Source organism: Brassica napus, chromosome C8 (assembly GCF_020379485.1).
Source record: "Brassica napus cultivar Da-Ae chromosome C8, Da-Ae, whole genome shotgun sequence".
In the NCBI taxonomy this organism is placed as follows: Eukaryota; Viridiplantae; Streptophyta; class Magnoliopsida; order Brassicales; family Brassicaceae; genus Brassica; species Brassica napus.
This window is the reverse complement of record NC_063451.1, coordinates 241267-313355: the sequence shown is the minus strand read 5'-3', so window position 1 is coordinate 313355 and position 72089 is coordinate 241267. Positions and strand designations below refer to the sequence as shown.

Genomic DNA, 72089 nt, shown 5'->3' with positions numbered 1-72089 from the left:
AGAATAGTAACTCCCGTTGCATGCACATCTCCGGTGGCAGGTTGTATGGAGTAAGAAAGACTGGCCACAATGAATATTGTCTCCCTGACATTCCGAACGGACTAAATCCATCTGTGCATAATCCGAGATACACATTCCGGATATTGCTAGCGAAATCTGGATGTACTTTGTTGAAATGTTTCCAGGCTCTTGCATCTGATGGATGAGTCATCTCACCATCCGTCTGAGTATGCTCGGCATGCCATCTCATCTTTCCAGCAGTCTGCTCTGATTGATACAATCTTTTCAATCTGTCTGTAATTGGTAGGTACCACATCCTTTGGTACGGTACCCTATTACGTCCCCGTCCTTGCGGCTTGAATCATGGCTTCTTGCAGAATCGACATTCTTCTAGCTTCTCATCATCTCCCCAATAGATCATGCAGTTGTCGATGCAAACATCTATCATCTCCGAAGGCAACCCAAGACTATAAACCAGTTTCTGAATCTCATAATAAGAATCAGCAGACACATTGTCTTCCGGCAAATACTCTTTAAACAAGTCCGCCCATTCGTTCATGCAACTTTCAGGTAGATTGTGATCAGTTTTAATATTCATCATTCTAGCAGCTAACGACAATTTAGAGAGACCTTCTCTACAACCACTGTAAAGTGGTTGATTCGCCGCGTTTAACATTTCGTAAAACTTTTTTGCATCTATATTAGGTTCTTCATCTTCATCATGAGCTACGAATGCATCAGCTACCATATCATGAACCCTATCATAATCTACCATCTCCTCCTGATGGTAACTATGTTCATTATGCAAATGATGATCAACCGGTTCTTTTTCCTGAAAATTGCTATTACTACTACTAGCTTCATTCTGATCATAATTAAAACCTTCTCCATGTTGAAACCAGATATAGTAATTTGCCGTGAAACCTCTATTTATTAAATGCTTCCAAACATTTTCACGGTTTGCCAGTTTCGAATTGTTGCATTTCCGACAAGGACAGAACATCTTACCACTTTCTTGGGCGAGCGGTGTTGAATCTGCTTGATGCATAAATGTCTCCAGACCCGCAAGGTATTCTTTCGTCACTCTCCCGTTAGCATCTCTATGCATATACATCCACTTCCGCAACTCGTAAATAGTCCCGGAGCCAGCCATTTTTTTTTCTTTCACGTTTTTTGTTGTTGGTGTGTTTAAAATGATGTTCAAACATCCATATTTATAGGAAAATTCGAATCTGGTAGTTGTAATTTTGCTATGAATTTACGACGAAAATTAATTAGGTGGGCAAAAAAAAACGTGTAACACCTATAAAGTTGGTGGATTCAAAAATTTCCTCGCTAAATACACGTAAACTATTCCCTCGTAAATACCACGCAAAGTTTACGTCGTATTTACGAGAAAATAGTTTTTCTTCGTAAAATACTCGTAAAATTACATCCACTTTACGACGAAACAGTTTTGTCGTTACGTTACGAGGAAATAACGATGACTTTAGTTTTTCACGTAAATTCGTTGTAAACTCGACGCAAATTTACGAGGATTGTTTTTCCTCGTTAATTTTCGTCGTTAAGCATGTGTTTTCTTGTAGTGACATGGTAATTGAAAGAGCAGTTATGTATGTCTGCATAGCGGTGTGTCCCACAGAAGAGGTCACCACAGCGAACCAACCCGTTTGTTGCAAGTAGTACATCGGCTTGGTCCTTCCTTTGGTTTTGCTGCTGGTGCTACTACCTCTTCAACGACAGGGGATGGCTGTACAGAGACAGCCATTGGCTCGGCGGTTTTGGTTTCAGCATCAACCAACGTAGCAGTGAAGGTTTCCTTTAGGATGTTGCTGGATGATCCAGACAGTGCAGATGCAAAAGCTTAGCACCCTGTTCCTGTTGAAACACATGTTCATTGTGGCGTCGCTTCTGAAGAAACCGCAGTTGTTGATGCATAGCTTTGGACCTTCGGGTGGGCTTTGGCATCCTTTATTGTCGTAGTCCATTTCTGAAAGAAGAGAAAGTTCTTGACAATTAAAAACTGAATTCACTAAGATTCAAAACGTCAGAAACAAACAAAGAAACTAAACATATTGTTCTCAACAAAGATTCTAGTCTAGCAACATACTTTGTACATGATCTTATAACCACCTATGACCAAATTTTTTATGGAGCCTTTCCAATGATTCAAGATATCAAACTCGGAGAAGGAACAAAGTAGAAGCAAGTCCAGAACTGATTTTTATAATCACACCAAAACCTAAAGCCCACAAACAGTTCCTACTAACACTTGATTTAAAAAAAAACCACAAGCTATTCAGCCAGACAGCAATACCCAAGCTAACTTGCAGCTATTTCCAGATCTGATATAAAGCTAATAGAAATGTAACTGAATTATTACTATACAGCAGAGAAGCTAAAGTCAGTTGTATCCAGCACAACCTTTCTTTACACAAATGAAATGTTAAAAATGAGTTCATATCAGCATAAAGCTAAGAAGTTTCTAAAACATAGTTAATATCAGTTCCATCCAACACTACCATCTTTATTAGAAATGAGCCTTTCATATCAACATAAAGCAAAAAACTTTCATTAAAAATCACTTCAAAGTTTCTAAAACATAGTTAACATCCAAAACATTACCATCCTTTCCTTTTTTTTCTTTTTTTTTTGTGCGAACCATACTTGAATTATAAATCAAACGAAAACGAAACAGAGTAATTTACTCATCCAACAGAGGAGAGCTAGATAAAGAGACTAAGGCTGTTTTAGCAAGAGTATCAGCCAAAACATTTCCCACACACGGGATGAAAATAAAAAACAAGTTCCTAAAGGTTTTGGATAGAGAATGGATATCAGAGAGTAGTCCCTGAATCCAAAAATTGTTCTTCTTGGTGGAAAGAAGTGTGATGAGACTTTTAGAGTCTGAGAAGACCCTAAGGGAGTCAATACCACGGTCAGCTGCTGATGAAACTGCAGCTCTTAACGCCAATGCCTCTGCTACAAGGGCTGAGGAAACAGAGCGGCGAGTTGAAGAGAAGGTTCCTGCTGGTGCAGATGTGGGATCACTGAAGTGCCATCCCATACCGCAGTTGCCAGAACTAGCGTTCCATGTGGCATCTGAGTAGGCACTCCAAACGTTGGTACCTGCAAGAGATGGAGGCATATCCAGTTGTACATTAGAGTTCAGTTGCTTATGATCCACATACTGTGGCATTTTTTGGGGTGTGATTGAGTCATGCGCTATTTTCCAGGCCCTAGCATCCTGTATTATTTTTAGCACAGATTCTTCTACGGTAAACTCTTTGTTTTTAAAGAGTAGCTTGTTTCTGTTTGTCCATAGAGTCCAGAACACCCAGGGGAAGAGAGGAACAACGCCTAATCCTGGGGGGGGGGAAGTGAAGGACCCTAAGACCGGCTCACTCGAATGGATCAGATTTGGATATGAACTCCAGATGGAGAACTGGATGGATTGAAGGGTCACACGAAGGTTGCGGAGTGGCCTTCGATATTCCCGACTTCAGATGGTGCTTGATATGACTCACAAGTCCACCAAATGAAGAATCTCTTGTCATTGCTTGATATGACTCACAAGACCAACGATTTGAGGAAATGTTTACTTGGATATGACTCACCAAGAAACAAGACAAGTTCTTAAACAAAGAACAAAGAGTTTAACTCAAACTTTAGACAAAATCGATTTCTCATTTATTAAAATGAAAGAGTTTCATACTTATAGAGTTTTGTAGATCTAGAAATTAAATAGAAAACTAGATCTAGATCTAGATCTAGTCTTTAATACGAAAATAAAGAGATAAGACTAGACAAGGTGACTGTTCGGCTTCTGTACAGATTCGTTGTATCCTGAAGCATGAACCGCGGTAAGGAGAATGATGGATGTGAGACTGTCCGTATGAACCAGCATGTCCGGATCATGAACCAGACTGGACCAAGTGCGTCCTATGTCTTCAGAAAGGTGAAAGATCCTTGCCTTAGTGAGATTTGGCTGATCAAAGTGCATGAACTGATCAAAAGGGTCGATCAGCCCATCAGTACGGTCGCCGGTACGTGCAGTATGAGCCAATCGAGCCAAAAGAGAGAAGTCTCGATCATTTTGTGAAACCTCATGATCCAAGTCAAGTCTGGCATGATCTTTCTCAAGTCTGGCATGATCCTTCTCAAGTCTGGCATGATGCAAGTCAAGTCTGGCTTGGCTATCAGTCTTGGCTTGTCGAGTTAGCCGGGAGAGACGGGCTTCAGTTCGGTCAGTTCGAGCATCTGGTCGAGGATCTGGACGAAGCTCCAATCCGGACGTTCGCGGGTCGAGCCGATAGACGGCCCGGTCGATCTGTCTGATCTGATCGGTAGGATGAACCTCAGCTGGGACGTCTGGAACGTTCTGATCGGTCTGGTCCAAGGACTGGGGCACATCATTCCCTCCTTCTTTAAAAGGATTTGTCCACAAATCTGGATCATCTACAAGAAAGGAGAAAGATCAGATACATTAAAACTCGAATAAATATCATACTTACCTTGTAAGTCAAGCTGATAAGCATTGTCATTGATCTTCCTAAGAATCTGGAATGGACCATCAACCCGAGGCATAAGTTTCGACTTTCTTTCTTCTGGAAACCGTTCTTTCCTCAAGTGAACCCAAACAAGATCACCCTCTTTAAAGATCACCTCCTTTCTCTTCTTGTTGGCATATCTTTTGTATCCTTCGGTTTTGGCTTCAATGTTTGCATGAACCTGCTCATGTAACTTCTTGATAGTGTCTGCTTTCCTTTTGCCATCTATGCTAACTCTTTCACTCAAAGGCAAAGACAAAAGATCAAGTGGAGATAAAGGATTAAAGCCATAAACGACTTCAAAAGGAGAGAACTTAGTAGCAGAATGCATAGCATGGTTATAAGCAAACTCAACATGAGGCAAACATTCTTCCCAAAGCTTAAGGTTTTTCTTAACCAATGATCTAAGCAAGGCATACAAAGTTCTATTCACTACTTCAGTTTGGCCATCAATTTGGCCATCAGTTTGTGGGTGACAAGTCGTAGAGAACATCAATCTGGTTCCTAATTTAGACCACAAAGTTTTCCAAAAATAGCTAAGGAACTTAGCATCACGATCAGAGACAATGGTCTTAGGCATTCCATGCAATCTAACAATTTCCCTAAAGAACAATTCAGCAACTTGCACATCATCATCATCAGTTTTATGACATGGAATGAAATGAGCCATTTTCGAAAACCTATCCACAACCACAAAGATGGAGTCTTGGCCAGTTTTAGTCCTAGGCAAACCAAGAACAAAATCCATAGAAATATCTACCCAAAGATGAGAAGGAATGGGTAGAGCCGAATACAAACCATGATTAGATGTCTTGGTTTTGGATTTCTTGCAGATCACACATCAGCTACAAATCCTCTCAACGTCCTTCATCAAGCTTGGCCAGTAGAAGTGATCAAAAACTGTCTTGTATGTCTTCTTGACTCCAAAATGTCCCATAAGACCTCCTCCATGAGATTCCCTGAGAAACAATTCCCTCAAAGAACATTGGGGCACACACAAGCGGTTATCAAAGAACAAAAATCCAGAATTTTGATAGTATTTTCCATAAGCCACTTTGGAACATTTCTGAAATATTTCTTTGAAATCCGGATCAGTCACATACAAGTCTTTGATAAATTCAAAACCAAATAGTTTAGTTTCAAGGGCTGAGAGAAGAGTATACCTTCGGGACAAAGCATCAGCCACAACATTTTCCTTACCTTGCTTGTACTTGATAACATAAGGAAATGTCTCAATGAACTCAACCCAACGTGCGTGTCTCTTGTTCAGCTTCTGTTGACCCTTAAGATGTCTCAAGGACTGGTGGTCCGTGTGGATAACAAACTCCTTAGGCCAAAGATAGTGTTGCCACGTTTGGAGAGCTCTCACCAAAGCATATAGCTCCTGGTCATAGGTGGGGTAGTTGAGTGTGGCGCCTCCAAGCTTCTCACTGAAGTAAGCAATGGGTTTCCTATCCTTCATCAAGACAGCACCAATCCCAACTCCGGAAGCATCACATTCAATCTCAAAAGTTTTAGAAAAATCAGGAAATACAAGTAAAGGAGCATGAGTCAACTTCACTTTTAACATCTGAAAAGCTTTTTCTTGGGCTTGTTCCCATTTGAAACCGACGTTCTTCTTGATCACTTCAGCCAGCGGAGCAGCAATGGAACTGAAGTCCGGAACAAACCGTCTATAGAAACCGGCCAGATCATGAAAGCTTCTTACCTCACCCACGGTCGAAGGACTCGGCCAGTCTCGGATGGCTTTGATTTTCTCCTCGTCCACTCTAAGTCCATCAGCACCTACAACAAAACCTAAGAACACCACGTGATCTGTTCCAAAAGAGCATTTACCAAAATTGGCAGCGAGTTTTTCTTTTCTAAGAACTTCAAGAACAGATTTTAGATGCATCTTATGATCTTCAAGGTTTTTGCTATAGACAAGAATGTCATCAAAGTAGACAACAAAAAAATGACCTATGAATGACCTCAAGACATGATTCATCAAACGCATGAAAGTGCTAGGTGCATTAGTAAGACCAAATTGCATAACAAGCCATTCATACAATCCTAACTTGGTTTTAAATGCGTTTTTCCACTCATCACCTTCCTTCATCCTAATCTGGTGATAGCCACTTTTCAAATCAATTTTAGAAAAGACAAATGATTCATGCAACTCATCAAGCATGTCGTCTAGCCTAGGGATGGGATGCCTATACTTTACCGTGATGTTGTTGATGGCACGACAGTCCACACACATGCGCCAAGAACCATCCTTTTTGGCCACGAGAAGGACAGGAACGGCACAAGGACTGAGGCTTTCCCGGATGTAGCCTTTCTCAAGAAGGTCACCAATCTGTTTCTGATGTTCCTTGGTCTCCACCGGATTGGTATGGTAAGCTGGCCGGTTTGGTAGAGACGCGCCAGGAAGAAGGTCGATCTGATGCTCAATGCCTCGTACTGGTGGCAATCCCTTAGGATTCTCATCTGGAAAAACATCAGAATACTTCTGCAAAACATCTAAAAGTTCACTCGGAATCTCCGGTGCAAGGTCAGAAGAAGAAGCCATAAGAGATTCTTTGTACACAAGTAAAAGAAATGGCTTTTGAGAGTAAAGAGATCTCTTGACCTGACTTTGTTTGATATAGAAATTGGAGTTCCGTTGGGATGATTCAGGTTCATCTGGCTTGGGTTCCTTGTCACGGTTCCTCTTGAGCTGGATCTGATCTTGATGAACCTCCAAAGGTGTCAAAGGAACAAGCGTGATCTTCTTCCCTTTATGATCAAAGGAGTGTCGGTTTGTGAAACCATCATGCATGGCTCTCTTATCAAATTGCCATGGCCGGCCCAAGAGAATGTGGCATGCGTCCATAGGAAGAACGTTGCAAACGACCTCGTCCTCATATCGGCCATTTGTAATAGGGACAATGACTTGCTCTTTCACAAACTGTTCTCCAGCCTCGTTTAGCCATTCCAACCTGAAAGGACGAGAGAGAGGCCGAGTAGCAAGTCCTAGTTTCCTGACAAGAGTGTCACTAGCAACATTAGTACAACTCCCACCATCAATAATCAAAGAGCAAACCTTTTCAGAAACTAAACATCGAGAATGAAAGAGATTCTCCCTTTGTTCCTTTTCATTGGTTTTGGGTTGGACACTAAGAGTTCTTCTTCTGACAAGTAGAAGGCCATGAGCTGGATAGTAGAAGCAAGGCTCCTCATTATAGGTCGGGTCGGACTCATCATCAAAGGTTGGATCGGAACCATCGACCAAGCGGCCGTCCGTCTCATCGAAGATAGACTCGACCATGCCTTTCCTAGCAACGAGTAGTGGCCTGTGATGCGGATATCCAAAGGACTCGTCCTCTTCATCAAAGATGGACCAAGATCTTCTTTGTTCTCCAGTTCATCCTCAGATTCAACTTCTCCATTCTCCATAAGAATCATCACTCGTTGGTTGGGACAGTTTTTGGCAAAGTGTCCTAGACCTTGACATTTGAAACACCTAATGTCTCTTGCTCGGCCAGAAGTATCAACTGCCTTTCCTTTGTCATCACGAGCAGATACATCAGTTTAAAAGCATTATGTGTTGTGGAAGAAGACTTACCTTTGTCTTGGTCGCTTGGCTTAGGAGCAAAACCCGGTTTAGGAGAGTAGGCCGGTTTAGAGGTAATGGCCGACTTTGAGAGACTCTTCCTCTTAACTTGTTGCTCGATCAAGATGCCCTTGTGTAGCATCTGTTCCACACTACCATACTCTTGAAGCTCCATGCGGTCTTGGATGTCTCGGTTAAGGCCAGAGAGGAACCTAGCCATAGTGGCGTCCATGGGCTCGTCTACATCAGCCTTGATCATCAAAGTTTCCATCTCCTGGTGGTATTCTTCCACGGACTTAGTGCCTTGAAGCAAGCGTCTGAGTTTCTGGTGGAGGTCTCGGTGATAATGAGCAGGAACAAATCGTCTCCTCATCAGCATGGAAAACTCATCCCATGTCTCAATCGGTCTCTCACCTGTTCTCCTCCTGTGGGTCACAACTTGATCTTACCAATTAATAGCATAGCCAAAGAATTCAGTAACAGCTAGTCTAACTTTCTTAAGTTCAGAAAAGTTTTGACAATCAAAGACATGTTCAATTTTTCTTTCCCATTCAAGAAAAACATCAGGATCATTTTTACCCTCAAAAGGTGGGATTTTTAGTTTCAAACCACTTAAGCTATCATTAGTACGTTCATTTCTAGAAAAAGGATTGACATCACCTGGATCTCGGGTTCTAGGACCTCTTCTTGGACGGTATGCTGATCTGGCCTCGTCCTCTTGATCATCCTCCTCTCGGATCTCATCGTCGGACCGAGTGTTCCTACGCGGACGGTCTCTTCTTGCTCCGGCTCTAAAAGGAGCTTGGCTGGCCTGAATCTCATCAAGCCTCTGGTGGATCTGATCTAAACCTGCGTTCAACATGTTAGACATAGAATCATTCAAGGCACGCATTTGAAGGTTAGACAATCCAGCAACTGAGTTTCCGGGACGGTTCCGTTCATCATCACTACTCATGGTTCCTGAAATTTCTTAAACACAAAACGTTAGATAAAAATCCTCACTCTCTCAAGTGTTTAATCCTCACCCACACACGTGTTTTTTTCAGAATTTTGATGGTCACACAACAAGCTTTCACTCAAAGTTCTAAGAAGAACAAATCAAAGAAACTCAATGGACAAAATCCAAGCAAAGACAAGGGAATTTTAAAAGAGAGAAAGATAAGAGATTTTTGGTTTTGGGAATCCGTTTTAACCACCTCAAAGGCTGGATTTCTCCTCAGCCAGCTGTGGGAACCGAAATTCGCACTGTCGATTTCCATTTAAATAAGGAAACTAGGAAAACCCTAATTTCCCAGAGGTCCCGGATATCTGCTAATACCACACGCCAAGGAAATCAGAACACAATAATGACAACGAAGGAGTATAAAAATCGTAAGAAGAGAGCAAAGAGAAGTCTTATTCTGAATTTGCGTATGAGCGTTTACAACAAGGTATAAGCCTGGGCTCGAGAGCTGTCGGCGATATTCCTAGTTCTAGCAACCATAAGACGGCTAAATCTAATTGAGTCGCAGCTCGAAATAACAAAAATGGAAAGTTGCCTAATTGCTCTAAGTGCTAAGTTTTCTCTGAAAAAATTCCTCCTCATGCCTCTCGCCTAGGACCCCTTATATACTGGCTCCAAGGTCGGTTTACGCTTTTCCTCTTCTGCCCTTAAGCCGCCATAGCATAAAAATGGAGATATTCCATTTGTTCCGATCTTCGTAATTATCTTCAAAATTTCGTATTTATCCGCGGAAACTTGACATTTATCTTCCCTTGCGAACCAAGCGTAAACCGACAAGCGGTTTACAGGCTGTTGGTTAAGAAATCGTAAGTTGGGCCTCGAGTCATGTCTTAGGTCCCTTTGGGCCGTCTTTCGACTCGAAGCGTTTATTACGGCTTCTTTCGATAAAGAATGAACTTTTCGCGGTTTTTACGGTAAAGTTTGATTGATAATCTTAGAAATGGCGGGGTACGTGAGATGGGTTCGCTACGGTATTCGGGAGATAGCATCGAAGGGTAGACGAGAATGCATGGACTGATGTCGTATCGACGTTTCGGAAGAGCTCGGTCGCTACGTAGCGACTGAGCTTTGGCTCGAACTCGATGGCTACGTAGCGACCGAGTGGAGCACGTGTTTGGTCGCTGCGTAACGATCCTTCTCGAGCTCTTGTCCGATGATTCGCGTTTCTTCCGCAAAGCTTTTCGTAAAGAAGAATCTATTTCAAAAAAGTATTTGTCGAAGAATTTTTCTTCTTCGGGGATTTGGACGTTAACTTCGTCGTAACCGTTTTCGACCCCAACAGTTAGCCCCCCAGCTCATTGGGAGCGTGGATTTTTAGCGAGGTCCCAATGCGCGGAATGGCGAGTTTGGACAAGATTGGTGTATTTGGGCGAAGTTCGTGTCCAAAAGTCCGCCAGGAAATAGTAATTTCTCATGCCTATAAGAATCGAGGTAATTTCTTCACAATCTTCACACTTACTCATTCTCATAGAGAGGTTTTTCTTGAAAAGTTCTTTCTCTTTTTTCTTTATCATTTCCTTCCTGATTTTATAAGAAAAACACGAGATGTCGAGTAAGAAGAGGAGTTCGAAGAAAGGATCCTTGCCTGCGAATGTTTCTGAAGAGATTCGAGTGCCGAAGATGGAATTCGTTCCTCATTCGGTAGACCCAGCCGAGAACGAGGCATGGTGGGTGGCGTGTTACGGTTCGATCACGCCTCCCAAAGAAAAATCGTTCCCGGTCATGAACCATCGCCCGGTGGAGGCAGGTGCGCCGAGTAGGAGTACTAGTGAATTCCTCGAGGTCATGCCGTCTTTCTACCATATTTCGGACGCGGTGGAATTCAGGGTTCCTCGTCAAGGAGAGTGCGCTAGTAGTACACCAGAGGGCTTCTTTACTTGTTACGAGGCATTCGTAGTGCGTTACCGTTTGTGGTTCCCGATCCCCGAGATCATCGTCCGTGTGTTAGGTCGTTTCGGGGTGGCGATAAGACAATTGAATCCTCTTAGCATCCAGCACCTCATAGGGATCCTGGTCCTGAGCTACGAGCATGGTCTCTCTCTCACCGTTGATCATTTCGAAGCGCTTCTTCGATTACAGATCATCCGGGACACGGACACGTACAGGCTAGTTCCTCGAAACTTCATGTCAGTAGTGAAGGGGTTCGCTTCTAACTTCAACTCGTGGAGGAAGTTTTTCTTCTTCGTCCGTGTAGACGCGGCGTCCGTTGAGGAGAGTTGTATCTCATTGTTTCGGAGGTTGCCGAACGATCGTCCTTTTATCAACCCTCTTGCTCCGTTTCCCGAGGACATTATTGCGATGAGGGATCTGCTCAGGAATGGTCCTTTTTTCTGGACTTCCTTTACGCCGAAGAGAGTTCGAAAGGCGCTGAGTTTTGCGCATCCTGGTCCTACTTTGGGCGGAGAAGCAAGGAGTGATTCCGAACCTGAAGACCAAGGTCCCAACGCTGCTCCCACGATTGTGACGGGGCCGAACTCTTTGAAGGGGAAAGATATTGATCTCGGTGACCTGGAGTTTTCGGTGGACGACTGCATGCTACCAGGATGGGATCCGAACCTTGCTTTCGGCGATGGAAGCGGTACGAGCGAGGTCCCTATTCTGGACTTCGATGATTTCTTCGCTGGTCTTCCATCGGGCTTTGACGCTCCTCAGGCCACGGGCGAGTCAGGGAGACCGAAAGTTGTGGCGGAAGGATCTCGTATCATTAACGTGGTATAAACTTTAAGAATTCTGACGATCGTTATTATTATTATTTTCTTATAACGTGTCAATCGGTTTTATAGGGTTTGAACTTGCTTGGATCGGCCATCGAGGCGAGCCATAGAGAGGCCATGATCTATCGCTTTAAGGCGGAGAGGGCGGAAAAGGATCTTGCTCGCATGCGAGACGAGATGCTGGCGCGAGATGCTCAACTTGCTCGTGATCATGCCAGGGCTGTTCGTAGGGCGGAACGGAAGGGCAAGAGGGAAATCGTTGAGGTGATGAAGACTCGCGCTTCTCAATTCCAGGTTGAGTACGGGAATCTCAAGGGCGCTTTCAACTCGCTGGGCGACTTCCGTGAGTGTCGCGGCTCCATCGGGAGTCTTTGGAAGACGCAAGAAGATGACTACGTTTTCGAGAGGGAGATGGAGTTAATGAAGGGTGGCATGAAGGATCATGCTCACGCTGAGGCGACCATTCTTCCGATCGATGGGAAGATTCCGAGATTCTGGGATCCCATTCCGGTTTCCCCTGATACCGTAAAAACTACGACTGATTTTGCCGGTGACGATGAGGAAGTGAACTTTCCCGCGGATGCATTCGGAGCCTCCTTGTCCGGGGGGTTTTAACTTTGATCTTTGAGGGTTTTAATGATTTTTCCCCTTTATCTAGTATTTAGCGGTCGAGTATGGCCTTTGTTCATGTATGTCTGGCCGAGTACGGCTTTCGAACTTTGTACGGGCCTATTTTGACCATTTTTGTTGGGATTGGCCGTTGGTGGCTTTGAGCCCCTACCGCTATTCGGTTTATATAATGGATGTTTGTTTGAGTTACTTTGTTTAGAGTGGGTTTGAAGTGAACATGAGTTGTCGTCTCATATTTATCTTCGTTGAGGCGTTCAATTTGTTAGTTCATTCGAGACGTGAGTTTTCGTAAAAATTATTTACGATTTTTTGGGAACGTTGAGATATGAACGAAGAGACATGTTTTAGGAATCTCGTATCGTTTAGATATCATGTCTTTGAGATGTTTGAGACCAATGCGATGGGTTTAGGGCAAAACCTAGGTTTACTCTCAGTTTTAAGGTTTGTGCGGTGACTAGCCGGCTATCGGTTTTCCTGTTGCGATTTCTACCTGATTCGTACCGATTTGAAGTCCGCGATAGGTTCTCGGCTTATATGACTTGTATGGTACGAATCGAGCATCTTTCCAGAGACAATTTTTAAGACAACTGGAAGTGCTAGACCAAAATTTCAGATTTTTTTTGTAGCGCGCTTTCGTCCTTGTGTTGGACGTTTGAAAATCAAAAGAGTGATCAGGTTGCGTTTGTTTAAGACAGCTGATGTGTTCGTCGGGGCCAATCGACGAACGGAGTGTAAGATTTGTAGTGGTCGCGTTCGGAAAATTTGTTTGTACCATCTCGATTTTTAACTTGGCGACGTCTCGCAGTTATTTCGAAGACTATACATATATTTTTGGTGCTGAAGTGAGATTGTTTTGCGATTTTGTCTTTAAAAAGAGCCACGCATATTTCGTAAAAATTTCGAAATCTCTATAGTATTCGATTACAATAACACATCTTTTCCTATGTGGGAGTATACGAGTATACGCACCCACTCCCCCCCCACTCCCCCCCCCCGTTTTTGGAGAGGGGGATAGCTGAACTCGTCCTTCAACGAGCTGCCATCTCGTAGTTCTGTTTTACGCCGCGAGCGTTTTCACTCGGTGGTTGTCGCCGTGCTGACCGCCTTGATCGAGATGATCGTGGCAGGGTCAGTGTTCTCTTCCGGATGTTCCGGTTGAGTTGTAGTGTCGGCTTCAGACTCATGTTGAGTTTCGACACCCAAAGCGTCTGCGTCGGCAGACGATTTGAAATCGCCTTTTCTCGAAACGTTGTTGGTCGAAGATTTATCAATCTTCGTGCGTTTGCGATTTGCCGTTGCAGAGGTTGTCATCTGTCTTAACTTGTGTTCTGCGAGGAAGCACAGTCGCGACTGTTTCTGACATCCCCAGATAGCTGTGACTCCATTTGGGGTCGGGAATTTGACGCCCAGGTGGTACGTCGATGGAACGGTTTGCATAGCGTTGAGCCACGGGGTTCCCATGATCACCCTGTAGATGGCAGGATGATCGACTACCGCGAACTCTATGATTTTTCTGATCTCCTTGGCCATGACAGGTAGCTGAATCGATCCGAGGATCATCGATACTTCGCCAGAATAGCCTTTGAGCGGTTTCGGAGTTGGAGTTACTTCTCAGAGTTCGATTCTCATCCGATTGAGAGTGTCGCGGAAGATTACATTGACCGTGCTTCCCGGGTCAATGAGTACTCCTCTGACTTCCAGATCTCGTATGACGAGGTCTATGACGAGCGGATCGCAGTGAGGCTGATCGATCTCGCCGGCTTCCTCCTTTGTGAAGGTGATTGAGCAATTCTGATCGTCTCGGGTAGGAGACCATGTAGGCCAGTTCGCGCTTGACTCCGCCTTCCGCTGGTAAGCCTTGATGGCCGAAACCGTATCGTTGCAGAATTGCGATCCTCCGATGATCATGTTGACTCTACGACGATTGTTATCGTTCCCTTTGTCGTCTGGCCTCCTGCCGCGTTTATCCCCAGATTGGTTTCTTTGGGGAGATCTCTCCACGGGAAGATTTCTGTCCGGCTTCGGGGGGCGATCGGTCTCGAGGGTGAGATCTTTCACGCTTGTCACTTCCTAGAGTTCTCCGGCTAGTAGCTTCGCAGCCAGCCTCGCTCCCAAGACCTTGCAGTTAGTCGTGGAGTGTCCTCGAGATTGGTGGAACTCGCAGAAGGTGTTATCATCATATCCTTGGTTGCGAGTCCACGTATTACCCGTGGTTCGGCCCTGGTCTGAGCCGATCGCGTAATTATGCGCTCCTTGGAGTTCTTCCCCCTCGTGATGGACATACTTGTCGTTACGAGGGTTCTTCTTCCTTGTTTTTGGGTCTACATATTTCGAGGACGATCTCGCCGACTTATGCTTCTGCGATAATATTTTTGTTTCTTCCTCGATCATGATGTAGTCCGTCGCCTTGTGGAGGGCGTCTTCGATCGTCCGCGGTTTTTCGAGGGATATCCATTTTCTGAATTTTGACTTGTACCAGAGCGTCTTTCTAAGCGCATCGATGGCCACCTTGTCGCTTATCCCGCTGACCCTGGACATTACCAACTTGAACCGGCTGATGAACTCGCGGAGGGGTTCCTCTTCTCTCTGGGACAGACTCCAGAGATCGACATCGGAAGTTTCTCTATCTATGAACATAGAGCATTGGTTGAGAAATTCTGATGCGAGTTGTCGGAAACTCCCGATAGAGTTTCGCTTAAGGCACGCGAACAATTCGAGGGCTGCTCCTTCTAGATTCTCGACGAACAGGCGGCAGTAGCCGGCGTCTCTCTCACCGTCCTTCAGCCTCGCTCTTCCCATCGTGATGTGGAAAGCCTGAAGGTGCGCTCTCGGATCGGTCGTACCATCATACTTCGGTTCTTTGATTTTTCCTGGATCGGATACCCTTGTATCTGAGATGCGAGCGGTGAAGGGGGTCTTCCGAGCCCCTTCCAGCAGTCTGTCGATCTCGGGGGCCGCGCTCGTAGCGTGATGGATTTGAGATTTTACGTCTCTTACTTCTGCCGCAGTCTTGGTGATATAGTCGCGAAGATCGCGTATATCCAACGTCTCGTCAGCAGATTTCCGCGCTTGTCGGCGTTTACTGCGAGTGAGCTCGGTTTGTTTTTCAGACAGCTCTTTCTGTTCGTTCCAATAGAGGATTTCCTCCTCTACTGTCATTGGTTTGTCGAACGGAGAGCTTTCCCGAGTGAATCGGCTTTTGGTCTGTCGGCGTCCTCATCAGTATTGTTGGAGACATCGCTAGGATCCAGGTCGACTTGCTCGACTCCGTTGTCCTTCGAAACCTTCACGGGAGGCGGAGGGCTTTCGGAGTTTCCCCTTTCGACGGGAGACTTCTCGCTAGGGTTTTGAACCGAAGGTCGTTCCTGGGCGGCTCCAGGCCTGTTGAGTGGGGTCGCAAAGTCGAGTCTTTTCCCGCGGACTTTAGTGGTTCCACGGGGGCGGATTGCTCGAGTCCTTGCCGTTAAAGTTTCAACTTGTTTGGTCGAGGTGCTCACGAGCTTATCCTGTTCTTCCGACCTTTTTTCATAGGTGGCGAACATCTTTTTAAACTCCTCGAGCGCCGCGGCGTTGGCTGGTGCGTTGGCCGCGGATACGTCCGCTGCGGGAGTATGGAGATCAGTGCCGCTGCCTCCGTTAAGAGGAGTCTGCACGTTATCCGTGTCGTCAGTTGACATGTCTTGTTGAGCGTGATGTGGTTGAGAGTTAGATTGATCCGTATCCCCCCTCCTTCTAGCGCCAAACTGTGGGAACCGAAATTCGCACTGTCGATTTCCGTTTAAACAAGGAAACTAAGAAAACCCTAATTTCCCAGAGGTCCCGGATATCTGCTAATACCACACGCCAAGTAAATCAGAACACAATAATGACAACGAAGGAGTATAAAAATCGTAAGAAGAAAGTAAAGAGAAGTCTTACTCCGAATTTGCGTATGAGCGTTTACAACAAGGTATAAGCTTGGGCTCGAGAGCCGTCGGCGAGATTCCTAGTTCTAGCAACCCTAAGACGGCTAAACCTAATTGAGTCGCAGCTCGAAATAACAAAAACGGAAAGTTGCCTAATTCCTCTAAGTGCTAAGTTTTCTCTGAAAAAATTCCTCCTCATGCCTCTCGCCTAGGACCCCTTATATACTGGCTCCAAGGTCGGTTTACGCTTTTCCTCTTCTGCCCTTAAGCCGCCATAGCATAAAAATGGAGATATTCCATTTTTTCCGATCTTCGTAATTATCTTCAAAATTTTGTATTTATCCGTGGAAACTTGACATTTATCTTCCCTTGCAAACCAAGCGTAAACCGACAAGCGGTTTACGGGCTGTTGGCTAAGAAATCGTAAGTTGGGCCTCGAGTCATGTCTTAGGTCCCTTTGGGCCGTCTTTCGACTAGAAGCGTTTATTACAGTTTTTTTCGATATAGAATGAACTTTCCGCGGTTTTTACGGTAAAGTTTGATTGATAATCTTAGAAATGGCGGGGTATGTGAGATGGGTTCGCTACGGTATTCGGGAGATAGCATTGAAGGGTAGACGAGAATGCATGAACTGACGTCGTATCGACGTTTCGGAAGAGCTCGGTCGCTATGTAGCAACCGAACTTTGGTTTGAGCTCGGTCGCTACGTAGCGACCGAGCGAAATGGACGTTTGGTCGCTACGTAGCGACTGAGCTTTGGCTCGAACTCGATCGCTACGTAGCGACCGAGCGGAGCACGTGTTTGGTCCCTGCGTAACGATCCTTCTCGAGCTCTTGTCCGATGATTCGCGTTTCTTCCGCAAAGCTTTTCGTAAAGAAGAATCTATTTCGAAAAAGTATTTGTCGAAGAATTTTTCTTCTTCGGAGATTTGGACGTTAACTTCGTCGTAACCATTTTCGACCCCAACACCAGCAGGCTTTCTGTTCCACCACCAATCCCCAAATGAAAAACCTTTCGAATATATATATTTTTTTTCTTTTTTTTTTGATAGATCTTTCTTTTTTCTTTTTTTTTGATAGATTGAGGATTGTAATGAGGGGCCCGGATTCAAGATAGATAGAAGAAGAAGTGTTTATGATTTAGAAATGGAAGATGAGAAAGATGAATGATTTAGAAGATACCAAACGAGCGGCTCTGATACTACTTGAAGGACCCTAAGAGTGAGAATGGATCAGATTTGGATATGAACTCCAGATGGAGAACTGGATGGATTGAAGGGTCGCACGAAGGTTGCGGAATGGCCTTCGATATTCCTGACTTCAGATGGTGCTTGATATGACTCACAAGACCAACGATTTGAGGAAGTATTTACTTGGATATGACTCACCAAGAAACAAGACAAGTTCTTAAACGAAGAACAAAGAGTTTAACTCAAACTTTAGACAAAATCGATTTCTCATTTATTAAAATGAAAGAGTTTCATACTTATAGATCTAGGAATTAAATAGAGAACTAGATCTAGATCTAGATCTAGTCTTTAATACGAAAATAAAGAGATAAGACTAGACAAGGTGACTGTTCGGCTTCTGCCCAGATTCATTGTATCCTGAAGCATGAACCGCGGTAAGGAGAACGACGGATGTGGGACTGTCCGTATGAACCACCATGTGCGGATCATGAACCAGACTGGACCAAGTGCGTCCTATGTCTTCTGAAAGGTGAAAGATCCTTGCCTTAGTGAGATTTTGCTGATCAAAGTGCATGAACTGATCAAAAGGGTCGATCAGTCCATCAGTACGGTCGCCGGTACGTGCAATATGAACCAATCGAGCCAAAAGAGAGAAGTCTCGATCATTTTGTGAAACCTCATGATCCAAGTCAAGTCTGGCATGATCTTTCTTAAGTCTGGCATGATCTTTCTCAAGTCTGGCATGATCCTTCTCAAGTCTGGCATGATCCTTCTCAAGTCTGGCTTGGCTATCAGTCTTGGCTTGTCGAGTTGGCCGGGAGAGACGGGCTTCAGTTCGGTCAGTTTGAGCATCTGGTCGAGGATCTGGACGTAGCTCCAATCCGGACGTTTGCGGGTCGAGCCGATAGACGGCCCGGTCGATCTCTCTGATCTGATCGGTAGGATGAACCTCAGCTGGGACGTCTGGAACGTTTTGATCGGTCTGGTCCAAGGACTGGGGCACATCAGGAGGGTTATCATTCAAGAACAACAATCAAGGAGATCCAAGATGGAGGTTGGGGCCTGCAGGTGTTGCAGTGGCGTGTTGAGACAGGGGAGTTGATTCCATACTTGAATTGCATAAGGGCACTGAAGAAGGACATGAATCTATGTTTCCAAGGCTCCGCAGCGTCTACATCGAGCATCAACTTCTATTCCTCTATGTTGTAAGGCCGCTCCAACTGGGAGAGCGCCTGCATTTGCTCTCCAGAGTAAATGTCTCAGCTTCGGCGAGGTGTTGACCATCCATATCCTCTTTTTCCAGTCGAAGTGATCCTCTGGATCGGCGTCTGAGTTGATCTTGGCAAGTGCATACCCTGACTTTGTAGTATAGGTTCCAGATTTATCATTCAGCCAAATCAACTCATCATTGATGTTACATTCACTAGGAATGATTGCCTTAATAGAGTCCTCATACTGAGGCAGGTTTTCTCTAATAGCTTGGAGATTCCAGTTTGAAGTGTGTGGTATAAGAAGGTCAGCCACACAAAGCTTCAAGTTCTCTCTAGTTGGTGGTCCCATGGGAGTTGTTTGCCTTTCAAGACTCATCCATGGCTCTGACCAGACATTGATGTCTCTTCCATTACCAACTATCCATCCTAGCCCCAGGCGTAGGACCTCCCTACCTACAAGAACACTTCTCCATCCATGAGAAGCAGAGGTAGGGGCCGAGACTTCAAGAAAATTGGCCTTCGAACAATATTTTCCGAGTAAAGTTTGCGCTAGGAGGGATTGGGGTTCTTTGAGAATTCTCCACGCCAGCTTTGCGAGAAGAACATTATTAAATTGCTCTATTTCTCTAAAGCCCAACCCTCCAACCGTCTTTGGTCTAGTGAGCTTCTTCCAAGACACCCAACATAATTTGCGGACCGCCGGTTTTGCATCCCACCAGAAACGAGTCAGGATGCTTTGGATTTGTTTGCATAGAGAAAGGGGCAGTTTAAATCATGACATGGTGTAAGATGGTAGGGCTGCAAGGACTGCTTGGAGAAGGATTTGTTTTCCGGTGCTGGACAAGTATCTCGTGGACCAGCTGATTGATCTTTGGCGGATCCTATGAATGAGGCTAGCAAAGATGTCCCGTTTTTTCCTTCCAAAGTGCTCCGGTAGACCAATTCCCATGCCACCTTCATCTGGATATTGAAGAATTCCTTAACTCGCGTTTTGACCTCTCGGGGTGTTTTTGCTGAGAAAGTGATGGCCGACTTTCCGAGGTTTATGCATTGTCCCGATGCACTTTCATACAGCAAGAGTATCCTCTTCAAAGCTTCACAGCTAGCCACATTTGTTTTTGTGAAAAACATTGTGTCGTCGGCGAAGAGTGGATGGTTTATAGGCGGACATCCTCTTGCGACTTTTATTCCTGCCATCTTACCGTCTTGCAGCGACTTGGAACACAGGCTCGAAAGGACTTCAGTACAGAATATAAAGAGGTAGGGAGACAGCGGATCTCCCTGTCTGATTCCTCTTGAGGGTACCACTTTGCCTTGAGCTGCTCCATTAACCAGGAAAGAATAGGAAACCGAACGGATACATTCCATGATCCATAAGTTCCACTTGGGGTGGAAGCCAAGTTTTGCAAGAACTGCTTCCAAGAAGTTCCATTCGATCCTATCGTAGGCTTTGCTTATGTCCGTTTTAACAGCCATAGAGCATCGTACCTTCGCTCCCGAGGTTTGGAGATAATGGAGTACTTCATGGGTGATAAGGACATTGTCCGAGATTGCTCGTCCTTTCACGAAGGCGGATTGATTCTTCGAGATGATGGATTGGAGAATAGGTTGGAGCCGGCTGGTGAGTACTTTGGCAATGATCTTGTAGTGGGTACTACAAAGAGCAATTGGCCTGTAATCAGCAACTCCTTTAGCTCCTCTCGTCTTTGGAATCAGCCTGACGTGGGTCTCATTGAAACGTGCACTGAGAGTATTGGATGTGAAGAAGTTCCTGATCTCTTCCGCCACATCGTCTCCTATTATATCCCAAAAGCTTTGGTAAAAACTAGCAGAGAACCCGTCTGGTCCTGGAGCCTTATCCGGGTGGATGGAGAAGACTGCTTGCGTGATCTCTTGCTTATCCGGAATCCTAATCAAGGCATCATTCATCTCCGAAGTGATGAGGGGAGAGAGGACCTCATCTACAATTTGGAGGGAGTTTGTTTGCTGCGATGAGAACAGGTCCTTATAGTAGTCCTCAATCGTACGTACTATCTGTTCTTCTTCATACACTGCATCTCCATTCGAGTTCTCTATAACAGAAAACTTGTTGATTGTTCTTCTTTCCCTTGTAACAGCATGGAAGAAACCGGTATTGCGATCCCCACTGTGAAGCCATTGGATTCGACTCCTTTGCTTCCAAAAGTTTCCTCCTCGATATAAGCACTCTCAAGTTTTGCCGATAGAGTTGCTATCTCTAGTGGTTCCGGAGAAGCTTTGGAGAGAGCTTCTTCTAGCTTGGCTTGAGTTTCCATGATTATCTCTTTGCAGTTCAAGTTTTGCAACCTCGTCCACTCCATAATTTTCCTTCTAATTCTGCAAATTTTTGAGATAACTGATTCATATGACAGTGAAGTCCAATGTTCCTCGACTAATTCCTTAACTTCTGGTTTATCCTTGAGTCTTCTATCGAAACGGAAGAGGCCACCTTTACTTCTCTTTATTTGATTGAGATGCACCAAGATCGGTCGGTGATCTGATCCTTCGAATCTCAAGTATTCGCAGCACAGCAACCCGAGGGAAAATTTTCAGCCCACTTACAGTTGATCATGGCTCTATCCAAGCGTGACTGTATAAAGTGGCTATAACGGTTTCCTCTCCATGATAAGGAGTTACCGGAATGTTGCATGTCCCACATCCCCATTTGTGATACAAAACTTTGGAAGGCTAGAAAAGAGCCTTCCCATCTAAGTGGCCCGCCTAGCTTCTCGGAGTTATCCAGAAGGTCATTAAAGTCGCCTACTATCAGCCACGCTTCCTCATCTCTTCCTAATCCAACTTCTGTCAGCTTGTTCCAGAAGTCTGGTCTATCTTCTCCTCGTGGTGGGCCGTAGATGAACGAGACAAACATAGATTTTCGATGCAATGTAATACAAGTATCAATAATGTTGGGAGAGGAAGAGAGGATATCCACCTGAGCTTCTGGTTTCCAAGATAGTGAGAGGCCTCCGCTAGTTCCGTTGGGAGGGACTGTGAAGTGGTATACATATTCCGTCTGTTGGAAATGTCGGAGCACCAATTCGTCTTGACTCTTCGTTTCCATTAGGAAGATGATCTCCGGGGAAATTCGTTTTTTGAATTCCCGTATACGATGGCCTGTCAAGGTGCTCCCGATACCTTGGCAGTTCTAGCTGAGTAGCGCTAAGGAAGAGCGCTTGGATTTGATCGAAAATCCTTCCCTTTCTTCTTGATTGCTGGTATGATGGTGGTTTTCGGCGCTCCTGGTTGTTATGTTTGTGTTGTCTTTGCAGGTGCTTGTGCCCTCCGCTTAGGGGAGCTTTGAGTTTTTGTGACTCTTCTTTTCTTGAGGCTGACTCCCTGTGCAGGACTATTGGTGTTTCTTTTCTTATGAGCATTCGGTGCTGCCTTAGTCTTTCCCACACTCCTTGTTATGATCCTAGGTCCGTCAGATAATCGAGCTTGGATTGGGGAGGGGGTCGATGTCGGGAGAGGCCCTAGCCGGAGAGAGACATGTCTCCTATCTTCACTGAGAGTGCGTATTGGTGATGTAGCTCCTGTTGGTGAAGCAGTAGTTCCTGGGGGTCGAGATCCTGAGGGCATAGAATCATTTCCAAAGAGTAGAGGGTTCAGGTTCTCTTCCAGGTACTGAATCTCTATGTCCTGTAGTCGACTCGAACCAGTAGAGATGCCTTGAGGAGCAAGCAATTCTTTCCCATTAGAGGGTAATGATAGACAATCCCTGACAGGTCTTCTATCAGCCGATGTGGGAGTATATAGGGGAGCGTTAGTTTTCTCTGCTTCCTCTCGATGACTCAGAGATCTTCTCAGGTCTGTACTGTTAAGGAGAGCAGTTGGGAGGGCTGGAGATTGGATTGATTTGGAGCCCGAGTCATGGCTAGGTGTTCTCCTGTTATCTTTTCTCGCTACTGGGTTTTTGATGACCTCTCGACGTGTTTCAACTTCCCGTGAGGGATGATCTGAGGCCTGCAATATTCCTCTACTTCCTGCTCTAGCTGAGCTGATGGGGTTACGAGAGTAATGTCTTCCTTGAGTGTTGTTATCTTCTCAACCTCTACGGTATTCACTGGTGACCGGAGCATAGCTTTGGTGTTGTCTTGAGGGAGGTCTTGAGTCTTCTCTGTGATACGGGTAGTCATATCTTTTTGCATACGAGGGGGAGGAGGATCTATAGTTTTGCTCCCTAGGTGCTTGAGGTGTTTTCTCTTTTCTTCTCTCCTCATACTTCCTGCGCCGTTCGTCAAGACGTACCATTGTGTTGTTTTGTGATATACCAAGGCACTTTGGGCTTTTTCCTCTATCGTTTCCAATTAGAGGGCAGTCATCCTTCTCGTGAGACAGAGAGAAGCATCTGAAGCAATGCTTTTCTAGCTTTTCATAGGCAAACTCCACTTGCTTGGTATCACCTGAGGGTAGCAGTATGATGCGCACCATCTATAGTGGTTTGAGACCATTTATGAGTGCTCTGACTCGAGCTTGTCTTGGTATACAGTCTTCGACAACTCCCAGTTCTTTGCCAATAGCTCTTATAGCTTCATCATACCAGTAATGGAGGGGCACTCCGTGTATTTGGATCCAGAAGGGTATGTAGGCAGGGAAGCTCTCTGAGACCACTGGTTCCCATCTTTGTATGAGGAGCATCCATCGTTTAAAGTGGAAAGGGGCCTTATTGAGAATGGTGAGAAGGTCCCTTTCGTTTTCAAAACGAAACTGGAAGAGATGGGGACCTAGATCCCTTCCGGTGAAGTGGCCTGTGACATTCCAATGCTGTAGGAAAAAGTCCACTAGGGCCTTTGTGTTCTGAGCTGTTGGATTCGTAATTCTCCCAATAAGGGTAAATCTGTTCTCTTCGATTAGCTAGGTCGTGTCAGATGCAGGGATCTGCACTGGGGGTTTCTTTTTGGAGGCGCTTGGGGCTACCATCCATTTCTTCTTTTGTTCTCTAGTGTAGCGGTTACTCATTTTGTGGAGTACGGATTCAATGGAGCGATTAGTATGTTGTCTGGTTGAGTTAGGTGGCAGATAAGAATTCTCACTGGGAGCAGAGAGCCGTCAACTGTTTGAAAACTGCTAGAAGTAGCGTGGAGCTAAGACAGTAACTTATGTTGTGGATTCCGATCGACCTCAAGCGGAGGTAAGATAACACTAAGAGGGGTTCCTAGTTGCTGAACGCCATAACTTTCTTCAAGTGAAACAATCTCGAGTTTTCAAAACCATCAAGAAACATTCCGTTAGGAGCGAGGTGGAGCTAGATAACTGAGGGGCTTCAAGGAGAGAGAGAGGCGGCGGGCCCTCCGACGGCGTCGGGGGCTGAACCCGGCAAGGAAACATCAAGCGAGACGACGGCGGTTTTTAGTTTTGAAATTTTACCAAAAGAGGGGAGAAAACAAGGTGGTTGGATGATGTCAGTAGATGGGGGACCACTTGAGTAACCGAAAAAGGAAATAAACCGGGTAGATGGAGAACCGTGGGTTAGACAAACCAGACTTCAGAAACTATATCGGGAGTTGGGTCTGAGAGAAAAATAGCTATGCGCTCCCAGACTTCAGAAACTAATGATTGATTTCATTACCATCCTTTCTAGAAATGAAGTATTAGAAATAAGCCTTTCATATCAGCATAAAAACTGACAACTTTCATATAATATTTACACAACCATCCACATAGATAAGCTCACTTCCATTCAACACTAGGTAATTAAAACTCACATGCAAATATTACCACGCCAATCAAATCATTAAGCGGTCGAGAATCAAACAGATACTTGAGATCTGTTCTTACCATAGAACCATAAATATAAAAAAACTAGAAAATCAAATACAAAAACCGGTTTGCTCGAAAAACCTCAAAACACAAAGGGTGAAATCGAAATCAGAGACCCGAAACAGAAATGAAGAGAGACCACTTTACCAGTACGAATCTCTCCGAAGAAGATCGTCTGCTGGAGAGATCCAGCAGAAGCTGAGAGGTTAGAGAAGAGAATAAAGTTTGTCTTTTTTCTCTCGACGAGCCGATGTCTTATATTTTCGTTTGTGCTAGAGTTTAGGTACGACGTGTCTGTACGTGTTATTTCGTGTATTAAAAAAAAATATTAATATGATAAACTTCACTTATTTGATTTTATTTTTTTAGACAAAAGTCAACAAACTTAAATATACACATATTATAAGAGCTTTTCACCATATATGAGAATTTCTCATTTAAAATACTCAAAAAGACATTTTATTTTTAAGTAATCCACTAATAATTTGAAATGACATAAATATTTTATAACAATATTATTTAGAATTCGTAAATGTTTTTGATTTTCATTTAATATTTTTGGTTTTATATTTATATTTGAAAGTTCCTTTTAAGGACAGATTTTGGATTCCTTTTTGGCATCCTAAGTAAGATTATTGAGAATTTCGTGATAACAATACACAAGAACCTAAATAAAATGCTAATAAAAGTCACAGATACAAAAACGTAAATATCTCATAGCAAAATGCCTTGAAGAAAGGGACACGCTAAATTTAAGAACACAAGACAAATCGAAATTACAACATACAATTCAAAAACAACTTTTCTTGAAGTCTATACTACAAAACCGAGAGATTTTGCCTAATGAAAAATCTCGTGAGATGTTATAAATCCATGATATGGATATGTGGATTGCCATTAACCATTAAGGAGGTTTACATCTGACCCGACTATCCGGTCCGTCTACACCCGTCTCCGGTCCGTCTACATCCGACCAAGACTAGTCAAGATGAAGACTCATTCAACCGGAGCATTTATGAGCTTTGACCAAGTCTAGATATTTGTAGTCAAATGTATTAAATGTGTAGATTCTCTCCTTTGTGTAAACCCTTATGAACCTCCACTATATATTGATAGTGAGAGCTAATGAGAAAGACACAACTTTCAAAGAAACACTTCTCTCATATTTCTAACACGTTATCAGCACGATTGTGCTCTCCACCTGAGAAATCTCTCTCAGCCGGCGATCCTCTTTCCGGCCAGCTCCTCCGGTGCTCAGCCTTTGCTCCACCGGCGCTCAGCCTCCTCTCCACCAGGCCACCTCTCTCTCTCCGCCGGAAAACTCCTCTCTCTCTCAAATTCCGGCCAACTCTCACGGTGGTCCTCTCAGATTCTTGTGGTGAAAAAGGTAAACAAATCAAAACCTTGAAATCTATAGAACACCATTATATCTGAAACAAATCTAGGATCTATATGAATCCATAACTTATAAACAATCTATGGATTTAAAATATTGATCTTGTTTCTATGATCCATATGATCCATATGAAACTTGATTCTAAAAGTATCTTGAATCCATAAAACTTAAAATTCTCTAAAGGTTCTATGTTTCTCTAAAAACTTATAAACTTATCAAAATACCTAAAGATCTACATGAATCTTGTTTATAAAAACTTATGAATCATAAAATTATTAGAGAAAGCTTAAACCTTTTGATTCAATCCTTTTGTTTGGCCATTTTACCAGATGTGATAAACATAAGTGTATAATCTGGCCAAAACAAAACTCCATCAATCCTTGCTGTGCCATTTTCGGCCAGATCCCCTAAAATCAGTCAACCCATCAATAAAATCAAAATTAAAATCATTCATTGCATATCCTTGACTATTAATATTTGTTTTGTAACTATCAAAGTTTTAAAAACCTTTTATGATTTTTATAAATGCATAATCGATTTTATAAATGCTTGTTTGAATTTATTAAGTGCATATCTTTGACTGAAAATTATTTCTAAAGTTTTATAAGCCATAGTCTTGTTTTAAAATTGATATGTCATAAGGTAGAATAAAATCTGGTTGAAATCATTTGATCATATTGTTAATTAAACCAACCATGAACAGATTTTATATCATACTGAATTTTGATCACATAAGTTTGCTAGTTAAAATAAAACTTGATCTAGTTTCATCCTTGAACCTGATTCTATGATTAAATTATGAACTGATCATTTGTATACCTGATAGTATCATTTAGTAAATCATTAGATCGAACTTGAATCATCCATGAACTGACCTTTGCATGCATCCAACTATCATATTGTTAAAACTGGACATAGGTATCACATAATTGAAACCAAACATACATGTTCGCATAGCTTTAGCAATGATGATACTAGTGCGTCTGAAGTGGTTCATGTTGTTTGCATCTAAATGATTCACACTGTTTGCATATAGTTAGACAAAATCGGTTTCCATTTAAAATTTAGTACATTTGCTTTATTCAAAATTATAAACCAAGTTTTAACCGATTTTGAAAATCTACTTTGGTTTACAAATATCTTGAACATTATAAAAGTTATTTGTCTTGTCCATGATGCATTTTAAATTCATCCATATTGATTGACAAAAATTTTATCTTAATGCATATAAAATATTTTCTGAAAATAAAATGCATAATAAATCATCAATCTCCTTGGCATATAAATTCAAATCCTGAATTATATTATGAATCCTTACTCCTTTATGGATATTTGATTCAGATGTCGAAAATCAACAACCTTGAATATGCTTCCCTCAATCTCTCCGGAGATAATTACCTCCAATGGGAGCTTGATACCAACATCCTCTTAAGGTCCAGTAACCTTGGTGATACTATCACTGAAGGCACTGAGCCATCAGACAAGGATAATTACAAGGCACTTGTTGTCATTCGCCATCACCTTGCTGAAGGTCTCAAGGACCAGTATCTCACAATTGAGAATCCTCTGGAACTTTGGACAGAGTTGAAAACCAGATTTAATCATCAGAAAACTGTGATATTGCCAAAAGCCCTTTATGATTGGAGAAACCTGAGAATCCAAGACTATAAGTCTGTGGAAGAGTATAACTCGGCTTTGTTCAAAATAGTCTCAAAGTTGAAACTTTGTGGTGAGACTATTACTGATGCTGATATGTTGGAGAAAACATTCTCCACATTCCACACCAGCAATGTTGTGCTTCAGCAACAGTACCGAGAGAAGGGTTTCTCCACTTATGCTGCCTTAATCTCTTGTTTGTTGCTAGCTGAGCAAAACAATGAGTTGCTCATGATGAACAGTGAGCTAAGGCCTCCTGGTGCTAAAGCATTGCCTGAGGCACATGCGGCCGTAGAGCCAAAGGATGAGACTCCAAGAGAGTCATACCATGGTCGCATGAGAGGCCGTGGTAGATGGCAAGGTCGTAACCGTGGGTTTCAACCACGTGGCCGTGGATTTCAACCACGAGACCATCTTGGTCGCAGCCGAGGCCGAGGCTATAGCCAAGGTCATCAAGCTAACCGTGGGTATAAGTCCGACTTCAAAACCCATGGTTCGAGCTCGACCAAATCTGCTTGCCATCGTTGTGGGATGACCAATCATTGGGCTAATAAATGCAAAACTCCCCAACACCTTGTTAAGCTCTACCAGGAGAGCATAAAGGGCAAGAACTTTGAGGCAAATTTGGTCCATTATGATAATGAGAATGATCTGGATCATGAGGATGATCAAGCCCATGACAAAGATGATCATGAGGACTTTGAGACTTCAGACCTCCTTACAAGTGGCTGAATATGAAGATTTCGATATCATATTGCTTTTGTCTTTGCATTCTTGATTTGGCTTTATGTCTTTTTCCTATGTTCTATGACTTTAGCAATTCCATTTATGAAATAAAGTTTTTTTTTTACTTTATATATATGCCTTATACAAAGTCACACTATATTAAAAGACAAAAGATATTTTGTTAACCTCATTTTAAAGAGTGCCAATATCAATACTATAGCAGGCACGGCCAACCTTATTGAAGGCCATGTCCCGGCTCACTTAGTGATGCCTAAAGGCACGCATTTAGAAATTTCTAATGCATTATATTCTCCTAAATCAAAGAGAAATCTGTTAAGTTTCAAAGACATTCGCATGAATGATCTACATGTTGAAACTAGGGGCGAGGGAAAAAAAGAATTCCTCTTGATTTATGAAAATGCCCAAGGCCATAAGAAAGTCCTAGAGACTATCCCTGCTATATCAATAGGCCTCTATTGTGCCAATATAAAATCGAGTGAGGCTAACACTTCAATTCCTAATGAGTTCAGAGAAGCCTTTAAACAATGGCATGAAAGGCTTGGCCATCCTGGCAGATCCATGATGCGCAAAATAATCTCGAGCTCAACTGGCCATTCCTTGAAAGATAGGATAACTATCCCTATGAGCATTACATGTATTCCATGCTCACAAGGAAAATTAATAATAAGGCCATCACCTGGAAAGGTGAGTAAGGAAACATTAAACTTTCTGGAAAGAATACATGGTGATATATGTGGACCAATACACCCACCTTGTGGGACATTTCGATATTTTATGGTCCTCATTGACGCATCGACCAGATGGTCGCATGTTTGTCTATTATCATCTAGAAACTTAGCATTGGCAAGACTATTGGCACAGATCATAAGACTGCGAGCCCATTTTCCAGATTTTCCACTAAAGACTATACGTCTTGACAATGCAAGTGAATTCAGTTCCCAAGCTTTTAATGATTACTGTATGTCCATGGGGGTAAGTGTGGAACACTCCGTGGCACATGTACATACACAGAATGGATTGGCCGAATCCTTCATTAAAAGAATCCAGTTGATTGCTCGACCATTACTCATGAGGTCGAAGCTACCAGTATCAGCTTGGGGACATGCGGTATTACATGCTGCTGAATTAATACGCATAAGGCCATCCAGTGAACATAAATATTCTCCATCCCAATTACTCTCGGGTCATGAGCCAGACGTATCCCATATCAAAACATTTGGATGTTCTGTGTACGTCCCTATTGCACCACCACAGAGAACAAAAATGGGACCTCAAAGGAGGATGGGAATATATGTTGGTTTTGATTCTCCAACCATTATTAAATATCTTGAGCCTACTACTGGAGATTTATTTAAGGCCAGATATGCTGATTGTCATTTTGATGAATCAGAGTACCCAACATTAGGGGGAGAAAATAACAAGCTGGGCAAAGAAATTGTATGGAATCAAACATCCTTATCATGGCAAGATCCTCGGACTCAATCATGTGATTTAGAGGTCCAGAAAATAATTCATATGCAAAAGCTAGCTAATCAATTGCCTGATTCCTTTGCTGACCCGAAAAGAGTGACTAAGTCCTATATACCAGCTTGTAATGCACCAATAAGTATTGATGTCCAAGATGGACACAATCAAGTGGCTACAGAGTCTAAAGCACGTCTTAAGCGTGGTAGACCAATTGGTTCCAAAGATAAAAGACCTCGGAAACTAAAGAAAGGTGCAAAAGAAACCGAGGTCATAGATTGTCCAGACAAGGCCGAAATGGCCATGCCTAAGGTACCAACCAATGAGACTCGGGACGCCGAGCCTCATGGTACTGAAGGTGCTAATGATGAGATCTCAATTAATTATTTAATGTCTGGGACAAGATGGAACCGGAAAGATGTCGACATCAATGATATATTTGCATACCAAGTAGCCCTTGATGTTATGGACTTAGATGAGGATCATGAACCCACGTCTATACTAGAGTGCACTCAAAGATCAGATTGGCTCAAATGGAAAGAAGCCATAAACGTGGAGTTAGAATCATTTAAGAAAAGGAATGTCTTTGGATCGATTATCCGGACACCTTATAATGTTAAACCAGTGGGATATAAGTGGGTATTTGTGAGGAAGAGAAATGAATATGGTGAAATTGTAAGATATAAAGCACGGCTTGTTGCACAAGGATTCTCACAAATACCAGGCATCGATTATGAGGAGACATACTCCCCTGTGGTGGATGCAACTACATTTCGATTTTTAATAAGTCTGGCCATCAAAGAAAATTTGGATATGCGGTTAATGGATGTTGTAACCGCATACCTTTATGGTCCACTGGATAACGAAATATATATGAGATTACCAGAGGGTGTTGAGCTCAAAGCTAATAAAGGTTCTCGAGAAGAACACTGCATAAGGCTGAACAAATCCTTATATGGACTTAAGCAAAGTGGTCGAATGTGGTATAATCGTTTAAGCGAATACCTTGCCAAAGTTGGCTATAAGAACGACCCTATCAGTCCATGTATCTTTATAAAGAAGTTTGCAAACAAAGGATTTGTTATCATAGCAGTGTATGTTGATGATTTGAACATCATTGGAACCCCTGGGGAAATCGCCCAAACAGTTGAATATCTCAAGAAAGAGTTTGAAATGAAAGACCTAGGTAAAACTAAAGTCTGTTTGGGGTTACAACTTGAGTACATAAAAGGAGGAATCCTTGTGCATCAAAAGGCATATACAGAAAAGGTACTCAAGAGATTTAACATGGACCAGGCTCACCCATTGACCAGCCCAATGGTCGTGAGGTCCCTTGGAGTGGACACTGACCCATTTCGTCCTAAGGACGAGAATGAGAATGTCCTGGGTCCAGAAGTGCCTTACCTCAGTGCCATAGGAGCGTTACTGTATTTGGCTAGCCACACTAGACCAGATATATGTTTTGCCGTGAACCTCCTAGCCCGTTTTAGTTCATGTCCGACCCAAAGGCACTGGAATGGAATTAAACATATCCTACGTTACCTTCAAGGAACTAAGGATTTGGGTCTATTTTATACCAATGAAACCAAAGATGGTTTAGTAGGCTTTGCTGATGCAGGCTACTTATCTGATCCACACCATGCTCGGTCCCAAACCGGTTATGTGTTCACTCATGGTGGTACTGCAATATCATGGCGTTCCATGAAACAAACTATAGCAGCCACATCATCTAATCACTCAGAAATCTTAGCCATGCATGAGGCAAGTCGTGAGTGTGTATGGTTGAGGTCTATGACTCAACACATCCGATCAGATAGTGGAATGGTCGAGGACAATGGTCCGACCATCATATATGAGGATAATGCAGCCTGCATTGCTCAACTCAAAGATGGGTATATCAAAGGTGACCGAACCAAACATGTACTACCCAAGTTCTTCTTCACACATGAGTTGCAGAAAGCCAAGGAGGTCAGCGTCACTCAAATCCGGTCAAGTGAGAACTCAGCCGACCTCTTCACCAAATCACTTCCCACCAGCACATTCAAGAAGCTTACGCAGCAGATTGGCATGCGAAGACTCAAGGACCTTCAGTGATGTCCAAATCAGGGGGAGTAATGTGTGTTGTACTCTTTTTCCTGTCCTTGGTTTCCCTTTTTACCACATTGGGTTTTGGGTTTTCCAGGAGAGGTTTTAATGAGGCAACGTTAGCACATTACAAGCCCGATATGGTTATGGCATCCAAGGGGGAGTGTTATAAATCCATGATATGGATATGTGGATTGCCATTAACCATTAAGGAGGTTTACATCTGACCCGACTATCCGGTCCGTCTACACTCGTCTCCGGTCCGTCTACATCCGACCAAGACTAGTCAAGATGAAGACTCATTCAACCGGAGCATTTATGAGCTTTGACCAAGTCTAGATATTTGTAGTCAAATGTATTAAATGTGTAGATTCTCTCCTTTGTGTAAACCCTTATGAACCTCCACTATATATTGATAGTGAGAGCTAATGAGAAAGACACAACTTTCAAAGCAACACTTCTCTCATATTTCTAACATGAGAAATTGAATCTCAATATACTGCAGCAGTTAAGAGAAGTTGTAAAGATTAGAATTATCACCTTTAATTTGGAACCTCGTTTCCATTTAGCTAGTTCTTTAAGACAGTTTGATATTACGTTTCCATGCAGAAGAATTTTTTTTTTTTTTTTTTTTTGCTAAAATGATGTATGCAGAACATATTCCCGAATGCATGTTCCAACCAAGTCAAAGATCTTCATAGGTTTTAATGCAATCTCAAAATTTCTAACATACCAAAAAATATATGAGAAAGTACGTTTAAAAGCTGCTCATGAGGGTAAATGGTTTGTCTATAAGTCTATAACCATTCCTGAAATTTTGGGTCATATAAACCATTTATTAAGAATTTTAATAAATAAAAAAAAAATTATGAATTTGAATACTTATGTTTATATAAATTTTTTTCAAAAAATTTAGATATCAGAAACAAATGTTTTATTCGACTTTGCCCATGATCAGTCTAAGCTAAATTCAATAGTCATTCACCAAACAATTGCACATATATATGAATCTTCTCACATAAAACCCTAACCCTTGAGGACTCTGTTAACCACCGTCTACAAGTTTATCATCTTCGCCGTCAAAAAGTAAAAACAAAAAAAAAAAATCCTAATCTGCCAATAAAGTAGACTCCAGCCGATCTTTTTACTTGCGACACAAGATAATATAATATATCTAATTATTCAGAACCTACCTTGCCTCGCAAACAAAGACAGAAAGCCAACCTACCTTGCCTGTAAGCCATTCTATAAATTGCTGTGTTTGGCGGCGTTGGGGAAAATAGTGTAATTGAGATTTGACTGATTTTGCCTAAGTAAGATAACATGTTTAATTAAGATGATATGGCAATTTGATTGGTTGTGATATATTTGTGTTGATGTGGCAGCTTTTTTAGAAGCTAAGAAATTAGTGCCTTTTATAAATTGGAGATAATATATGGAAAAGTTCTATTTTATTGTTTTTGTTAAACCCTAAAGCTGATGGAAGCCAATATCATGAGATCGTTGATGGGTTGTACCTCCTTCACGCCGTCGGTTCTCATCCAAAAAGGAGCCATCATCCCCCGCCGATGCATCTACCATCTCTGCTTAAGGACAGCTGTGTCCGCCCATGGCTCCTCTTGTAAGAACTTTTAACACTTTTCTTTTTAATTAGCACGAATTTCAATTATCCTAATAAGATTTTCCTTTTGTGTTCAGCTGATGCAGCTATGGTAATTGATAAACAGAAGGTTGCAGTAGACATCTTACATGAGATCAGAACGGAAGTCTCAAGAATGAAGGAATCAATTGGCATGGTTCCTGGATTAGCAGTACTCCATGTTGGGGACACAAAACTCTCCACACCTTATTGGGCACCTTGTGGATTTGTTGGCATCAGATCATTTGAAGTTCATCTAGCCGAAGATACGACAGAAGAGAAGACGTTGGAATGTGTCTCAAGCTTCAACGATGATCCTTGTGTCCATGGCATCCTTGTTGAGTTGCCTCTACCAACGGTATATATTGCTCTCTCGACCATTCACATTAGTAGAGAAGTATAGTGATATGGGTTTTAATTATATGTATACCGCAGCATATGGATGAGCACAAGATATTAAATGCGGTTAGTATAGAGAAAGACAAAGGATTTCATCCATTAAATATTGGACTGCTTGCTATGCGCGGAAGAGAACCCTTTTTCCTTCCACAGACTCCAAAAGCATGCATCGAGCTGTTACACCGGAACAACATTGAGATCAAAGGAAAGAGAGCTGTTGTTATCGGCAGGAGTAACACTTTTGGTATTCCAGCTGCTCTATTACTGCAGGTAATATTATTGTCCTTTTGAAATGATAGTTTTGGATGGTCTTTTTGATTATTTTGTGTATGGCTATAGAGAGAAGATGCAACTGTTACCATTATCCATTCAAAAACCAAGAACCCTCAAGACATTACAAGACAAGCTGACATCATAATCTCTGCCGTTGGTAAACCAAACATGGTCAGAGGAAGCTGGATAAAACCGGGAGCAATCATCGTCGATGTTGGGATTAGTTTTGTTCGAGTAAGCTTTTTTCGTCAAAAAAGCAATCATATTGATTTAAGTCGCAATTATGGGACATTCATTTATACTATGAACTGCAGGACCGAACTGCTCCTGATGGCTTTCGATGGGTCGGAGACATTTGCTATGAGGAGGCTTGCGAAGTTGCATCAGCTATCATAACTGATGTTGGTGGCGACGGACTACTGGAATCAGACATGCTTCTATCGAACATTTTGACATCAGCCAAGAGAATTCACAAGTTCCTGTGACCTTAAAATTTATGCATAATTTCTTTTCAGTTTTGTTAAATCTTAGGTTTTCTTCTGGTCGTCCGACATTGCAGATTATCTTATGTTCTAGTGTGTTTTTGTTGAAGTTATCTCATAACTTACTGTGACCTTAAATTCATGCATTGTTTCTTTTCAGTTTTGTGGTTTCCAGATTATATTTTATCTAAAACTCAACTTCCCCTATCAAAAACAAAAAAAAGGAAAACTCCATTTAGTGGAGAAGGTGAGAGGTTCTCTTTTTGCAGAACATCTACACTCTCATAACTTCAAATACAGCTTCACATATTCCATATATATTAATTGAGGAGCTTTGTTTAAGTTGTAACATTGCTTACTATGCTTAGGTGTCATCACCACACCTACTCTCACAACCCATAATGTCTTGAGGGTCATGCCTGACTTTGTAGGCGCTAACACCATAGTGTTTTGATTCACGCCAAAGCTGGTTTCCACTAACACATTTCCTCACACATTTTGGTGTAGGGTATGCAGGTTCACATCCCGGATGAGAGCATCCAGGTATTGTCAAAGTATGGATCACACTAGATGAAACCAACAACATTTAGTAACCATTATTACATTACATGTTCTTTGCAGATAAAAACAGAGAGAATTTACTTACCTCTCCGGTGACAACACCGTGGTGCTTAAAGTAGCGCCAGGCGGAAATAGGGTAGCCACCATTACAGCCTTGACCACAAAGGAAGCCACAACATGCTAAGAGATCATTGACTGATAAAGAAATATTCTGCATTGGGAACGAAAACAAGAATCTTTATAGAGAGAAAGATTGGTAGAAATCTTCAGTTTTTTTTTTGGCTTGGATTGATGGAAATATAGGTGTTACCATGTTATATTTGATGCAGAACCTGTCAGACAATGACTCTACTGCCCCCAAATGCCCAGCAAGAACCACAGTGACCCTAAACAAAACCAAAATTCGAAAATGTTAATATGCATCTCAAAACTCATTGATTCAATAATATAAAGGTCCATGAAAATGGAGTATTTACCTGATCTATAATGGAGGAGAGAATGTGATTAAAATCAAAAGAAGATTCAGTCAGTATATATATCATATGTTTTAAAAAGAAAGAGAGAGAGAGATGAGGGAAGGTAAAAAGAAATGAACCTAGGATCCTGCCAATGCTGGAGCACAGAGACCAAGCAGTTCTAGCGTCAAATTCATTACGAAGCTTGAGAGAGATGTCATGGCTGACAACAGGTACACCTAAGAATTCGTTCTTAGGTGTTGGTTTAACACCGCTTAAAATCTGCAACCTGTACATGCAAAAAAAGAGATTAATTGAGGAACAATGATAAGAATTAGTTTGTCTCTCTACAGAAAATAAAGAAAATCAGAGAGATATGTAACAAAAACAGACGGTGGCGTTAGCAAAGCCATCATTGAAAGCAGCAGTCCATCCAGCATTTGGATTCTCATTGAATTGCTTCACAATCTCATGCTGCGAAAAAGGAAGTGAAAAGGGTGGTGTTTAGGATAAAGAAGGTGAAACCTGAAGAATTCGTGAAGTCAACTTCTGCTTGGAAAGATTTTCTTCCCTCCTGATTTAACGATCATGAAGATTCAAAACTCAGAAACTATCCATGATGTACTTTGATCAGGAAACAACAGAAATCCACAAAGTCTGAATCTTATTTTTATTAACACTCAAAACTCAAAACTGAAAACTCAAAACAAAAGGCAGATGAAACTGAATAGCTAAAAGGATCAAGCCAGAAAAAAGGCACCACCATCTACAAAAAAAGTCTAAATCTTTATAAGCAACTGGAACAAACAGAGAAACAGGATTATGATAGGGATTAAGAAGAAGGTGTACCTGGGATGAAACCCCTAAAAGGAATATAGCAAAGGCTAAGTAGACTCTGATGCTGATGATCACCCATGAATCTTTTATCTCCCCTCCTCTGCTTAATCAATGAATCAAACAATGATTTGCCGATAAGACTTTATTAGTTTTGGATAAAAAGGTATTCAAAGATGATTTCTTTTCTAAAACACTTTCAGACAAAAAAAGCTTTTATCTTTTTTTTTTTTTTGATTAGAAAATGACAGATCATTTACTTTATTTTAATTCCAAGGAAGAGATCTTGGCCGTTCATTTTATTCCACCAACAACTAAATAGGCCGTCGATTAAGAAGCTCGACAAACTAAAGCTATATGATCCGGAGAAGTTGTAAACTTACACACGGGTCTTCTCTTTCAAGTAGCCTGCCAGCGCGGATATGAATTTTTAATTTTTAATTATTTATTTTATTAAATGATATATTTATAATATTCGTTCATATTATATTCATTAAGTAAATTTTTTTTTGCATCTTAAACTATTTATTTTTTACGAATGTGTGATATCATATAAAAAAAAAGAGTATATAGTTAATTAGATAATTTTAAAAACAAAAATTTTTCTTTCGTGTGCGATATCATATAAATAATGATCCGCCCAGTTAACAAAAATCATGATTATTTTATGTGTAATTTTTTTTATTTTGACCATTTCCTTAAAACTATATTAAATTTTACATATTTTAATTAGCATATTTTTAATATCTTTACCTTTTTATTTGAAATGCAACTCAATATTTTTTTAACAATTATAACAGAATATTTAAAAAATATTTTTAAAATTTGTTTGAAAAATATGAAAATTACATTTTAAATTAAAATTATCCTAAAATATGATAAGTTTTGATGTAAACGAAAACTTAAATTATGTAAAAAATAATGATATTCAATGATAATAACAATTTTAATTGATTATTTTTAAAAAAATACATTTACAAAAATATTGTTTGAAAGAAAATTCATTTATCTATTAAATATATAATGAAAATATTATAATTAAATAATAAAAAATATAAATAAAAACCATAAATTTAGCTAATGACAACTGAGTTATATTATGCTAAAATTTTCTTTCTAACAATTTATCAAATGACAAATGAGTTATGAGCAAATAATACCATATAATTTTAAAAAACATAGCCATTCTTAAATATTTTTTGAATAAATAATTATTTTTAAATTTAATCAACTGAAAATAATATCCGTACAATGGTGTGAGTCAAATTCTAGTTTTATTGATGCATGTTATATATTAGTGCTGCATGTTTTAGGTAACATTTTAATGATGCACGTTTTTAAAAATCTCCATTATTAAAATTATGCACGTAAGGATAACTCATGAGTTTTTTTGGTTGATTAAATGACATTATGTCCAAATTTATTTAAGGATATTTCATTAAGGTAACTGAAAAAAGACAAACAATAAAATAGGAAGTTTAAATTCATTTAAGCATATTTCATTAATATAAGACAAGTAATAAATTAGACAGTTTTATTCATTTTAGGATATTTCATAAATGCAACTGAAAAAGACAAGCAAAAAAAAGAAAATTTAATTAATGAAGTAAGAACATTTTCAAATGGGTACTTCTCTTTTAATAATATAGATTCATTTAAACTTTTATGGATCATCTACGTATTCAAATATTCTCAGGCACATGGTAATACATATATACTTTTATTGTATATTTTACACATCATAATAACGTTATATAATATTTACATTTATTCTAGCATACAATCAGTGTACGGTTATGAATTAGAACATAAACTAAAATTATTTTGGCTTTTGAGGTTTGTTTGAGTTGTATTTTGTTCCAAGTTTCGTGGTGGGTTTTGTAGATGTGTTAAGGAAGGGGACCGGCGCATGCAAAGAGGTTTGCCATACAAGCGATAGAGGATGGACTGATGAATGTATGGGAGAGCCGATGCCGAGTGTTAAGAAGGCTACAGATTCTGCGGCTTCTGTTTGTACGGGATTCAGTCGATTAGGTTGAAAGAACTCGAAATGGGATGACCAAAAAAAGTTTTATCAGATCGATTAAATGGGTTACAAGAGTGACATGAAATCAAGGAAACAAGCCGGAGCTCGAAGAGCGAACCGGGAGAGATACAGAGCGATTAGGAGTAAAGAGGGACTAAAACCCTAGATCTAGCCGCTGGTGTGTGTGTAAAGTGTCGATCATCTTCTTGTTGTTCCCTCTTCCTCTTTTATAGGCTTCCTGTCTTTGATGCCCTAATTTCGATCTTTTTTGGGCCTTAATTCAGGGAGGTCGAGTATACAGGCCTAGGCAGAATTCCTCCGAGCCGGTGCTTTTGGTCGGCTTTGCCAACGGCTAAAAGCACTCAGGGGCCGAACTTTCGACTCTACTCGCCGAACCGAATAAATTAGGCCAGCTTTCTGGGCTAGGTCCTGTTATTCGATTTACCTTGTGGAGGGATGTAATCCATCTCCTAGAGCTTCTCTTCTTTTTCAGCTTCTCAATAGAAACTTATTCCTGACTTTGGTGGCATTTGGTCACTTGGTTGTATGGTGTGTCGTTTATTTTATTAAGTTAAAACCAAATGAGATTTTCTGTATACACACAGGCATGTTCATTTGTAGTATATTCAAATCTTTTATAGTAAATTAAATTAATTGATTTGTATCAGCTTCACAGATGGGTCTTATTCCCCCTGAACTGAGAGAGCTTGTAATATAAAAATGTTGTGCATGGACCCAGTACTGAAGACACCAAAGACCAAAGACAAAACGCAAAAGTCATTTATCATTCTAAACTGTGTTTATGATTTCAAAAATATCCAGAATTCAAATAAAAGAAAAAGAAAAGACATACCATTTCTTAATGGTTAATTAACAATAACACCAGAGACCAGAAGTGGCAGACACAGACAGGGACAAGGGACAAGAGGTGGAGATGGAGTAATATGGTACAGGAATTGACATGACCGAAGAAATGTTCAGAGAGATTGAAGAAGCAAATTAATTACCTCAAAAAAGTCTATTGGTTATGTTGAAGCTTCTCCTTCAAGGCGAAGCCTCTTGCAGCAGACCTTTTCATCACTTTGATGATTGTTTGCGTTTCCAACTTCCCTCTCTTTGGCTGCTTCCATTGAACATCTCTTGTATGGCTTAAACCCTGTTTCTCTCAGCTTAAGACTCTTGCTGCCCTGTGGTTCATCCACTGCACTCTCTTGGTCTGCATTACAAGAATCTTGAATCTTGTTCAAGTTAGGAGGAGGAGGAGGAGCCAATGGCATTATTATTGACGTCGTATCGCTTTGTTTTCCATTCACATTCTCTGCCACTTGAGGAGGTGAAAAGCTTTGTGGCAGTCTCTCTCTTGCAAAGAGAGCCTGAAACGCTATACGACCCTGAGACCAAAAAGAATTTCAATAATATGCAACCTATTAGTTTCCAGAGAAAATTTTTGCAAATGCATATGAAATAACATTGTTTGTGTTTATTACCCCTTGAGAGACTTCCTTCCATGAATCAGTAGTTTGGTTGTTGTTGTTGATTTTACTCCGACGGTTGCTTAACTCAGTAGTAACACCTGCCTCTTTTTCTTTCTCCATTTTATCCAATGCATCTGTTTCCGCGTCACTCCCTGAAGGTGTGTTTGACCCACACGATGAGCGGTCCACTGGATTTTTCTTCTGAGAATCTGCACAACAGCAGCAGCAGCAACAACAACTTCCTCCTTCTCACCGTCAGCCTTTAGCTTGGTAATTCCAGTCTCCTCTGAATCTTCGGATGATGAAGCCATGTTTGATCTTGAAAGGATGTGCTTTGTTTCTCAATTAGTTGATCATTTGGAGTTGGAACTGGTAAGTGGAGTGGAGTAGGAGGAAGAAGTCCATGAGAAGCCCACCAAGCAGTTGCAGCAGCTACGGTAGCAGCAACAATGGCTGCTATACTTGGAGGAGAAGAGCTCATGTTACAGGCTGGGAAGCTGGGTCGATGAAATGGATGGGCGATGGGTCGATCTTATCGGTAAGGATGAGACTGGCTGGGAAGATGGTGAAGATGGCCGACTTGCTAGCCCTTTCTATCCAAACTAACCTGAAAACAAAGAGAAACAATGAGTTTATGAGTAATGAAAATAATCACAGAAACTAAAAGATAAAAGGGATGGAATGGTTTATGGATAGATGTTTGATGATGGAAGATGGATAGATGATGATTGACTCTCTCAATCCGTGGGTGCTGATTGACTCTCTCAATCTGTGTCTCAAGGCTCCTGTATCACACAAAGAACCTATGAACCACGAGCTCAATAGCCTTCTAATCTATCTCACACTTAGAAACTAAAGAACAGATTTTTTAAGCAAAGAAAACTCTTTGATAAAAGATAAACTGAATATTATTTCTTAAGGATTGAAAGGTGAATCTAAAATGTACAAATGGGTCTGCTTATATAGAGCAAGACCTCAGACAGAGACCAAACGGACACATGAAAAGAAAGGAAACAAGAACTAAACAAGGAAACCGATAAACTAGCCGTTTGGAGGATTTCTTGGTTCCAATGGCTTTCTTCAATGGATTTGATTCTGGTTTTGTATCTGGACGGTTTGAGGCTGTATGTTAGCTTCTTGGGAACTTCTTTACTGCAGAAATATGGATAGAAGTCGTGCCAATCTTGATGGGAAAAGAGCTGTTGAGAATTGATGGCTTTTGACTCCAAAAATGCCAAGTGTGGTCTGGATTGATTCTGAATAATCTGATGGATGCTGGTGCATTGTAAGAACGTCTCTGACTCTCCTGGATATTTGTATTGGTCTCCTGAATGGTTAGATGTCTCTCCTGGTCGCCAATGTCTGGTTTGCAATTGATTGAACCGGCCAGCTTCCAAATAAGGCAAGTGCAGAACTTGTTTATCCGGTTTTGAGAAATTGATCATAACTCCATATTTCCGAGGACTTTTCTCTTCATTCTTGGCTTGTTGGCTTGATAATAGATCCATCTTTAAGTCCATGCTTTGTTTTGGGCCGGAACGCTTATTTGTTTGGCTTTAAACAATTTCTAAACTCAGTTGCTCGCAGATAGACTTCATGAGTGTAGAATTCATGAAAATTGATTCCTTGTTGAGTGTAGAATTCATGAAAATTGGTTTCATGGAAAAATTCCTCCTGGTTGGTGAGATACGCCGTTTTGACTGAACACATATCCTGGTCGGTCTTTGGATTAGCTGCTTGGTGCAACTGGCTGGCTCCTGGTTCAGCTACTGATTTGATGGCCGCATCATATGATGCGGGCATCAAATCCACTGCTCACAAAGTAGACAATACTTTCCATGTTTGGACTCGGATGAACCTAGACGACTTCAAACTCATGGTTCATTTTATTCAGCAGGATGTCCCCAAACAAAGGCCATCACTTAAGCCTCCTTATCAGCTAATAAAGATGTGGATCAAAGGTATTAAAGGCGTGGTCAACATTTCCTTAATAAGAAGATTTCAATCCCTTGAGATCAGCCCATTGTACCAGCCATTTGATTCTCTCTTAATTACAATTTGTCCTAAAAATCCGCCTTTCATTTATGTCTTTGATCTTGTCCAAGAGCTATAAATAAAGCTCCTCTCATTTCATTCTAAAATCGGACTTGAGTATTGAATAGAAAGTGAGATTTTCTCTTGAGAGCTTTTATGCTTGCTCTTGTTATTTCTAAGTTATGTGAGATTCTTTCTTAGGATGCAATAGTGTGGAACCTTTATCTTTGTGTGTGATTCATTTAGATTCTGGTTCATCATCTTATCTCAAAGCCTTTCACATCTTTGAGTGGCGATCTTCATTCCATTTAGGCTATCAGTTTTGATTTCTTGTGAGATTAGCTAAGGTGCGATTCTGAGGCTGTATCAGCTCATTTGCGTTGATGAATCTCCGACATTATTAGTATAGGGCCAGACCGAAGCAGCGAGTGTGGCTGCAGCATGAGCTGCAGGGTTCTGTAGGAGAGTTGACATGATAAGATTGGAGAAAGTTGAAGACATGTGGAGAAACGAACGGTAATCATCTTGGGAAGGGCATGCTGGAAAGGCTTGTTGAGAAGTTGTACTAGTAGTAGCATATGATGATGATGCTCTTGTAGCTGGATGATTCACATGAACTAGGTCTCCCATAGTACAAAACATTAAGTCCGGAGATACCAGACCTGGGGGATGGAACTGAGGGTATTTTGCCACATTTCCGTTTACAAAGTCCACCGGAAAAGTATCCCTTGCGCTGTGCATACCACCATCATCATCATCTCTGTCCTTGTTCTTCTCTTGAACCATGTTGTTGTCCACATTTGAGGCCTTGCTTGTTTCATTATCGGCACTTGCCTGCTCAAAAATAAGAATGAAACGAGTTGCTTTTTTTGTTTTGTTTATTTTCAAGTTTTCATGCTACTGAACTTCAAAATACTGCAGTCTTATACCTTTTTTAGCGTTGGAGTTACATTGTTTGGTAAGGGATACTTGGTCACCCCTGAGCAGTTCTCATCTTGATTTTCTTTCCCAGTTGATGTTTTCTAACCATAAAATAAAATCATAACAAATCTACTATCACAAGGAATGAAAAAAAAAAGATAGAATGAAGAGCAAAAAAATTAGGAATAAACCTGAGAACTCGGCACATCCAAGAACCCCTGGTTACAATGTGAAGAGGATACAAGTTTTGCTGATGGGCCAGGTTTCTGAGGCTAAGGAGCATTGGGTTTTCTTTTAGGACGAGGTGGTGGAATTTCTATGTCTCTTTCGACAGCTTGAATGCCTTTTAGCTTCTGCCTCTTTCTCCAACTGAAGAGCTTGAACCACAACTGTTAGTTTTTTTTATTTATTTTTTATATATTTTTGGAATGCTAGAAATTTTGAGATTGCATTAAAACCTATGAAGATCTTTGACTTGGTTGGATCATGCATTCGGGAATATGTTCTACATCATTTTAGCAAAAAAAGAAAAAAAAAACGTAATATCAAATTGTCTTAAAGAACTAGCTAAATGGAAACGAGGTTCCAAATAAAAGGTGATAATTCTAATCTTTATAACTTCTCTTAAGTGCTGCAGTATATTGAGATTCAATTTCTCGCGAGATTTTCCATTAGGCAAAATCTCTCGGTTTTGTAGTATAGACTTCAAGAAAAGTTGTTTTTGAATTGTGTGTTGTAATTTCGATTTGTCTTGTGTTCTTAAATTTAGCGTGTCCCTTTTTTCAAGGCATTTTGCTATGAGATATTTACGTTTTTGTATCTGTGACCTTTATTAGCATTTTATTTAGGTTCTTGTGTATTTGTTATCACGAAATTCTCAATAATCTTACTTAGGATGCCAAAAAGGAATCCAAAATCTGTCCTTAAAAGGAACTTTCGAATATAAATATAAAACCAAAAATATTAAATGAAAATCAAAAACATTTACGAATTCTAAATAATATTGTTATAAAAAATTTATGTCATTTCAAATTATTAGTGGATTACTTAAAAATAAAGTATCTTTTTGAGTATTTTAAATGAGAAATTCTCATATATGGTGAAAAGCTCTTATAATATGTGTATATTTAAGTTTGTTGATTTTTGTCTAAAAAAATATAATCAAATAAGTGAAGTTTATCATACTAATATTTTTTAAAATACACGAAATAACACGTACAGACACGTCGTACCTAAACTCTATCACAAACGAAAATATAAAACATCGGCTCGTTGAGAGAAAAAAGACAAAACTTTACGAGAAAATTACTAGAATGTTATAGGAAAATTGGTTTATTACTAGAGTGTTATACATCTTTTAAAAATTACTAGAATGTTTGGATACCTCTAGTAAATGGCAATAAGGACTTTTGGTTGTTTTTTTTAATTGAAATTATTTTTAAACATTAAATTCACATCACTAATTAAGTATCCACATCAGCAATAGAGAACAATCAACCATCTCTTTAATTACATAATGTTGAAAAAAAACACAACAACACAACACAACTTCGTCGAAGAACTAAAGGAACCCTAACCGCCTTTTCCCTGAAATCGTCATCCACATTGTGTTTACTTCCACTTCCTCGAACTAACTCTCTGTCTTGCCTTCTCCGATATCGTCTTCCCCGAAATCGTCATCTCCAATCGTTTATACGAAATATGTTTTGCAGCAATTGCCCGAAATCATCTTCTCTGCTGCGTTTTTCGAGTTTGTGGCTGAGTTTACATTTCTTTTACGGTTGGTTTATATATGCAGTTGTGACTGAGTTACTTTCCGCCAATCTCCGAAAACCTAGCTATAAAAAGTGTGAATTCCGAGGAGAAAAGACAAATACATTCCAAAAAACACCCAGATCGGCAATTGTGGGATGTATTTAATTAAGTTTGTTTATGATTTTGTACCCATATTTGGATAATCTAATTTTTTTTTTCATATCTGAGTGAAAGAAAAAATTGAACAAAAAGAAAATGAAAGAGACGAAAAGAAGTGACGGATTCAGCAGAGACGACACAGAGAAGTTCATTGAAGCTTGGATACATGGACGAATACCAAAATTGTGCAGAAAACCTGTATTTTTGGTTTTCTATGTAAAAAACATAACTCACCCATGTATTGTGTGTTTGATTTATGCTATGCTTACACTACTCAGCCGTGTCGTATATATATCTCAGCCGTGTCGTTTACATAACTCAGCCATACCTCAAACATACCCTAAAATTAGAAAAGGTTTAGATAACTCAGCCGTATCGTTTAGATAACTCAGCCGTATCGTTTATATAAATCAGCAACACCTCAAACATACCCAAAAATCGGAAAACTGAATTCAAGTACTTTAACAAGTTATATTGAAGATCAGTATCAAGTGAATATAAATCAACTGAATGTGTATAGTTTCTTGAATTTCAAGTTGAGACTTTAACTTGATCTTGAGATATATGTTCTCTTACAATCACTTATACAATTCTTACTTACAAGACTCTAACTTTAATCTTTTCTTAAATATAAACCTCATATCATAAACTATAGAATTATAAAGTTATAAAAATTTAAATTTTATCTTTGAACATTAAATCCAATATTTTTATTATTATTTTAAAGTTTAAGGTTTAGGTTTATAGTTTAGAGTTAAACTCAAATTTTAATCATTTAAAAAAAATCTTTAATTCAAAGTTCCATTTTAAATTTTGATTTAAACCCGTAACTACATTTTTTTAAATTTAAGAACAAATTGAAAAGAACTAAAATTACAAATTATATTGCTTTTTTCATGACCATTGATTGATTTTAGTCTAAGGGTTCAATATTTTTAATATAAAATTATAATATTTTATAAAATAATAAAATAATGTTTTAAAATTTAAACTACAAATATTAAATATTAAATTATAAAGTTAAATATTTTCAAAACATTATCTCAAACCATATCTATTTCGAACCTTTAACCCTAAACCCTAAACCACATACTTTGACCTATACCATAAAACATTAAACATCAAACTTTAAAAAAAAAATAATTAATCATCTACCATAAATTCTAACTACAAATGTTAAAACTCTAATATTTTTGTTATTTAAAAATATATTCTTAAATCTTAAATCGAAACCCTAAACACTATATACCAAACCCTAAACTCACTCAGTTATATACCCTAAACTTTAAACTTCATATTTAAACCACACATCAAAAATTCAACATATAATCATAAAATCCAAGTTTTAAAATTTAAAGATTTATCAAAAATACACTTTAATATAAAATATAATTTTAATCATCAAAATTAAAACATTTACCATTGATTGTTTTAATCTAAGGGTTACAAATTCATCTAGTGGTTATCTTCAAACTTCTTTCTCATTGGTTAGATTTTTTAGTACACGGATTACAATTCTTGATCATTGATTAGTTTTGATCTAATGGTTTAAAATGCATTTTTTTCTTCACTTTCTCTCTTCTATTTGACGTCTCCTTCTCCTCTTCTCTTTCCTTCGGGAGTTCTTTACAGTTCCAGATCTTCTTCATCTCTCTCACTTTCTGTGTTGTAAACAAGAGAGATTCATACATTATCATTCATTTCTTATGGCTTAGTATATTTGGTTTGTAAATCTTAGAAGTGAGAGAAGAAGAAACGTCAAAGAAGAAAAGAAGATTGTCGGAGAAGAAGAAAAATTGTCGAAGAAGACTGGTCTTCGCCGTCGTCATGGATATTGAGCTCGTCATCATCTATATTTGCCGACGTCGTCCTTGTTTCCGTTTCTCAGATCCATTATTGCCGGTCTCCATCTTCACCGTAGTTGCCACTACCACCGACTGTCACCACACTGGTCACCTCTCTCTCTTTCAATCTCTCTCGCTCTTTCTCTGTGTTTTGAATTTGTTCTTGTTACTAGAAGGTGGATAAGGCAGAGGAGCTTGATGGTGGAGGAGATAACAAAACCGTTGTGTGGCTTGAAGACGTCGGAGCCCTCGTGGTAACGGAAATGCGGTGGAAGAAGACAGTAATGACCTCCCGGCTCTCATGATATGGAAGAAACACGCGGTGGTTTAGTTAGGTTTAAATTTTGTTGATACGGCTGCAAGCTTTTTTGTTTCTAGGTTTTAGAGTAGGGTTGGTTTATAATTAAACTCAGCCGTAACGTATGCATAACTCAGCTGTAAGTGTGCATAATTCAGCTATAACGTATCTGAATGGTATAAGCCGGTCGTAATGTTCCTATAACTCAGCCGTTAAGTGTAATATGTTTCGCGATGTTTCGTATTTTGGGCGGGAAAAAATATTTTGGGCGGGAAAAAAATCATTCCTTCAACTCTGAACATAATATTAAAACTTTAATATTTTCTTAAATTTAAACCTCAAACCCTAAACTATAGAACTATAAAATTATAAAAATTATAAAGTTTATCTTTTGAACACAATATTAAAACTTTAATCTTTTGAACACAATATTAAAACTTTAATCTTTTCTTAAATTTGAACCTCAAACCCAAACTATAGAACTATAAAGTTATAAAAATTATAAAATCAGTCGTAACGTATGCATAACTCAGCCGTAATATGATTATAACTTAGCCTTAACGTATGCATAACTTAGCTGTAAAGTATGCATAACTCAGCCGTAATGTATCTGAATGGTATAAGTCAGCCGTAACGTTCCTATAACTCAGCTGTCAAGTGTAATTTGTTTCGCGACGTTTCATATTTTGGGCGGGAACAAACTCATTCTTTCAACTCTAAACACAATATTAAAACTTTAATCTTTTCTTAAATTTGAACCTCAAACCCTAAACTATAGAATTATAAAGTTATAAAAATTATAAAGTTAATCATTTGAAAAAAATATTAAAATTTTAATCTTTTCTTAAATTTGAACTTCAAACCCTAAATTATAAAGTTATAAAAATTATAAACTCAGTCAACGTATGCATAAATCAGCCGTAATTTGATTATAACTTAGCCGTAACGTATGCATAGCTCAGCTGTAAAGTATGCATAAAGTCAACCGTAACGTATCTGAATGGTATAAGCCAGCCGTCCTATAACTCAGCCGTCAAGTGTAATTTGTTTCGCGACGTTTCGTATTTTGGGCGGGAACAAAATATTTTAGGCGGGTACAAACTCATTCCTTCAACTCTGAACACAATATTAAAACTTTAATCTTTTCTTAAATTTGAACCTCAAACCCTAAACTATAGAATTATAAAGTTATAAAAATTATAAAGTTAATTATTTGAAAACAATATTAAAACTTTAATCTTTTCTTAAATTTGAACTTCAAACCCTAAAACTATAAAGTTATAAAAATTACAAACTCAGCTGTAACGTATGCATAACTCAGCCGTAACGTATGTGTTGGAGACTTAATGTATGAACTAAAGTTATCATATTCAGATGACGCACCATCTGAGTCATCAAACATATAAACTCAGCTTTCAAATTCATCATTTTATTCGTCTTCTCTCATTTTTTTAATTTTTTTTGTTCAACTCTCTTCTTTTCTTACAATTTACGGGACTTAGTTCTTCATCTCTCTCTTTAAGTCTTTCTTCCTCTGCAAGACGACGAATCCAATGAGAGAGGGAGCAGCAGGATATAGGACCGCCATACATGAAACTGGAGGAGAGGAAGCTTCTTCTTTAACCGATCATCATCGAAAATGACGACGACTGTAGTAGATCCGTCTCAGATTTTGAAATTTAAAAAATCTATGTTTTTAGACCCAGTTACGGAAAAAATAATTACCAGAACCATAAGATCTCAGAGAAAGATAAAAAATAAGTTGAAGAAGATAGATAAAGAAGATGAAGAATGAAGAATAACATAGACCCTTATTTTACTATTGTAACATTAGTGATGACATGACAAATCCGAATTGATGACATGGCGGATGACATGAAAAATCGGTTAGTCAGCCGCCAAACGAATATATAACTCAGCCTAAATAAATCAGCCCTCATGTACAATGTAAGTCAGCCGAAACGTGGATACTATTTCAGTAATTAATCTTTTGCTAATAAATCAGCTGTAATTAGGATGAAAAATCTTAAGTCAGCCGTATCATCAAATAAATCAGCCGTCAAACAAATGATATTCTAGTAATTAATCTTTCGTTAATAAGTCAGCCGTAAATAAGCTGAGTACTATTAATCCATTCAATGACGGTTGATTAAATATAACTCAGCCGTAACAACATCTCATAAGTCGGCCGTAAATTCAATAACTCGGCCAATCGATGTTCATTAACTCAGCCGTGGAAACATAACTCAGCCGTGTCTTAACTACAACTCGGCCAAATTTTCTAGAAATCAAACTGCCGATGTATAAGTCAGCTGTAACTTGTGTACGTAAGTCAGCCGTTATCCCATAAATCAGCCAGATTTCTATAAATCAACCATAACTAACGGCTGATTTATGTTCTTAAGTCGGTCGTTTTCTCTTAAGTCAGCCGCGTTGTTTAATTAAGCCGCGGCGTAGCAATAACTCAACCGTAACGACGTATATAGCTCTTTACGGCCGACTTAGTGAAAACACGGAACCGAATTCCTACGTGGCGTCGGATTTTTTATTACGTGGCATTAAAAAGTAATGGCATTTTTGTAAATACGTTTTTTCTCATAACATAAAAAATAGCATGCTTGGTATTTAAAAAAATACCACTAATTAAAAAAAATCTGTAGTCAATTGTCCTAAAATATCGTATATTCGAGTAAACTTCCCAAACTTTATTCTCTTCTCTAACCTCTCAGCTTCTGCTGGATCTCTCCAGTAGACGATCTTCTTCGGAGAGATTCGTACTGGTAAAGTGGTCTCTCTTCATTTCTGTTTCGGGTCTCTGATTTCGATTTCACCCTTTGTGTTTTGAGGTTTTTCGAGCAAACAGGTTTCTGTATTTGATTTTCTAGTTTTTTTATATTTATGGTTCTATGGTAAGAACAGAGCTCAAGTATCTGTTTGATTCTCGACCGCTTAGTGATTTGATTGGCGTGGTAATATTTGCATGTGAGTTTTAATTACCTAGTGTTGAATGGAAGTGAGCTTATCTATGTAGATGGTTGTGTAAATATTATATGAAAGTTGTCAGCTTTTATGCTGATATGAAAGGCTTATTTCTAATACTTCATTTCTAGAAAGGATGGTAATGTTTTGGATGTTAACTATGTTTTAGAAACTTTGATGTGATTTTTGATGAAAGTTTTTTGCTTTATGTTGATATGAAAGGCTCATTTCTAATAAAGATGGTAGTGTTGGATGGAACTGATATTAACTATGTTTTAGAAACTTCTTAGCTTTATGCTGATATGAACTCATTTTTAACATTTCATTTGTGTAAAGAAAGGTTGTGCTGGATACAACTGACTTTAGCTTCTCTGCTGTATAGTAATAATTCAGTTACATTTCTATTAGTTTTATATCAGATCTGGAAATAGCTGCAAGTTAGCTTGGGTATTGCAGTCTGGGTGGATAGCTTGTGGTTTTTTTAAAATCAAGTGTTAGTAGGAACTGTTTGTTTGCTTTAGGTTTTGGTGTGATTATAAAAATCAGTTCTGGACTTGCTTCTACTTTGTTCCTTCTCCGAGTTTGATATCTTGAATCATTGGAAAGGCTCCATAAAAAATTTGTTCATAGGTGGTTATAAGATCATGTACAAACTATGTTGCTAGACTAGAATCTTTGTTGAGAACAATATGTTTAGTTTCTTTGTTTGTTTCTGACGTTTTGAATCTTAGTGAATTCAGTTTTTAATTGTCAAGAACTTTCTCTTCTTTCAGAAATGGACTACGACAATAAAGGATGCCAAAGCCCACCCGAAGGTCCAAAGCTATGCATCAACAACTGCGGTTTCTTCAGAAGCGACGCCACAATGAACATGTGTTTCAACAGGAACAGGGTGCTAAGCTTTTGCATCTGCATTGTCTGGATCACCCAGCAACATCCTAAAGGAAACCTTCACTGCTGCGTTGGTTGATGCTGAAACCAAAACCGCCGAGCCAATGGCTGTCTCTGTACAGCCATCCTCTGTCGTTGAAGAGGTAGTAGCACCAGCAGCAAAACCAAAGGAAGGACCAAGCCGATGTACTACTTGCAACAAACGGGTTGGTTCGCTGTGGTGACCTCTTATGTGGGACACACCGCTATGCAGACATACATAACTGCTCTTTCAATTACCATGTTGCTGAACAAGAAGCTATAGCTAAAGCAAACCCGGTTGTGAAGGCAGAGAAGCTTGACAAAATCTGAAACTGTTTTCAGGTACACCTATGTTTCCTTCGTCCTGTATGTGTCTGGTTTAAGGTGTCGAAGAACAAAATCGTGTGTTGATCTTTAGCTTCTTCCATTCTCTCTGTGGTGTGAAACTTTCTATTATCTTGTGTTTACAGCAGAAAAGTTTTCTCTTAAAAAATATATGCTGTGATGTGTTTCTTTTATTATTTATGGTTTGGTTATGTTTATTCCTTTGGGTCTGTATTGAAATTTTTTCTTAAATGCTTATGCCTGTCCGTCAAAGGTCAGGTTGTGCTTCATTTTCATGTGTCTGCATGGTGAGCTATGTAGTCTTGTACCTTATCCCGGTTCTGGTTACCAATGTGATAACCGGATAAACCTCTATAATCAGCAGTTCTTCTGGAGAGCTCTATTCTTAGCTGAACATTTTGGTTATAGGTTATAAGATCATGTATAAGTTATGTTGGTATACTAGTCTTTGTTGAAAACAATATGTGTCGTATGGTTAAGGGTTGTGCTTATTTGTCTACTTTCTATCTGGATACACCTGAGTTTAGCTTCTCTGCTCGTTATATCAGATTTGCTTTATTGGAATTAGCTGCTTAGGTAGTCTGGCTTATGGTGCTAAAATTAGGTTTTAGTAGGATCTGTTTGAGTGGTTTAGGCTTTGGTGTGAGAATAAATCCACTCTAGGCTCGCTTCTGCTTCCTTCCTACTCCGTGCTTGAGATCTTGAATCATTGCAAGGGGCCCCATAAAAAGGTTTGGTTATAGGTTATGAGATCATGTATAAGTTATGTTGGTAGACTATATTTCGTTTGCTTATGGTTTACTACAAAGGGCTGGGTTGATTTGTTTCTGCTACGTTACTGAACTCAGTTTTTAAAATGCAGGAATGGACCACGACAAAAAGAGGTGCCAAAGCCCACCCGGAGGTCCGAAGCTATGCATCAACAACTGCGGTTTCTTAGGAAGCGCTGCACAATGAACATGTGTTCCAAGTGTCACAAGACTATGTTGTTTCAACCGGAACTGGGTGCTAAGCTTGCATCTGCAGTGTCTGGATCACCCAGCAACACCCTAAAGGAAACCTTCACTGAAACCAACCATATGCGTCGAGCCCATGGCTGTTTCTGTTCAGCCATCCTCTGTACAAGCTGTTGCAGAGGTAGTAGCACCAGCAGCGAAACCAAAGGAAGGACCAAGCCGATGTACTACTTGCAACAAACGGGTTGGTTTGACTCGATTCAAATGTCGCTGTGGTGACCTCTTCTGCTCTTTCAAGTACCATGTTGCTGCACAAGAAGCTATATCTAAAGCAAACGAGGTTGTGAAGGCAGATCCCATGTGTTGGTGAAACTGTTGTGACACCAGTAAAGGCAGGACAAACATGTGATGATGAAGTTGATGTAGCGAGATGTAAACTTAGAATAGCGAGATGTAAGGGATCTGAGATAAAGAAATACAAGACTGGTGATTGTGGTGCATCAGTTTCAGTTGAGGTGCCACTTAGTGAGTTGTTTCACAAGGAGTTAGCGACGAGGACAAGTGAGCATTTGAGAGACAGGAGAGGCCAGCGAAGGATGATGATGATGAGAATCATATGGAACGATCCTCTGTCTGATCTATCTCAGCTCAAGGTAAGCAAACCTTTTCGTCTTAGTAGCATCTGAATCAACCAACAAAACACATTTAAACCACTGAATTCTCCATTATGGTGTACTCGCTATGCAGAAGAATCTTCCTTCAACACAGGGATCAGGACCAACCAAGTCAACAGGTGCTGCATCAGAAAATCTAAGGTCTTGGACTCGTCCAGCTTCATCTTCTTGTGACTTGAGAGCAAGAGACATTAGAGGCAGAGACGCTAGATACCGAGACAAACAGCAATATGAGTTTTTTACATTTATAATGTTCCAAATGCTTAAGCTAATTGTGTATAAACCTTATGATCTGAAAAGAATTAGAAGAAAACAATGTCACGTATTAATCTTTTGCTCTTCGGCATAATCTAGTGACTTTTAACGTTACCATGAAGATAAAACATAAAATCACACCAAAACAAGCCATCTTATTTATAATAGAACTCCACGAGTGCATTCACTTTACCATGAAGATCAAATGTTGGCTGGGACTCCGGAGGGCACGTCTAAGGTATGGACTGGACAAGCCATCGCTGTGGCCTTCAGGTGAATCCGAACGGGGCTATGACTGATAGGCCTAATCCGGTTTCGTCCTTAAACCCTTACTTGATCGTCTCTTCTTTCTTCTGTATGAACGATCGAGTGTCTTGGTCTTAGGACCGGATAATGGATCATGGCTTTGAGCCGGTCCGATCATGCGATCTGATGCTTAAGTGTTGGATCCGATAGATCACCGATCATAGCCGTTTGGCTTGATCAAGTTATGGCCGATCCAGATGGTTCAGTGAGTAAGACGGTTTGATCTAGATCCGCAACTGAACTCGATTGATCTGGTTAAGCGACTAGATAGGTCTGATTATACTAAGGGGATTTCGGGTTGAACTTAGAAAGAACCGATTATTGTTGCATGCATTAGAAACTGACTGGTTAAGTTATCGGATAGATACTTATGATTTGTTGGTTTCAGGACATGATGGTGATCGTGGGAAGGACTTGGCTTAGCCGTGAAGACTCGAGGCCGTGGATGGATGGGTGGTTAGATAGACTGACTAGGATCAAACAATTGTAATAGCTTATAGCAAACTCTCAATTTGTATCGAATCCTTTGTGATATAAATAAAGAAATCAGTTTATCTTACAGCATATTGACTCTAACAAAACGCATAAAGACTCTATGAAATGAATCACAGAATATATGAAAACAGACTTAAGGAATATTCAGGCCTTAAAACTGAACCGGACGGCCTGGTTTATCCATGGTCGATCCAAAGGAACCTCACCGGCCTTAGAGTCCGGGTTAGGGCGCTTTAAGCAGCCTGGGGAACACAAAAAATCCGCTAAGGAAGAGTAACTTAGGGATTGCATGATTTTACCAGGACTCAATAGAGATAAGCATTACTCCTCGTTGATCCATATGGATCGGTTGGGGCTTGACCAGTATGGCAAGTGACCAGGAGAGTGGACCAGGTTAGGTATGCAATCGAGTCCGGAGAAGGACCAGGGTTGGCTTATTCAAATGAGTTCAAATGGAATTAGATACTTTGAATGGACCTTGTGAAGGGACTTTGAGTATTGGTGGTGTGGAAACACACGTATTGTTTGACACTGGAGCTACACATAGCTTTGTGAGCCCAGGAATGATTGGAAAAGGTTTGTTCCGGACAGGAACTGGGGATGATCCTTGCATAGTGAATGCGGCCGGAGGGCAAGTGATGCATTCACTAGGGCTGATAAAGGGCATCATGGTATTGATCACAGACAGGGTAATGCCTGCGGATCTGATTGTTGATCATAGACAGGGTAATGCCTGCGGATCTGATTGTTGTCCGCCTTGAGAATCATGAAGTGATTTTAGGTATGGACTGGCTTGGAAAGCATAGGGCCACCCTTGATTGTCACCGTGTACGGGTGCAGTGTGAGATGGGTTGTGAAGCCCCGATTAGCTTCCAAGCAATTTGTTCGACCTCTGTGGTTTCAGCAGTCCGTGCGGAACGGATGCTTGCAAATGGTTGAGAGGCCTACTTGGCTACCATTACCACTAGGGAGGTCGTGGGGGGTGGTAACCCGGACGGGATTCTGCTGGTTAGTGAGTTCGAGGATGTGTTCCGAGGGCTACAGGGCATTACCCCTGATAGGGCTGACCTGTTCATAGCAGAACTGGAACAAGGGACGGCCCCAATGTCCAAAAGTCCCTATTGTATGGCTCCTGCTGAGATGGCCGAGCTGAAGTCGATCAAGTCCAGTGAGGGATGAGGATCGCAGCACAACCAAGTCGGAGATTGACCTATGGTTGGAATATAGATGATCATGTCCGGTGAGGGATGAGGATCGCAGCACAACCAAGTGAGAAATTGACCTATGGTTGGGATGAGACGGTTGAGTCCCGGAGTGGACCAGAACCGCAATATGATCAAGTCCGGTAAGGGACGAGGGTCAGGACACGACCTACTCGGAGATGGACCTATGGTCGGAATGCACGGTCGAGTCCCTGAGTGGACCAGGACCGGAATATGATCACATCCTAAATGGACCAGGATCGAAATATGACAAAGTCCGGTGTGGACAGAAGTCAAGTTGAGGCGGTTTAGTCTTGTAAGGACTAAGATCGCAGTATGGCCAAGCTGGGAAAGGCTATGGCTGGCTAAGGAATGATCCAGTAATTGGTGGCTGGAATCATAAACCGTAGTGTCCGGGAAGGACTTAAGGAAACAGAACAATCTGTTAGGACTCATGGTAGAGTGAGCAGCCTAAAGATTGGAGCATGTTCGCTAGGACTCGGCTGGTGCATTGAGTGGCTTGGAGATTGGTTAAATCTAATAAGACTTGAGTACGCAGTATGTTCCTAGGGACTGAATTTGATCTATTCATGGACTAAGATCCGAACAAGGATAAAGTCTAGAGTAGACGACATTCTAAAGAGAGATATGGACTTGGTGTTTACTAGGACCCCAACCTGGAGAGTTGGACCAGTGACACAAGTCATGTCTTTGTATGGGTGCTTGATGGACCCTCTACTGTGGTCGAAGTAGCCAAGTAAGGGTGCCATACGCAAAACCAGATGAACCACTTGATAAGATTTTGGGTTAAATCTCTATCAAGTGGGGGAGACTCGTATATATGATGATCGAGACGTGATTAGTGAGAAGGAACAAGGAGGGAGATGCAACGAATTTGTTAGGAAGAACCAATCGAGCATGCTCCATGTTCCGGATGCAAAGAGTTCGTTTGGAACCTATTGTCTTGAGACAGGACGTCAGCACCACTGGATTCGAGGACGAATCCATCCTAAGTGGGGGAGACTTGTCATGTCCCCGTTCCTAAAACTTGACATGGGACAGAGACGTTTCAACAGAAACGGGACTGCTTTGGTTCAGATCATGGGAATTGATCGTGAACAAGCTGTAATGAAGTGAATGATCAGGATGGATCATGAGAAAACTAAGTCTATGTCTGGAAATAGACCAAGGGACTTAGTAAGATTGAATAAGATGAAGAGAGCAAGCTGGACGAGTGATGAGACAGCTGGACGATGCGAGAATGAAGCTCGGTCAGCTGGGCGAAGCTCGGACAAGCTCAGTGTAGCTCACATCAAGTTTGGCCAGCTCAGCTAGCTGGACTACTAGCTTACTCAGCTGGGTCAGCTGGGAGTCAGGTCAACTCAGCTGGATGGAGTGTTGGAAGCTCGGACCAATGTGTCAGTTATGGGTAGTTACCTGGCCGATTGGTTGGTCAATGATGGCTATGGGCCGGTGGGCACTTGGGATCGGACCAGGGGCTTGGGCAACCAGCCTGGGCTTGTCTGTGACGTGTCTAGGAGCAGTTACTCCTGTCAGAGACGTCTGGTAACTGCCATAGGGGAAAGGGTGTAATCTGTACCATTGATTAAATCTGTGGACAGAAATGAAACCGAAGGGATGCAATGGTTAGAAAAGTAACCACCCCTTCTTCTATAAAAGGCAGGCAAGTCCGTGACTTTGCAGGCACGCCAGGGCTTCCTTATACACCCTGAAACACAAAGAAAACCAGAGAAAAAGAGAGAGAGAGAGAGAGAGAGAGAGAGAGAGAGAGAGAGAGAGAGAGAGAGAGAGAGAGAGAGAGAGAGAGTCGGATTGCTCCATCCAAGATCAAGAGTGGTGTGAAGGCAGCAAAGAGGCAGTTTTGGGGGATATCACAAGGGGAGTTGAGAACGACCCTTTGATGGTGATTGATCATGGATTATCATGTCCTAGGCTTCCTCTGTGTCCTGGGAACACACGCAAATGGTCAGGAGGGAAGGGAGAAGGCCGGACTCCACTCTCAATGGAATGAACAGCCTTGAAGGCGAATGCAGTGTAGAAACTGGTTTCATGGAAGTTCCATGGATGGGAAGTTGGTGCGACCCTTGAATAGATCTTATCAATAATGGAGGTATGTGATAAGAAAATGATGGAGGCGTGCTCTGGAGGAGCATGATCGTCCATGATAAGGGAAGGCACATGATCTAATCAGATCATGTATAAGGTAACTGATTTTATGATCAGTTTATATTTCTGTCTCTTGTGGTGCGATCCAGGCCAAGTATGGCACTCCCCTTGAAGACCATATATTCTGAATGATTATGGTGTAGTCTGTGGGTTCAGACTTGATTGCACTGAACCATGGCTTTGGCCGGTTCAGGAATGATGCTCATGGCCTTAGCCGGGCTGTTCATGGTCAGGACCCATATGATCCGGGTCGATTCATTGGATTCTGATTATGGGAATCTATTAGTTGGGATTTATCATGAATTTACATGAATTTTAATTAGTCTTTGGATTACTTTCGAAATTGGTCAGATTTGGGCCTGATGAGTAACTTGATGTTTAGATAAGGAACCAACCATGCAATGATAGATCCTTGTGCTAGGTTATCTGATCATATGCTTGAGTGTTGTGATATGTTTGTCACTTATGATCATTGGTCATAAGGAATGTTAGTTATCAACCTTGGTGTTGGTAAGCTATGTTCAAAGCATTGGCTAAGAGCCATAAAGAAGAGTATAGCTAAGTACTTGGTGGTGTGGACCATAAGTACTGAGCCGTGTATTATCTGATCTTGGGCAGTGGTGGACGATCTGATCCATTGGTGATGGAATAAGGTGTCTGTCCTGATTGATCGATGGATGCACCGGATGTTAGCGCAAGACTGATCGGCTCCATTGGGACATGGTTCCATGGCCGGTTGGGTAAGTGTGAAGACTCATTAGTTCTGAGTCATGTGGGGTGGTTGGTTGATTGACTTAGGATCTGATGGGCATTACTAGTCCATGAGAGGACTTGACATTGTTAGTCCATGAGCTGGACTTGGTATCATAAGCTGATAAGCTAAAGGATGTTGAATGAAGCATGAGCCGAGAAGGGCCAAATGCTTGTCCTTAGCTGTTTGAAGACTTCTCAAGGGTTACTTAAGTCAGTGGGGATGGTTGGCTGAATGATTAAGTACCTAGGGGAGTTGTTTTATGGGTAAAGGAGCTGGATGCAGTATATGGCAGCTGGCCATATCTCGGTCTTAGCTCAGTTCGAGTGTGACAGCTTGATCAGCTGGTCTATGAGTTCATTCAGCTAGAGTAGCTGGGCCGATGAGCTAACAAGCTCCGTGGATGTGGCTAAGGTATGATCTAGTAACTCTTGCTTATCTCTAGATAGAATGGACTAGGGGAATGGAACCTCAGATTCATATGACTTGATTCGGGTCTAGGATCGACCTTTGAGCTAACTGGTAGTTGAGAGTACTAACCATTAGCTGAGGTGATTCGACATGACGAGTATTAGATTGGTTATAGACCAATGGATGATAGATGTTATTCCGCTGCGTATGTGTTGTATTGATCTAAGCTAGGAAAGACTATGGTAGTCTTGAGCTAAGATCTGAGTTAGCCCTCGCCTATGGGCAATGTTTTAACTAAAGGGCGAAAATTTTGAGAGGTTTGGTCAGGGTATGGACCGAGCGACGTGAGGCATCGACCGCGGCCTAGTCAGCCGGGATCGGGTCTTACAGGCATCGTTATAATTTTTTGTCAATTAATTTTGTAAAATTTCATAATACTACTAAATTGGTGGACTAACCACTATAAAATCGCTATTTCTAGAGCAAAGGAGGCAAAAAAAAGTTCCAAACCTCTTTGATCTTCATCATATGTTAGTGAAGGATGCAACTATGCATTAAAACAGAATTTTCATATTTTTGAATTTTTCTCAAAATCTATGAGTCCCTACGAAAATATTGAGTTTTTCGGTAAATGTTCTATATATTGAAGCTTATGATCTTTAATGTTGTTTTAAAGTTTATAAACACATTCTACATTTGTATTGATGTATATTAAACTCTCTTTCATGATAGATGGGCATCAATTTAATTTTTTCAATTAATTTAGTAAAATTACATAACACTACTAAATTTGTGGACTAACCACTATAAAATCGCTATTCCTTAGAGCAACGGAGACAAAAAAAAGTTTCAAACCTCTTTGATCTTCATCATATGTTACTGAAGGATGCAACTATCTATTACAACAGAATTTTCATATTTTTGAATTTTTCTCAAAATCTATGAGTTCCCCCTACGAAAATATTGAGTTTTTTCGTTAAATGTTCTATATACTGAAGCTTATGATCTTTTGTGTTGTTTTAAATTTTCTAAACACATTCTACATTTGTATTGATGTATATCAAACTCTATTTCATGGTAGATGGGCATTTGTTTTAATTTTTGGTCAATTAATTTAGTAAAATTGCATAATACTACTAAATTTGTGGACTAACCGAAAATCGCTATTCCTTAGAGCAAAAGAGACAAAAAAAGTTCAAACCTCTTTGACCGTCATCATATGTTACTGAAGGATGATACTATGCATTAAAAGAGAATTTTCATATTTTTGAATTTTTCTCAAAATCTATTAGTTAACCCCCTACGAAAATATTGAGTTTTTTCGGTAAATGTTCTATATACTGAAGCTTATTATCTTTTGTGTTGTTTTAAATTTTCTAAACACATTCTACATTTGTATTGATGTATATCAAACTCTATTTCATGGTAGATGGACATTTTTAATTTTTTGTCAATTAATTTAGTAAAATTTCATAATACTCCCTAAATTGGTGGACTAACCACTATAAAATCGCTATTCTCTAGAGCACCGGAGACAATAAAAGTTCCAAACCTCTTTGAACTTCATCATATGTTAGTGAAGGATGCAACTATGCATTAAAACATAATTTTCATATTTTTGAATTTTTCTCAAAATCTATGAGTTAACAACCCCTACGAAAATATTGAGTTTTTCGGTAAATGTTCTATATACTGAAGCTTATGATCTTTAATGTTGTTTTAAAATTTCTAAACACATTCTACATTTATATTGATGTATATTAAACTCTCTTTCATGATATATGGGCATCGTTTTAATTTTTGTCAATTAATTTAGTAAAATTGCATAATACTACTAAATTAGTGGACTAACCACTATAAAATCGCTAAGTTTACAAAAAACAAAAACCACTATAAAATCGCTATTCTTTAGAGAAACGGAGACAAAAAAAGTTCCAAACCTCTTTGGCCTTCATCATATGTTAGTGAAGGATGCAACTACACATTAAAACGTAATTTTCATATTTTGAATTTTTCTCAAAATCTATGAGTTAACCCCTACGAAAATATTGAGTTTTTTGGTAAATGTTCTATATACTGAAGCCTATGATATTTAGTGTTGTTTTAAAATTTCTAAACAAATTCTACATTTGTATTAATGTAATTTAAACTCTCTTTCATGGCAGAATGGGCAACGTTTTAGTTTTTTGTCAATTAATTTAGTAAAACTTCATAATACTCACTAAATTGGTGGACTAACCCCTAGAAAAATGTTGACTTTTTCGGTAAATGTTATATATACTGAAGCCTATGATCTTTAGTGTTGTTTTAAAATTTCTAAACACATTCTACATTTGTATTAATGTATATTAAACTCTCTTTCATGGTACATGGGCATCGTTTTAATTTTTTTGTCAATTAATTTAGTAAAATTTCATAATACTGCTAAATTGGTGGACTAACCACTATAAAATTTCTATTCTCTAGAGCAACGAAGACAAAAAAAAGTCCCAAACCTCTTTGAATTTCATCATATGTTAGTGAAGGATGCAACTATGGATTAAAACATAATTTTCATATTTTCGAATTTTTCTCAAAATTTATGTGTTAACACCCCTACAAAAATATTTATTTATTTCAGTAAATGTTCTATATACTGAAGCCTATTATCTTTAGTGTTGTTTAAAATTTCTAAACCCATTCTACATTTGTATTAATGTATATTAAACTATATTTCATGGTAGATGGACATTTGTTAAATTTTTTTGTCAATTAATTTAGTATTACTCTATAATACTCCCTAAATTGGTGGACTAACCATTAATTAAGTATTACTTTATAGTGATTAGTACACTGATTTTATAGTAGTTAGTCCACCAATTGAGGGAGTATTATGAAGTAATACTAAATTAATTGACAAAAAAATTAAAACGATGCCCATGTACCATTAAAGAGAATTTAATATACATTAATACAAATGTAGAATGTGTGTAGAAATTTTAAAACAACACTAAAGATCATAGGCTTCAGTATATAGAACATTTACCGAATAAATAAATATTTTTGTAGGGGTGTTAACACATAAATTTTGAGAAAAATTCAAAAATATGAAAATTATGTTTTAATGCATAGTTGCATCATTAACTAACATATGATGAAATTCAAAGTGGTTTGAAACTTTTGTTATCTCCGTTGCTCTAGAGAATAGAGATTTTACAGTGGTTAGTCCACCAATTTAGCAGTACTATGAAATTTTACTAAATTAATTGACAAAAAATTAAAACGATGCACATGTACCGTGAAAGAGAGTTTAATATACATTAATACAAATGTAGAATGTGTTTAGAAATTTTAAAACAACACTAAAGATCACAGGCTTCGGTATATATAATATTTACCAAAAAAGTCAACATTTTCGTTGGGGTGATTACACATAGATTTTGAGAAAAATTCAAAAATATGAAAAATTCTGTTTTAATGCATAATTACATCCTTCACTAACATATGATGAAGGTCAAAGAGGTTTCGAACCTCTGTTGTCCCGGTTGCTCAAGAGAATAGCGATTTTATAGTGGTTAGTCCACCAATTTAGGGAGTATTATGAAGCAATACTAAATTAATTGACCACAAATCAAAACGATGCCCATGTACCATGAAAGAGAGTTTAATATACAATAATACAAATGTAGAATGTGTTTAGAAATTTTAAAACAACACTAAAGATCATAGGCTTCAGTATATAGAACATTTACCGAAAAAGTCAATATTTTTGTAGGGGTGTTACACATAAATTTTGAGAAAAATTCAAAAATATGAAAATTTATGTTTTAATGCATAGTTGCATCATTCACTAACATATGATGAAGGTTAAAGAGGTTTGAAACTATTTTTGTCTCCGTTGCTCTAGAAAATAGCGATTTTATTGTGGTTAGTCCACCAATTTAGCAGTATTATTAAATTTTACTAAATTAATTGACAAAAAACTAAAACGTTGTCCATCTGCCATGAAAGAGAGTTCAATATACATTAATACAAATTTAGAATGTGTTTAGAAATTTAAAACAACACTAAATATCATAGGCTTCAGTATATAGAACACATAGATTTTGAGAAAAATTCAAAAATATGAAAATTCAGATTTAATGTTTAGTTGCATCCTTCACTAACATATGATGAAGGTCAAAGAGGTTTGGAACTTCTTTTGTCTCTGTTTCTCTAAAGAATAGCGATTTTATAGTGGTTTTTGTTTTTTTTTGTAAACTTAGCGATTTTATAATGGTTAGTCCATTAATTTAGTAGTATTATCCAATTTTACTAAATTAATTGACAAAAATTAAAACGATGCCCATATATCATGAAAGAGAGTTTAATATACATCAATACAAATGTAGAATGTGTTTAGAAATTTTAAAACAACATTAAAGATCATAAGCTTCAGTATATAGAACATTAACCGAAAAACTCAATATTTTCGTAGGGGTTAAATCATAGATTTTGAGAAAAATTTAAAATATGAAAATTCTGTTTTAATGTGTAGTTGCATCCTTCACTAACATATGATGAATGTCAAAGAGGTTTGGAACTTTTTTTTGTCTCCGTTGCTCTAGAGAATAACAATTTTATTGTGGTTAGTCCACCAATTTAGTAGTGTTATGAAATTTTACTAAATTAGTAGACAAAAAATTAAAACGATGCCCATGTAACATGAAAGAGAGTTTAATATACATTAATAAAAATGTAAATTGCTTAGATATTTTTAAACAACACTAAAGATCGTAAGCTTCAGTATATAGAACATTTACCGAAAAACTCAATATTTTCGTAGGGGTTAACTTATAGATTTTGAGAAAAATTAAAAAAATAAGAAATTATGTTTTAGTGCATAGTTGCATCCTTCACTAACATATGATGAAGTTAGGCTTGGAACCTTTTTTGTCTCCGTTTTTCTAGAGAATAGCGATTTTATCGTAGTTAGTCCACCAATTTAGGGAGTATTATGAAGTCTTACTAAATTAATTGACAAAAAAATTAAAACGATGCCCATGTAACATGAAAGAGAGTTTAATATACAATAATACAAATGTAGAATGTGTTTAGAAATTTTAAAACAACACTAAAGATCATAGGCTTCAGTATATAGAACATTTACCGAAAAACTCAATATTTTCGTAGGGGGTTAACTCATAGATTTTGAGAAAAACTCAAAAATATGAAAATTATGTTTTAATTCATAGTTTCATCTTTCACTAACATACGATGAAGGTCAAAGATGTTTGGAACTTTTGTTGTCTCCGTTGCGCTAGAGAATAGCGATTTTATTGTTGTTAGTCTACCAATTTAGTAGTATTATAAAAGTTTACTAAATTAATTGACAAAAAAATAAAACGATGCCCATCTACCATGAAAGAGAGTTTAATATACATTAAAAAAAATGTACAATGTGTTTAGAAATTTTAAAACAACAATAAAGATCATAACCTTCAGTAAATAAGACATTTACGGAAAAGTTCATAGATTTTGAGAAAAATTAAAAAATATGAAATTCTGATTTAATGCATAGTTGCATCCTTCACTAACATATGATGAAGGTCAAAGAGGTTTCGAACATCTTTTGTCTCCGTTTTTCTAGAGATAGCGATTTTATAGTGGTTAGTCCACCAATTTAGTAGTATTATGAAATTATACTAAATTAATTGACAAAACATTAAAACGATGCCCATCTACAATGAAAGGGAGTTTAATATACATTAATAAAAATGTAGAGTGTGTTTAGAAAATTTAAAACTACACTAAAGATCAAAGGCTTTAGTGTATAGAACATTTACCAAAAAAATCAATATTTTCGTAGGTGGTAAAAACACATAGATTTTGAGAAAAATTCAAAAATATGAAAATTCTGTTTTAATTCATAGTTGCATCTTTCACTAACATATGATGAATGTCAAAGAGTTTTGGAACCTTTTTTGTCTCCGTTTTTCTATAGAATAGCGATTTTATTGTGGTTAGTCCACCAATTTAGGGAATATTATGAAGTTTTACTAAATTAATTGACAAAAAATCAAAACGATGCCCTTGTACCATGAAAGAGAGTTTAATATACATTAATACAAATGTATAATGTGTTTATATATTTTAAAACATCACTAAAGATTATAGGCTTCAGTATATAGAACATTTTTCGAAAAAGTCAATATTTTCGTAGGGGTGAACACATAAATTTTGAAAAAAATTCAAAAATATGAAAATTCTTTTTATTAAATAATTGCATCCTTCACTAACATATGATGAATGTCAAAGAGGTTTGGAACCTTTGTTGTCTCCGTTGCTCTAGAGAATATCGATTTATAGTGGTTAGTCCACCAATTTATGGAGTATTATGATATTTTACTAAATTAATTGACAAAAAATTAAAAGAATGCCCATATACCATGAAAGAGAGTTTAATATACATTAATAAAAATGTATAATTTTTTAAAAAATTAAAAACAACACTAAAGATCATAAGCTTTATTATATAGAACAATTACCAAAAAACTCAATATTTTTATAGAGGTTAACACATATATTTTGAGAAAAATTCAAAAATATGAAAATACTATTTTAATGCATAGTTGCATCACGCACTAACATATGATGAATGTCAAAGAGGTTTGGAACCTTTGTTGTCTCCGTTGCTCTAGAGAATAGCGATTTTATAGTGGTTAGTACACCAAAAAATGAGAACGATGCCAATGTACCATGAAAGAGAGTTTAATATACATTAATGCAAATTTAGAATGTGTTTAGAAATTTTAACACAACACTAAAGATCATAGGTTTCAGTATATAGAGTATTTACAGAAAAATTCTATATTTTTGTAGAGGTTAACACATAGATTTTGAGAAAAATTCAAAAATATGAAAATTCTGTTTTAATGCATAGTTGCATCCTTCACTAACATATGATGAATTTCCAAGAAGTTTGGAACCTTTTTTGTCTCCGTTTTTCTATAGAATAGCGATTTTATAGTGGTTAGTCCACCAATTTAAGGAGTATTATGAAGTTTTACTAAATTAATTGACAAAAAATTAAAACGATGCCCATGTACCATGTATAAGAGTTTAATATACATTAATACAAATGTATAATATGTTTAGAAATTTTAAAATAACACTAAAGATCATAGGCTTCAGTATATAGAACATTTACCGAAAAACATTATATTTTCGTAGGGGTTAACTCATGGATTTTGAGAAAAAATCAAAAATATTAAAATTTTGTTTTAATGCATAGTTGCATCCTTCACTAACAATATGATGAAGGTCAAAGAGGTTTTGGAACTTTTGTTGTCTCCGTTGCTCTAGAGAATAGCGATTTTATAGTGGTTAGTTCACCAATTTAGGGAGTATTATGAAGTTTTACTAAATTAATTGACAAAATATTAAAATGATCCCCCATGTACCATGAAAGAGAGTTTAATATACATTAATTCAAATGTAGAATGTGTTTACAAATTTTAAAACAACACTAAAGATCATAGGCTTCAGTATATAGAACATTTACCGAAAAAGTCAATATTTTTGTAAGGGTGTTAACACATAAATTTTGAGAAAAATTCAAAAATATGAAAATTCTGTTTTAATGCATAGTTGCATCCTTCACTAACATATGATGAAGGTCGAAGAGGTTTGAAACCTTTGTTGTCTCCGTTGCTCTAGAGAATAACGATTTTATAGTGGTTAGTCCATCAATTTAGTAGTATTATGAAATTTTACTAAATTAATAGACAAAAAATAAAAATGATGCCCATGTACCATGCAATAGAGTTTAATATACATTAATTCAAATGTAGAATGTGTTTACATATTTTAAAACAAAACTAAATATCATAAGCTTCAGTATATAGAACATTTACCGAAAAATTCAATATTTTCGTAGGGGTTAGTTAACTCATAGATTTTGATAAAAATTCAAAAATATGAAAATTCTGTTTAACGCATAGTTGCATCCTTCACTAACATATGATTAAGGTCAAAGAGGTTTGGAACTTTTGTTGTCTCCGTTGCTCTAGAGAATAGCGTTTTTATAGTGGTTAGTCCACCAATTTAGTATTATGAAATTTTACTAAATTAATAGACATAAAATTAAAACGATGCCCATGTACCAGAAAAGAGAGTTCAATATAAATCAATACAAATGTAGAATGTGTTTACATATTTTAAAACAAGACTAAAGATCATAGGCTTCAGTATATAGAACATTTACCGAAAAAGTCAATAATTTTGTAAGGGTGTTAACACATAAATTTTGAGAAAAATTGAAAAATATGAATATTCTGTTTTAATGCATAGTTGCATCCTTCACTAACATATGATGAAGGTCAAAGAGGTTTGGAACCTTTGTTGTCTCCGTTGCTCTAGAGAATAACGATTTTATAGTGGTTAGTCCACCAATTTAATAGTATTATGAAATTTTACTAAATTAATAGACAAAAAATAAAAATGATGCCCATGTACCATGAAATAGAGTTTATTATATATTAATCCAGATGTAAAATGTGTTTACTTATTTTAAAACAAAACTAAAGATCATAAGCTTCAGTATATAGAACATTTACCGATAAACTCAATATTTTCGTAGGGGTTAACTTATAGATTTTGAGAAAAATTAAAAAATATGAAATTCTGTTTTAATGCATAGTTTCGTCCTTCACTAGCATATGATGAAGGTCAAAGAGGTTTGATACCTTTTTTGTTTTTTCGTTTTTATAGAGAATAGCGATTTTATTTTGGTTAGTCCACAAATTTAGGTAGTATTATGAAGCTTTTCCAAATTAATTGAAAAAACATTAAAACGATGTCCATGTACCATGAAAGAGAGTTTAATATACATTAATACAAATGTAGAATGTGTTTAAAAATTTTAAAACAACACTAAAGATTATAGGCTTCAGTATACAGAACATTTATCGAAAAAGTCAATATTTTCGTATGGTTAACACATTAAATTTCAGAAAAATTCAAAAATATGAAAATTCTGTTTTAATGCAAAATTGCATTCTTCACTAACATATTATGAAGGTCAAAGAGGTTTGGAACCTTTGTTGTCTATGTTGCTCTAGAGAATATCGATTTTATAGCGGTTAGTCCACCAATATATGGAGTATTATGAAATTTTACTAAATTAATTAACAAAAAAATTATAAAAATGCCCATCTACTATGAAAGAGAGTTTAATATACATTAATACACATATAGAATGTTTTTAAAAAAATTAAAACAACACTAAAGATCATAAGCTTTAGTATATAGAACATTTATCGAAAACTCAATATTTTTGTAGGGGTTTAACACATAGATTTTGAAAAATATTCAAAAATATGAAAATTCTGTTTTAATGCATAGTTGCATCCTTCACTAACATATGATGAAGGTCAAAGAGGTTTGAAAACTTTGTTGTCTCCGTTGCTCTAGAGAATAGTGTTTTTATAGTGGTTAGTCCACCAATTTAGTATTATGAAATTTTACTACATTAATAGACAAAAAATTAAAACGATGCCAATGTACCATGAAAGAGAGTTTAATATACATTAATGCAAATTTAAAATGTGTTTACATATTTTAAAACAACACTAAAGATCATAGGCTTCAGTATATAGAACATTTTTCGAAAAAATCAATATTTTCGTAGGGGTGAACACATAAATTTCGAGAAAAATTAAAAAATATGAAAATTCTTTTTATTGAATAATTTCATCCTTCACTAACATATGATGAAGGTCAAAGAGGTTTGGAACCTTTGTTGTCTCCGTTGCTCTAGAGAATATCGATTTTATAGTGGTTTGTCCACCAATTTATGGAGTATTATGAAATTTTACTAAATTATTTGACAAAAAATTAAAACAATGCCCATATACCGTGAAAGAGAGTTTAATATACATTAATAAAAATGTAGAATTTTTTTAAAAATTAAAAACAACACTAAAGATCATAAGCTTTATTATATAGAACAATTACCAAAAAAACTCAATATTTTTATAGATTTTAACACATATATTTTGAGAAAAATTCAAAAATATGGAAATACTATTTTAATGCATAGTTGCATCACGCACTAATATATGATGAATGTCAAAGAGGTTTGGAACCTTTGTGGTTAGTACACCAAAAATTGAAAACGATGCCAATGTACCATGAAAGAGAGTTTAATATACATTAATGCAAATTTAGAATGTGTTTAGAAATTTTAACACAACACTAAAGATCATAGGTTTCAATATATAGAGTATTTACAGAAAAATTCTATATTTTTGTAGAGGTTAACACATAGATTTTGAGAAAAATTCAAAAATATGAAAATTCTGTTTTAATGCATAGTTGCATCCTTCACTAACATATGATGAATGTCCAAGAAGTTTGGAACCTTTTCTGTCTCCGTTTTTCTATAGAATAGCGATTTTATAGTGGTTAGTCCACCAATTTAAGGAGTATTATGAAGTTTTACTAAATTAATTGACAAAAAATTAAAACGATGCCCATGTACCATGTAAGAGAGTTTAATATACATTAATACAAATGTATAATACGTTTAGAAATTTTAAAATAACACTAAAGATCATAGGCTTCAATATATAGAACATTTACCGAAAAACTTTATATTTTCGTAGGGGTTAACTCATGGATTTTGAGAAAAAAAATCAAAAATATTAAAATTTTGTTTTAATGCATAGTTGCATTGTTCACTAACAATATGATGAAGGTCAAAGAGGTTTTGGAATTTTGTTGTCTCCGTTGCTCTAGAGAATATCGATTTTATAGTGGGTAGTTCACCAATTTAGGGAGTATTATGAAGTTTTACTAAATTAATTGACAAAATATTAAAATGATCCCCCATGTACCATGAAAGAGAGTTTAATATATATTAATTCAAATGTAGAATGTGTTTACAAATTTTAAAACAATACTAAAGATCATAGGCTTCAGTATATAGAACATTTACCGAAAAAGTCAATAATTTTGTAAGGGTGTTAACACAAAAATTTTGAGAAAAATTAAAAAAATATGAAAATTCTGTTTTATTGCATAGTTGCATCCTTCACTAACATATGATGAAGGTCAAAGAGGTTTGCAACCTTTGTTGTCTCCGTTGCTCTAGAAAATAACGATTTTATAGTGGTTAGTCCACCAATTTAATAGTATTATGAAATTTTTCTAAATTAATAGACAAAAAATAAAAATGATGCCCTTGTACCATGAAATAGAGTTTATTATATATTAATGCAAATGTAAAATGTGTTTACTTATTTTAAAACAAAACTAAAGATCATAAGCTTCAGTATATAGAACATTTACCGATAAACTCAATATTTTCGTAGGGGTTAACTTATAGATTTTTAGAAAAATTAAAAAATATGAAATTCTGTTTTAATGCATAGTTTCGTACTTCACTAACATATAGAGAATAGCGATTTTATTTTGGTTAGTCCACCAATTTAGGAAGAATTATGAAGTTTTTCAAATTAATTGACAAAACATTAAAAAGATGTCCATGTACCATGAAAGAGAGTTTAATATACATTAATAAAAATGCAGAATGTGTTTAAAAATTTTAAAACAACACTAAAGATTATAGGCTTCAGTATACAGAATATTTATCGAAAAAGTCAATATTTTCGTATGGTTAACACATTAAATTTCAGAAAAATTCAAAAATATGAAAATTCTGTTTTAATGCAAAATTGCATTAGTCCACCAATTTAGTATTATGAAATTTTACTAAATTATTAGACAAAAAATTAAAACGATGCCAATGTACCATGAAAGAGAGTTTAATATACATTAATGCAAATTTAAAATATGTTTACATATTTTAAAACAACACTAAAGATCATAGGCTTCAGTATATAGAACATTTACTGAAAAACTCAATGTTTTCGTAGCGGTTAACACATAGATTTTGAGAAAAATTCAAAAATATGAAAATTCTTTTATAACGCATTGTTTCATCCTTCACTAACATATGCTGAAATTCAAAGAGGTTTGGAACTTTTGTTGTCTGCGTTGCTCTAGAGAATAGCGATTTTATAGTGGTTAGTCCACCAATTTTGGGAGTATTATGAAGTTTTACTAAATTAATTTACAAAAAATTAAAACGATGCCCATGCACCATGAAAGAGAGTTTAATATACATTAATACAAATGTAGAATGTGTTTAGAAATTGAAAAACAACACTAAAGATTATAGGTTTCAGTATACAGAATATTTATCGAAAAAGTCAATATTTTCGTAGGGTTAGCACATTAAATTTGAGAAAAATTCAAAATTATGAAAATTCTGTTTTAATGCAAAATTGCATTCTTCACTAACATATGATGAAGGTCAAAGAGGATTGGAACCTTTGTTGTCTATGTTGCTCTAGAGAATAGCGATTTTATAGTGGTTAGTCCACCAATATATGGAGTATTATGAAATTTTACTAAATTAATTAACAAAAAAATTATAACAATGCCCATCTATCATGAAAGAGAGTTTAATATACATTAATACACATGTAGAATGTTTTTAAAAAATTTAAAACAACACTAAAGATCATAAGCTTTAGTATATAGAACATTTACCGAAAACTCAATATTTTTGTAGGGGTTAACAAATAGATTTTGAGAAATATTCAAAAATATGAAAATTCTGTTTTAATGCATAGTTGCATCCTTCACTAACATATGATGAAGGTCAAAGAGGTTTGAAAACTTTGTTGTCTCCGTTGCTCTAGAGAATAGTGTTTTTATAGTGGTTAGTCCACCGATTTAGTATTATGAAATTTTACTAAATTAATAGACAAAAAATTAAAACGATGCCAATGTACCATGAAAAAGAGTTTAATATACATTAATGCAAAATTAAAATGTGTTTACATATTTTAAAACAACACTAAAGATCATAGGCTTCAGTATATAGAACATTTACTGAAAAACTCAATATTTTCGTAGCGGTTAACACATAGATTTTGAGAAAAATTCAAAAATCTGAAAATTCGTTTATAACGCATTGTTGTATCCTTCACTAACATATGCTGAAAGTCAAATAGGTTTGGAACGTTTGTTGTCTCCGTTGCTCTAGAAAATAGCGATTTTATAGTGGTTAGTCCACCAATTTTGGGAGTATTATGAAGTTTTACTAAATTAATTGACAAAAAATTAAAACAATGGCCATGTACCATGAAAGAGAGTTTAATATAGATTAATGCAAATTTAAAATGTGTTTACATATTTTAAAACAACACTAAAGATCATAGGCTTCAGTATATAGAACATTTACTGAAAAACTCAATATTTTCGTAGCGGTTAACACATAGATTTTGAGAAAAATTCAAAAATATGAAAATTCTTTTATAACGCATTGTTGCATCCTTCACTAACAAGTGCTGAAAGTCAAAGAGGTTTGGAACGTTTGTTGTCTCCGTTGCTCTAGAGAATAGCGATTTTATAGTGGTTAGTCCACCAATTTTGGGAGTATTATGAAGTTTTACTAAATTAATTGACAAAAAATTAAAACAATGCCCATGTACCATGAAAGAGAGTTTAATATACATTAATACAA

General features: G+C 38.2%; 1 protein-coding gene and 5 pseudogenes across 1 annotated transcript; 3 read left to right on the top strand and 3 right to left on the bottom strand.

The window, feature by feature from the left end:
- Positions 1–2516, bottom strand: part of LOC106379990 — a 3440-nt pseudogene extending 924 nt beyond the window's left edge.
- Positions 2517–32454: 29938 nt separating this feature from the next.
- Positions 32455–34858, top strand: LOC106380587 (bifunctional protein FolD 4, chloroplastic-like). The gene is made up of 5 exons (XM_013820378.3): positions 32455–33527; positions 33605–33903; positions 33981–34214; positions 34284–34451; positions 34532–34858. The coding sequence occupies exons 1-5, from the start codon at positions 33386–33388 to the stop codon at positions 34700–34702; spliced, it is 1014 nt and encodes a 337-aa protein (XP_013675832.2). The 5' UTR covers positions 32455–33385; the 3' UTR covers positions 34703–34858.
- A 53-nt stretch (positions 34859–34911) lies between these two features.
- On the bottom strand, positions 34912–36554 carry LOC106380588 (annotated as a pseudogene).
- Positions 36555–39341: 2787 nt separating this feature from the next.
- Positions 39342–44685, bottom strand: LOC106377711 (annotated as a pseudogene).
- Positions 44686–50815: 6130 nt separating this feature from the next.
- Positions 50816–51282, top strand: LOC106379161 (annotated as a pseudogene).
- An 845-nt stretch (positions 51283–52127) lies between these two features.
- LOC106377710 lies at positions 52128–53456 on the top strand (annotated as a pseudogene).
- The last annotated feature ends 18633 nt before the right edge of the window (positions 53457–72089 follow it).

Coding starts and splice junctions, on each gene's coding strand:
- LOC106380587 (XM_013820378.3), top strand. CDS start 33,386: ATGGAAGCCAATATCATGAGATCGTTGATGGGTTGTACCTCCTTCACG. Junction 33,528..33,604: donor GTCCGCCCATGGCTCCTCTT/GTAAGAACTTTT, acceptor TTTTGTGTTCAG/CTGATGCAGCTATGGTAATT. Junction 34,215..34,283: donor CAGCTGCTCTATTACTGCAG/GTAATATTATTG, acceptor GTATGGCTATAG/AGAGAAGATGCAACTGTTAC.